We start from the raw sequence: 66,895 nt of genomic DNA, 5'->3' as shown, positions 1-66,895 counted from the left end.
GCAGACTGCTTCTACAAACATTGGTGAAATAATGGGTCGCTCTCAGGTGCTCAGTGACTCCAAGCGTGGTCCCGTGATAGGTGGCCATCTGTGCAATAAGTCCATCTGTGACATGTGGAAGCAACTTTGAACAACAGAAACTCAACAAGCCATGTAAAATGACAGAGCGGGGTCAGGAAATGCTGTAGCACAGAGTCTACAGAGTTAATAGCTAAAGACCTCCAAACTTGGTGTGGCCTTCAGATGAGCCCAACAACAGTGCGTAGAGAACTTCATGGAATGGGTTTCCATGGCCGAGCAGCTGCATCCAAGCCTTCCATCACCAAGTGCAATGCAAAGCGTCAGATGCCGTGGTGTAAAGCACGCCGCCACTGGAATCTAGAGAAGCGGAGACGTGTTCTCTGGAGTGACAAATCACGCTTCTCTGTCTGGCAATCTGATGGACGTATCTGGGTTTGGCGGTTGCCAGAATGGTACTTGCCTGATTGCATTGTGCCAAGTGCAAAGTTTGGTGGAGGGGAGATTATGGTGTGGGGTTGTTTTGCAGGGATTGGGCTTGGCCCCCTAGTTCCAGTGAAGGGAACTCTTAAGGTGTCAGCACACCAAGACATTTTGTTCACTTTCATGCTCCCAACTTTGTGGGAAGAGTTTGGGGATGGCCCCTTCCTGTTCCAACAGGACTGCGCACCAGTGCACAAAGCAAGATCTATAAAGACATGGAGGAGCCAGTTTGGGGTGGAGGAACTTGACTGTCCTGCACAGAATCCTGACCTTAACCCCAAAGAACACCTTTGGGATGAATTACAGCGGAGACTGTGAGCCAGGCCTCCTCCCCCGACAGCAGTGCCTGACCTGACAAATGTGCTTCTGGAAGAATGGTCCAACCTTCCCATAGACACCCTCCTAAACCTTGTGGATGGCCTTCCCAGAAGAGGTGAAGCTGTTATAGCTGCAAAGGGCGGGGCCAACTCAATATTGAACCCTACGGACTAAGACTGGGAGGCCATTAAAGTTAATGTGCGTTTAAAGGCCGGCATCCCAATACTTTTGGCAATATAGTGTAGCTGTCTATGAGGCTCCGAGTTCTTCCAGGTGATATAGTTTCCATTCGTCTTGGCAAAATGCCTCCAGGTCATGCCAGGTCAAGTCATTGGTCGTCTTGCAATGGACCGCATGTTTGAGATCTCCCCAGAGTGGCTCGGTGATATTAAAGTCAAGAGACTGTGATGACCACTCCACAACCTTCACCTTTTTCTGCTGTAACCACTGGAGAGTCAACTTGGTCTTGTGCTTAGGGACATTTGTTTGTTTTTTGTTTTTTTCTTGTTTTGTTTCATAGATCTTTGTTATAGGTTTTATGTATATAGATCCCTGCTTGCCCCAAGCATGTTTGCAGCAGTTTACTCACTACCTCTGCTGGAAGTTTATTCCTGGCCTCAACTACTCCTTCAGTAAAATAATACTTTCTGAGATTAGTTTTGAACTTTCCTCCAGTTAGTTTAAAGACTCGCCTGCTGCATAATTTTTTCACTTTGATTTTTGGGGTGTCTTTGAATTCCGTCCTCTGTAGGTCCTCTGTAGGTCCATCATTTTCATTACCATCAAACGATGGGGCATCCTTATGTTTTTATCATCACCCCGTCCATATCAGTATAGAGATCCAGCAGGAGATGTTTTCCCCATTGAGATCTGATGGGTTTTTAAAGTGGTACTTACATTTTTTTAAGCAGTGTATTATTATGTACTGTGGGGACAATACTGATTTGAACCCCTGCAGATTTTGGTCTATAATTTTTATCATATGTGTGTTTTAAATGGTAGAGACAGAATATCAACCAAAAATCCAGAAAAAAACACGATACAAATGTTATAAATGGAGTTGCAGTTCAGTGAGTAATATAATTATTGGATCCCCAAGCAAAACATGACTTAGTACTTGGTTTGGAAACCCTTGTTGTCAAGCACAGAGGTCAGACGTTCCTTGTAGTTGGTTCCCAGGCTTGCACACATCTCAGGAGGATTTTGGTCCACTCTTCTTTACAGATCTCCTCTAAATCCTTAAGGTTTCATGGCTGTTACTTGGCAATTCGATGTTTCAACTCCCTCCATAAATGTTCTATAGGATTAAGCTCTGGGGACCGGCTAGACTACTCCTTGACCTTCATGTGCTTCTTCTTGAGCCACTCCTTTGTTGCCTTGGTGGCATGTTTTGAGTCATTGTCATGCTGGAAGACCCATCTTTAGTGTTCTGGTTGAGGGAAGAAGGCGCTGATCCAAGATTTTACAATACATGGTCCCATCTATAGGCCCCTCAATGTGGCAAAGTCGGCCTGTACCTTTAGCAGAGAAACAGCCCCAAAGTATAATGTTTCCACTTCTGTGCTTGACTGTAGGGATGGTGTTCTTAGCGTCATAGTCAGCATTTTTCTTCCTCCAAACACGGCAAGTTGAGTTAAAGCGGAGCTCCACCCAAAAGGGGAAGTTCCACATTAAAGACTGGTCCCCCGCTCCCCATTAAGGATTGCCACCTTTGGGGAGCAGGTCCCTGAAACTGACAGGTACCCGCTCCCACTTCTGCTGCCATTGCCTAGGTGATCTGAAGCAGAAATTGTCCTCCCCCTCCCTCCCTGTAATTTTCTGGGACACGTGACAGGTCCCAGAAGACTACGGGACCATTCAGAACGCGCAGTGCTTATTACGCATGTGCAGTGGGCACCCAGCTGTGAAGGAGAAAGCTGTTACAGCTGGGTGCCGACCCTGAAGATGCCGGCATTGAGAACACTGGATGGCTGGTGAAATGGGCTGCGGAGAGGAGACAGTGGGATTGAGGAACAGGTAAGTGGATGTTTTCTAAAAGTCAGAAGCTACAGTTTTTTTTTACTGGAATTCTGCTTTAATGCCAAAGAGCTCAATTTTGATCTCACCTGACCACAGCACTTTCCCATAATCCTTCTCTGAATCATTTAGATGTTCACTGGCAAACTTCCTGGACATGTGCCTTGGTGACTGTGGTCCACACTGACTTCAGATCCTTCACAAGCTCCTCCTGTGTAGTTCTGAGCTGATCCCTCACTTTTCTCATGATCATCCTTACCCCATGAAGGGAAATCTTGCATGAAGCTCCAGACCGAGGGCGATTGATGGTTATTATGTATTTCTTCCATTTGTGAATAATCGCTCCAACAGTTGTCTCCTTCTCACCAAGCTTCTGCTGATGGTCTTGTAGCCCATTCCAGCCTTGTGCAGGTCTACAGTCTTGTCCCTGATGTCCTTTGACAGCTCTTTGCCCATGGTGGTGAGGTTTGAATGGAAGACAGAGATTCTGTGGACAGGGGTCTTTTATACACATGATGAGTTGTCGTGAGGAGAACCTTCTTACATTGACAGGACTGATCTGTGTACCACCTGAGCACATAGCCAGTCTGTGGGAGCCAGAATCATTGTTGGTTGGTAGGGGATCAAATACTTATTCTACTCACTGAACTGCAACTCCACTTATAACATTTGTATCATGTGTGTTTTCTGGATTTTTGGTTGATATTCTGTCTCTCTCATTTAAAATACACCTATGATCAAAATTATAGACCAAAATCTGCAGGGGTTCAAATCATTATTTTCCCCACAGTACATAATAATACACTACATAAAAATGATAGACCCTTCATTTCATTGTAAGTGGGCAAACATACAAAATCTGCAGGGCATCAAATAATTATTTTTCCTACTATATTTAATTACTTTAGACAGAATGGGGATGGGGAAACTTTTCACTGGAACAGGAAATGTGAGAAAATATAAATGGGGTCACAGATTTGATCGTTAAACTAAATGTAAAAAATGAAAACGTGCCATGTTGCAGGAAAACATTGCTTGTGCCTAAGCCGGATCCTGAAAGGTTTAACCTTTTTCTGGGATTCCTCTTGAAAAATAACCTTGTGTTTCTTGGTACTGGTGATGTGCCAAACACCCCCCTCTTTGGTTCGCGGTCGAACATTCAAACCTACAGAATATTCGGCTGCGAACTTCGAACACAAACCCAACAACTGGACGGTATCTTACTGCATCTGAGTATGGGGTGCGATCCCGCTCAGTTACTAAAATACCGCATGAGTTCTATTATGAAGTCACGCGGTATTTCAGTAGTGAGACATTCATTCATGTTCCAGCTGTCAATGGGGCTCCTTGCTGACAGCTGAATGTAAAAAGAATTGTCGGCATTGCCCGACAATTTAAGAATAAAAAAATTAAATTGCGTGGGGTACCCCTACCATCCATACCAAACCCTTCGGGTCTGTTATGGATTTTGAGGGGAATCCCCATGCCAAAATTTAAAAAAAAATCCATACCAGACCCTTATCTGAGCATGCAGCCTGGCAGGTCAGGAAAGAGGGGAAGCGAGCGAGAGCCCCCCCCCCCCCCGAACCATACCAGGCCACATGCCCTCAACATGGGAGAGTGCTTGGATGGGGACAAGGGCCTCTTTCCTACAACTGTGGCCTGTGACTGTCGGGGTATGTGTAAGATGGGAAACAGCTCTCATTGTTTGAATACTGTGTGAAGTAAATTAGAGAACGTCCTGACTGACGTTATGCAGTTTGGCCACAAGATGTCACTGTTTTCTAACACAGCCTGAGACTGCATAGCTATTTCTATATTCAATAAGGGGTGGGGTTTGCTCAAGGAGAGTGAACAGGAAGAGAAAAGAGAAGCCATACTGGAGAGAGAAGAAGGCTGAGTGATCGGAGAATCCATAGCCATCCAGCTGTGAAGACTGCCCTCCGTAATCAGAAATCCCATTGAGTGAAGCTGATGGTGTTCAAGACGCTAATCCTGTTCAAAGAGGGGAAGATTTGCTGCCAGGAAGCTGATGAGGACAGAGGAGCAAAGCAACATACATTGCTGATAATATCACATGCTTAGTGGAGAGACATTTGTTCTGTTCAGAGTCATCACCAGTTGCAAAGGAGACCCGGGTCGGTAAGATCGGGCACACACCTCATTTCAGTGTTGGCGCCCATAGGACTGAGTCCAGGCCTATAGTTAGTTAGGGTCTCTGTTTGTGTCAGGCCACAAGTGTTATTACTGATCATTGGAAGGACTCCACAACTTAAAGTGACATTTCACATTGGAGAGCTGATAAAATCCTACAAACTCAAGCCAGACCGGCGTTTTGCTCAGAAGGAATACTCAGGCACGTGCTACAGGACCAGTTATGGGGGGGGGATACTGTAGATTTGTGTAAGATTGTAAGCTGTTGTGCTGCACCGCAGGCTAGCCCATACCGTACACCCATACACTGATTCCTGCTCTGTAGGGTAATAACAGGTAAGGTGTGGCAGCTTAGTTGTGCCCCCCAGTAGGTACATTACTACACTTTCTACCTTCATCCATCAGGAGGCGCCGTGCTGTGCAGCACAAGGGTCTCAGCCTTTGGGCTGGGTGTATGTAAATATATTGTATGTTCCCAGCATTTGGGGTTGTGTTTATTTGCCACATCTAAGTAAAATTCTGTTGTGGCAAAAGCTGGTGTTGGGGTTGCTTTCCTCCTTCGTGACTTCACTGTATCCTGGGGAGCCCCCCCCCCACCCCGGTACACGGCTTACAACTGCGGGCGTGTTTTTTTTTTTTTTCTGCAAATAAATGATGCACAATGTATGTTGGCAGTCCTGTCCATATCGGGGTCTGTTGAACACAGCCCTGGTGCATATAATACTGCACACCTAGGCACTGCCATCCTTTTGGGCTATTTTTTGCAAGTAAAGGACTCTCTAATGTTGATTTATAGATTTAAAAATGGACGCTGGGGGTTCTGTGTACAATTGGGGCCAAGTGCAAATAACTGAATCTGTGCACATAGGCAGAAACATATATTGATTTGTTTTCTGTCAATAAATGACCTTCTTACGGTGATTTCAAGATCATATTTCTACATTTTATCATTTAATCCTGCCCATGCAGATGCTGCAATCTTTTACAGCATTTTTGTGAATGAATTACTGTGTTTTTCACTCCATAAGACGTACCTAGGTTTTAGAGGAGAAAAACAAGGAGAAAAAATTCTGAACCAATGGACTGCAGACACAGTACAGGAGATGACCAGAGACTGCGGACATAGTACAGGAGATGACCAGAGACTGCGGACACAGTACAGGAGATGACCAGAGACTGCGGACACAGTACAGGAGATGACCAGAGACTGCAGACACAGTACAGGAGATGACCAGAGACTGCAGACACAGTACAGGAGATGACCAGAGACTGCGGACACAGTACAGGAGATGACCAGAGACTGCGGACACGGTACAGGAGATGACCAGAGACTGCAGACACAGTACAGGAGATGACCAGAGACTGCAGGCACAGTACAGGAGATGACCAGAGACTGCAGGCACGGTACAGGAGATGACCAGAGACTGCGGACACGGTACAGGAGATGACCAGAGACTGCGGACACGGTACAGGAGATGACCAGAGACTGCGGACAGTACAGGGATGACCAGAGACTGCGGACAGTACAGGAGATGACCAGAGACCGCGGACATAGTACATGAGATGACCAGAGACTGCGGACACGGTACAGGAGATGACCAGAGACTGCGGACAGTACAGGAGATGACCAGAGACTGCGGACATAGTACAGGAGATGACCAGAGACTGCGGACAGTACAGGAGATGACCAGAGACTGCGGACACAGTACAGGAGATGACCAGAGACTGCGAACACAGTACAGGAGATGACCAGAGACTGCGGACACAGTACAGGGATGACCAGAGACTGCGGACGCGGTACAGGAGATGACCAGAGACTGCGGACATAGTACAGGAGATGACCAGAGACTGCAGACATAGTACAGGAGATGACCAGAGACTGTGGACATAGTACAGGAGATGACCAGAGACTGCGGACACAGTACAGGAGATGACCAGAGACTGCAGACACTACAGGGGATGAAAAGGAGACTGTGTACCTTTGGGGAGGGAGGGGGTACCTGAATTTGACAGGTACCTACTCCCACTTCCACGGAGGTGTCCTCCCTTTAGTGTGGGCTCTCGGCTGTGACAGCCGGGTGTCCACTGCGCATGCGCGAGAAGCGCTGCACTTTGTGAATGGCCCGGCATCTTCTGGAACACATGACAGGTCCCATTCACAAAGCGCAGAGCCGGGTTCCCGCACTAAAGATGGCGGCGCGGGAAGAATAAGGTAAGGTCCTGCTGCAGGGAAGAGCTGAGTGTCCAGCCCGTTATTCTGACACTGGTGTCGGCGGCGGAAATTCCGGTCCGACCTCTCTATATTCGCTCCATAAGACGCACTGACATTTTCCCCCCTTTTTTGGGGGGGAAAGTGAATCTTATGGAGCAAAAAATACGGTAAACTTTAATGTTGATTTGTAGATATTACAATGGCTGTTGTGGTCGTTTAGGATCTCCCGGAGCCATTATCTGAACTCTCTGCATTGAGGTTGTACAATCCGAATATAAAGGGGGTTCAGCGCTAAGATGATGAGAACATAATCTGCTGATACACTGCAAGGAAACCACATAACCTCCTGAATATATACAATATGAAAGAAATACTCGGCTAGACTGACAAAACGTCTCTCACATGTGGTACCCCCATACTCGGGAGAAGGAGCAGAATGTATTTTGGGGAGTAATTCCACATATACCCATGGCTTGTGTGAGCAGTAAATCATTTAAGTGACAATTTTGTGTAAAAAAAAAAATATATTTATTTTTGTCATTTTCCAAAAACTTGTGGTAAAAAAATTAATTCTTCTATTGATTCAACATTCTGACGTTCACGGCGATACCTCACATGCATGGTGCAACCGCTGTTTACATACCGGCACAGGGTCAAGGCTTGTGCACACAGGTGTGCGCGCATGGGAGGGGCAATTTTTTTTTTTTCCAGTTATTTTGATTTTTTTTTTAATTATTTTTACATTGTACCTTTCTTTTTTTTTTTTTAGCACTTTTAATGCTATCACAGGGAATGCAAACATCCCCTATAACTTCAATGGGCATTGTCATATATTCTTTTTTCAGAAATCTGGGGTCTATCAGACTCTGGATTTCTCCTCTGCCCTTACATTATCTCATGTCACCAAGATCGGTGATCAGATGCTTTCCCAATTTACAAATGGCGCTGTTTATATCCTGCGAAACTGAAGTGATGAAATGCTTGTAGCTTCCGAATTCTTAGACTATAGAGATGATTGGCACCATTCTGGTCTCCAATCAGCTCTATGGTCAGCTGGCAGAAACACCGGCTGCATTCTCAGGTTCTCCTGATGACACGGGACTGCCCGAGAAGGCTGTGGAAGGCAGCGGGGGAGGGGGGACATCATCTCCCACTGCTTGTAAAAGCAATCCTGCAGCTAATTAGCCACTAGGATTGATTTTACATGAAAGCCGATCGCCGGCTGAAAAAAACGACACCAGGATGATGCCTGCAGCTGTAGCATCATCCTGGTATAACCATTCAAATCCAGTAATGTACCAGTACGTCGCTGGTCCTTGTTGGGTATATATGCTATGTTCTTTTTTTTTTTTGTATGCAGCCTGTGGAATGAATGAAAAAATTAGAAGAAAACTGCCAGAAAAAGTGTGTGGTATGCCCACCATTAGAATATATCGCCCTGCATCCACCCACTTCCAATGGTGGGCACACATTAGGTCACACGGTGCCACATGCGCCAGTTCCAAGACTGAATAAATGTCTAAATAATGGCACGCTTGAATACCAATACAATACAGTGATCAGTGAAAACAAAACCCACTGACACTGTACTAATGGCACTGGGGAGGAAGGGGTTAACATTTTTTTTTCACTGAAAGGGTTAACTGTGTGAGGGGAGTGTTTTACTGGGGGGCGGGGTGTGTGCTGGACGGGGACAGGCTGATCCGGACAGATAAACTCTTGTCCCGATCAGCTTGTCAGGAGCTGTCAGGGAACTGACAGAGAGCAGGGCTGTGTGTAAACAATGCAGCCCTGCTCTCTGTCAGTGATTGCCGCTAATCACCGGGAAACTGCCGGTTATTCACCGGCCGTGACCCGGCGGCTGAGACCCGCTGCTGACACCCTCGAGACAGGTAGGGCGGGCGCTCGCCCCACGCGCACCCCCTACCTGTTTTGCAAAACTACATCTTAAAACGTGGTTTTGCACAGCTGTGCAGCCCTGCAAATGTTTTGATGCAGTGGCTGGGGCTCAAGTGGTTCATTACCCTCCTCCAGTATTTCTCCTCCTTCTACCCTGCCTTAACCGTAAAGCGGAGTTCCACATGGAAAAAAAATAAAAGTCAACAGCTACAAAAACTGTAGCTTCTGACTTTTAAAATACAGCCACTTACCTGTCCCTGGGTCCAGAGGTGTCCTCACCACCACTGCTGATTTCACCGGCCGTCTTCTCTCCCCGGCGCCGGCATCTTCAGTGTGGGCACCCAGCTGTGACAGCTTGCAGCTTCACAGCCGGGGTGCCCACTGCGCATGCGGGAGAAGCGTTGCACTTCCTGAATGGCCCCTTAGTCTTCTGGGACCTGTCATGTGACACAAAAGACTACGGGGAGGGAGGGGGGGAGGACAACTTCTGCTTTTGATTGCCCAGGCGATTGCAGGGGAAGTGAGAGCGGGTACCTGTCAAATTCGGGTATCCGCTCCCCAAAGGTGCCAATCCTTAATGGGGAGTGGGGGACAAAGGCTTCAAGTGGAACTTCCCCTTTTGGGTGGAGCTCCACTTTAAATTCCCTCTCTATACTCCCTTTTCCTTCCCTCTTACATCCCCAAGATGAAGACATTTGTTCTCCACCATTACTACTGGCTGTAAACTTCCATTCAGTCTACTAATTCTATGTGACCTGCTGTTTGCATTACTGTTTTTCTTCGTGTCATTTATGTTCCTGTAATTTGTATGACTTCATTCTTCTGTACACCTTTACTGCTTTATGAATTTATTGATATAGTCGGATACATCTACATACAATGATAAATATAATGAATGTGACACTGACAAATGACATCACAATCATCTTCTAAGAGAACGTGTTTAATATTTACCTTTATGGAAGGTGATGACAGAAATCTTCCCTCTCTTGAGTGATGGGTGGTTTTGGTATCTGACGCTTTAGGATGTTTTTGATACTTTGTCCCCCTCTGGTCACTGTGGTTCCTCATCAATAAGTGACTACATTGTTCTGTAGGGATGTAACGGCTGATGGGAGGAATCACTACACCCAGCAGGGGACAAGGTTTCCAACAAACTCAAAGTATCTGATACTAGTGGCATCCATAGCTCTTCAAGAGAGACTCAGTTAGACTCACCATCAACCGAAGAGGTAAGTATTAAATATTTAAATTCCCAAACACGAGTACAATGCTAAAATATATATATAATAATAGAGATAATGCCATAACTACAGGTAGCCCAGTGTTGCTCCATACATATCAGCGGATAACTGTCTTTGTATTCAGGTCAGGTCTGAACAGAATTATGTAACATTTTGGGAAGAATATACAGCCAAGAAGTCCAGAACTTGATGCCATTATAGCAAAGACCTCCACAGCCACCATGTATTTCCCTCTGGTGCTCAGATAGGCTGGGATCATGGCAATCCAGACACTGCAGAACACCAGCATGCTGAAGGTGATGTACTTGGCCTCATTAAAACTGTCCGGTAATGTCCTGGCCATAAAAGCGATAATGAAGCTCACAGCTGCCAGAAGCCCCATATATCCCAGGACAGAGTAGAAGCCGATAACTGAACCCTCATTACACTGAATGATGATCTTCCCCTGATAAGAGTGAATGTCTCGATCCTGGAAGGGGGGAGAAATAGACAACCAAGTGACACAGATTATGACTTGGACCAGTGAGAAGACACAAATGATACAATTGGGCAGTTTGGTTCCCATCCATTTCCTCCAGGGACTCCCAGGTTTGGTGGCCTTAAAGGCAATACACACCATGATACTTTTGGCAAGTAGAGAAGAGACGGCAACTGAGAAGATGACACCAAAAGAGGTGACACGCAGCATGCAGGTCACATCTACTGGATGGCCGAGGAACAAGAAGACACAGAGGAAGCTCAGCATGATGGAGACCAGGAGAAGATAGCTTAGGTTCCGGTTATTGGCTTTAACAATGGGGGTGTCCTGGTAATGTATAAATATCCCCAATATTAAACCAGTCAGAAGGCAACAGAGGATGGAGACGGCTGAAAATACTGCAACAATGGTGTCATCAGTGTAGGAGAGAAATTCCACCACTCTTGGAACACACCGATCCTTCTTCTCATTTGGCCATTCATCATCAGGACATTTCATGCAGTTTTCACTGTCTGCAGGAAGAACAATACAAACACAATGAGCATCGGGGTCAGAGCTTCTGAGGAAATGAACTGTCTTGTGTTGTCTCACAGCTAGCAATGGGATCTCCATCAGTTAAGTGTGGGAGATAGATATTATTATTATTATTATTACATCGAGTTTATATAGCACCAAAGGGTTTACTCAGCGCTGTACAATAGAGGAGGGGGGACAATACAAGAAACAGAACAGCAACAACAACAGTGAACAAGGGGTAAGAGGGCCCTACTCTTTCGAGCTTACAATCTAGGAGGGAGGGGGTAGTTGCACAGGAGGAAGTGGCTGCGGGGGATGGAGTGGTAGGAAGAATGAAGGAGAACGGCTGTTAGGTGAGGGAGGGGTAGGCTTCCCTGAAGAGGTGGGTTTTCAGGGAGCACCTGAAGGTGAGGAGGGAAGGTGACAGTCTGATGGACTGGGGCAGTGAGTTCCAGAGGATGGGGGAGGACCTGGAGAAGTCTTGCAATTGTGTGTGGGAGGAGGAGACCAGAAAGCAAGATAGAAGGAGGTCCTGTGAGGAGCAAAGGGTACGGGTAGGGTGGTACCTGGGAATCAGGTTGGTGAGGTAGTTAGGGGCAGTGTTGTGGATGGCTTTGTAGGTCAGAGTGAGTAGTTTGAATTTAATGCGTTGGGCAATCGGGAGCCAGTGGAGGGATAGGCAGAGGGGGGTGGCAGAGGTGGAGCGGTTGGTGAGGTGAATGAGTCTGGTCGCTGAGTTCAGGATGGTCAGGAGCGGGGAGAGCCTGCGCTGGGGTAGGCCGGTGAGAAGGGAGTTGCAGTAGTCAAGGCGTGAGATGATGAGGGAGTGTACTAGTAGTTTAGTAGTGTCTGGGGTGAGGAAGGAGCGTATCTTGGCGATGTTGCGGAGGTGGAGCCTGCATGTGTTTGTAAGTGATTTGACATGAGGTTGAAAGGAAAGGTTAGAGTCCAGAATGACGCCAAGGACTTTGGCTTGCAGGGCGGGATTGATGGTGGTGTTGTTGATAGTGATGGATAGGATGGGAGGGTGAGTGGGCAGGGGGAAAGATGAGGAGCTCGGTTTTGGAGAGGTTAAGCTTGAGGAAATGGAGCGACATCCAGTCAGAGATGTTGCTTAGGAGGTGAGTGATGCGGGCGGAGACTGTGGGGGTGAGGTGAGGGGTGGAGAGGTAAATTTGAGTGTCATCAGCGTAGAGGTGATAGTTGAAGTCGTGGGAGTGTATGAGTTTGCCAAGGGAGGAGGTGTAGATGGAGAAGAGAAGGGGTCCAAGGACAGAGCCTTGGGAGACCCCGACAGAGAGGGGGAGGGAAGGGAAGGTGGCACCGTTGTAGGAAATGCTGAAGGATCGTCAGGATAGGTAAGAGGAGAACCAGGAGAGAGCGGTGTCTCTGATGCCAAGGGAGAGAAGTTTATTAAGGAGGAGGGGGTGGTCAACTGTGTCAAAGGCCGCGGAGAGGTCCAGGAGAAGGAAGACAGAGTAGTCGCCTTTGGCTTTGGCGGTTAGCAGGTTGTTAGTGATTTTGAGGAGGGCGATTTTGGTGGAGTGTAGGGGACGTGTCAGGGATCGGTGTCCCTGCCGCGATACGCTAGGCGGCGCATGCACAGGACACCGAGGCATTCCAATCTGCAGGCAGCGGGACCCAGGCAATCGGGATGACCGCGCATGCGCACTCGCGATCACGAATGCTCGCCTGGCACCAATGGCAGCGCGGGGCGGGCTATTTAAACAAGGATAGAGGTATGTCAAATTGCCGTTTGGTCTTTGTGCCGTGTATCCTGTTCTGATCCTGTGTTGCTGTATACTCCATTGCCGACCTCTGCCTGTTCCTGATCCTGCTCTTCTCCTGCTTAACCCCTGGCTTGCCTGACTATTCTCTCGTCTGACCCCTGGTACTGTATTTGCTCGCACCCTCCTGAACCTGGCTTGTGACCTGACTATTCCTAGCTCGCTCCTTCTGTACCTCGCTGTGCCTTTGTGTTACAGTGGCAGGACACCACCAAGAGTTCCTTCAGTTGGATGCCATTGCATCCCCTTTGTTTCCGATTATTCTGGGGCTTCCTTGGCTACGGGCACACGATCCCCAGATTAGTTGGAGAACCGGAACACTCCAATTCAGCTCCCCATACTGCCAGGAGCATTGCACTCCCTCAGCATCTTTGACCCCACGCTCCCACCATCCCAAGACCATACCGCCATTTTTGTGGTGGTGGACCGCCTGTCTAAAATAGCCCATTTTCTGCCCCTGAAAGGTACACCGTCAGCCACCGAGACAGCACAAGTCTTCATAAAGGAAGTAGTAAGACTCCATGGGATCCCGAAGGACATCGTCTCAGACAGAGGAGTTCAGTTTACCTCTAAATTCTGGAGAGCTCTGTGCGAAACTCTGGGAATCAAACTGTCATTTTCATCAGCATACCACCCGCAGACCAACGGGCAGACGGAACATACCAACCAGACCCTGGAGCAGTATCTCCGATGCTACACTTCATTCCTCCAGGATGATTGGCTGACTCTCTTACCACAGGCCGAATTTGCGTATAACAATGCGAGTCACTCCGCTACTCAGCAGTCCCCGTTCTTCGCCAACTATGGATTCCACCCTACGTTTCTACCTGACACGATCCCTGAGAATCCAGTACCGGCTACTCAAGATCTGTTACAATTCTTTGCAACAAATAACAAGGTGCTTCAGGAGGCGATCACAAAGGCTCAGGAAGATAGTAAGAGGGCCTTCGATAAGAGAAGGAGGGGCGAACTTGTTCTGCACCCGGGGGACCAGGTCTGGCTGGCCACAACAAATTTAAAAATGTCTTGCCCATCAAGGAAATTAGGACCAAAATTCATGGGTCCATTTAAGGTGAGACGAAAAATCAACGAGGTGGCATATGAACTCATACTCCCCGAATCCTTCAGAATACACCCAGTGTTTCATGTGTCCTTGTTGAAGCCCGCGACACCGGATCCATTCCCGAATCGGAGATCTAGACCTCCGGAGGCCATAAACATTGATGGGGAGGAGGAATTTGAGGTGGAAACAGTTCTAGATTGCAGGAAAAGGAGAGTCCAAAACCAATTCCTTATTAAATGGAAAGGTTACGGCCCGGAGGAGAACTCGTGGGAACCTGCCCAAAACATTCATGCCCCTAGACTGATCCAGGAATTTTTTCGTAATCACCCACACAGGAGAAGACAGTTGGGCATCTGGCGGCTGCCCATAGGGGGGGGCAATGTCAGGGATCGGTGTCCCTGCCGCGATACGCCGGGCGGCGCATGCGCATGATACCGAGGCATTCCAATCTGCAGGCAGCGGGACCCGGGCGATCGCGATGACCGCGCATGCGCACTCGCGATCACGATGGCCACGCATGCGCGCTCGCGATCACGAACGCTCGCCTGGCACCAATGGCAGCGTGGGGCGGGCTATTTAAACGAGGATAGAGGTATGTCAAATTGCCGTTTGGTCTTTGTGCTGTGTATCCTGTTCTGATCCTGTGTTGCTGTATACTCCATTGCCGACCTCCACCTGTTCCTGATCCTGCTCTTCTCATGCTTAACCCCTGGCTTGCCTGACTATTCTCTCGTCTGACCCCTGGTACTGTATTTGCTCGCACCCTCCTGAACCTGGCTTGAGACCTGACTATTCCTAGCTCGCTCCTTCTGTACCTCGCTGCCCGCATAATACCGACCCGGCCTGTCTGACCACGCATACCGTACCCGAGCATCCATCCATCCGGCTCGGATCAGACCTGTGTACCGGTCTGCCTCTTCCAATCAGATTCCGTCCCTGCACTCCCCTGTCAGTACTCTCTACCACCGCAGGACACACTCGGGGGTCGTGACCTGGTTCCAGTCTGCATCAAGTCCATCCCCACCATCAGGGGCCCTGGTGAACAGAAGGCTGGGGCTTAGACCCCGCGCCCTGAGGACGTCCGTGTGGTGGGCTGCTAGAGTCTCTGCCAGGCGGGTTATAACAGGACGGAAGCCGGACTGTAGTGGATCAAGGAGGTTGTTGTTAGGCGATCGTAGACTAGGTGCTCAAGGAGCTTGGAAGTAAATGGCAGCAGGGAGATGGGTCTGAGGTTGTTTGGGTCAGTGGGGTCCAGGGAGGACTTTTTGGGTATGAGGGTGATGTGCGCATGCTTTAGGGGGGAGGGGAATGCGCCAGTAGAGAGGGAGAGATTGAAGATGTGGGTGAGGGAGTGGTTAAGGGAAGAGGGGGGTGACTGGAGGAGTTGAGAGGGGATAGGGTCCAGGGGGCAGGTGGTGAGGCGGGCTTCTGAGAAGACCCTGGTGACTTCCTCAGTGGTAGCAGGGCTGAAGGAGTACATTGTTAGGGGGGTTACGGTAAGCGGGGCCTTGGGTGTGGTGTGGGCAGTGTGGTTGCGAGGTCAGAGGAGGGGAGAGAGGGGGGGGGGTGATGGGGGGGAGGTAGATTGCGAGTTGACTATGTTCTTACGGATTGTGTCAATCTTGTTGTGGAAATGAGTGGCAATCTCGTTGGTGGTGAGTGAAATGAAGGTGGAGAAGAGTTGGCGAGGGCAGGAGGAGAGAGTGTTGATCAGGTTTACGAAGTAGGCCTGCTTAGCAGTGTGGAGGGAGGAGGTGTAGGTGAGGAAGGCAGATTTGTAGAGGGAGAATGCACAAGGGGACCTGGTTTTGCGCCATATTCACTCCAGTGCGCGACTGCGCCGTTTGAGGCATTTAGTATGGTCGTTCTGCCATGGTTGAAGTGGTCTAGGTTTGATGTTGCGTGTGGTTAGGAGTGCCAGAGAGTCTAGGGCAGCTGACAGTGAGTCGTTGTACGTGGAGGTGGCTAGGTCAGGACATGACAGTGGAAGGATGCTGTCGTGTAGGCGGTCGGCAGCCGAGTGGAGGGGGGCCGAGTGCAGGTTGCGGAGGTTGAGGCTGGTGATGGCTTGGCACTTTGGGGGGGTAGTTAGGGGAAGGGGAGACGGAGAATGTGAGGAGGTGGTGGTTGGAGAGAGGGAGGGGGGTGTTAGTGAACTGGTTGAGGGTACAGAGGTGGGAGAAGACAAGGTCCAGGGTGTTCCCATCAATGTGGGTGGAGGATTGCGTGTGCTGTGTGAGCGCAAAGGAGGAGGTTAGGTGGAGGAGATGGGAAGTAGCCGGGTTGTTGTCGTTGATGGAGATATTGAAGTCCCCGAGGATGATGGTCGGTAGCTCAGAGGAGAGGAAGAAGGGAAGCCAGGCGGCGAAGTCATCCAGGAAGCGGGTATGGATCCGGGAGGTCTGTAGATCACTGCGATCCTTAGGGGGGTGTGGGAGAAGAGTCGGATGCAGTGAGCCTCGAAGGAGGAGAATGATAGAGAGGGGGGGTTAGAGAGGACCTGGAAGGTGCTCAGCGGTGATAGGAGCAAGCCGACACCACCACCTCTGAGACCGCTCGGTCTGGGTGAATGGGATCAGACGAGACCTCCATAGGAGAGTGCCGCATGGGAGGTAGAATCAGTGGCCTGTACCCAGGTCTCGGTGACTACTATGAGGTTGAGGGAGCGGGAGATAAAGAGGTCATGGATGGCGGCAAGCTTGTTGCATACCGAGCGGGCGTTCAGGAGTGCAACCGAGAGAGGGGGGATGGATGCGGGGAGGAGGGGCACAGGTATGAGGTTGAGGGGGTTGCGGCGGCAGGCGGGAGCAGGGGGGTCCCTGGTGGGGGTGGGGTGGTGAGGGGCCAGGGTTTGGGGAGATGTCCCCAGTGGATAGGAGAAGGAGAAGGGTGAGGAAGGCGGCATGGGAATGGGAGGTGCAGGAGTGTGTGGGTCTGATAGTGGCACGTGGGTCGACGGGGGAGTGGAGTAGCAGGAGGAGGTGGCGAGTGCCATAGTGCGGAGAGGGGAAAAGTGAAGGGGCAATGTAGAGCTGTTTGGGGGGGTAGGTGGGTAGAGGGAGGCAAATTTTGGGATGGAGGAGAGGAATACGAGGAGGAGGAGTGCAGGTGGCATGTTGGGGTGAGCGGAGTGCTGGACAGGTCGGGGAGGTGGCGGGATACAGGTCAGGGCAAGATGATGTGGAGAGTCTGTATCGCCGTGGAGGAGTCCATTTGAGTCCTTCTGAAGGGGGAGAGTGAGAGTGGAGAGCAGCTGGCTCGTTGCAGTCTGTGGATGCAGTCTGCTGGCGTCCGTGGGTGCTGTGACGCGTCTTCAGTGGGTACGGTGGTTCGGCGAGCGGAGGGGTCATAGGACACGATGTCCGGGGGTGTTGGTAGGCACGGCGTCTGGTGATGCTGGCGGCTCGGTGACTGGAGATGTTGAGGCCAGGCGTCAGCAGCTGAGGGCTCGGCATCAGGAGGCGCTGAAGGTGCTGGAGGGCCTGGCGTCAGGAGGTGTTGAAGGGTCGTCATCAGTCGGTGGTGTGGACAGACGTCTGGAGGTGGAGTGGGCTAGGTGTAGCTAGGTGCAGTAGGACTCGGCATCCGTGGGCGAAGTGAGCCAGTGCATGCGGATGCTGCGGGCCAGCGACTGAGGGTGCTACGGGTCCGGTGTCTGTGGGAGCGGTAGGGCCTGGTAGATAGATAGATGATAGATAGATAGATAGATAGATAGATAATTACACAGTTGAACTCCTATGTGTAGAGACTGCACATTATGCACATTAGCATGTGGTGAAAAAAAAAGATATGCACAATAAATAGACAAAAAGTGACAATGGGGAGTTTCAATTTATAGTCTGAAAACCCTGAAAATGAACATCTCTTTTTTCCTACCGTTTGGCCTGTTAAATATACCATTGTAAACATTTGTTTCAATAATGAATGAAAATTAAAAAAATACCTGTTTATTATGTCAGAAATTCAGAGCTGTCCTGTTATTATTATACAGGATTTTTATAGCTCCCACAGTTTACACAGATCTTTAAGGGATATACAGGGAGACAATACAGTTACAATGCAATAAAAACTAGAGTATTAAGAGGGCCCGGCTCATAAGAGCTCACAATCTAATACGGTCAGGCAAGTGGTACAAAGGGTTATAACTGTGGGGGTAGAGCTGATGGAAGTGATAAATGTGTAATTAGAGCCCTATAATATGGCAGAAAAAAGACAAAAGTTCAACCAAAAAACAAATAGTTATAATCCTACACCCACAATAGATCCAGAGGAAGACAAAAACCCAGCAAAGTACGATCCAGTTTGCTCCTGCAGGGGAAAAAAATCCTTCCTGACCCCCCCCAGAGGCACCCAGATATTCCCTGGATCAACTTTCCCTATAAATGTTCTATCCAGTTATATTCTGTGTATCCAAGAAAGAATCCAGGACTTTCCTACAGCAATCCACTGAGCTGGCCACAACCAACTCTGGAGGGAGTCTATTCCACATTCTCACAGCTCTCACTGTGAAGAAACCTTTCCGTGTTTGGAGATTAAATCTCTTTTCCTCCAGAAGTAAAGAGTGCCCCCTTGTCCTCTGTGATGACCTCAGGGGGAATAACTACACCGAGTTCACTATATGTCGAAGATGGCGACCGGAGTAGTCCTGTAGTCAGGAGCTCCGTCGCCCATGTCCCCATCCGGATGGCAGCGGACTCCAATGGGGCCCCCACCACCCTGTGGCCCCCGATAAGCACCCAGGGAGGGGTGCTGGGCCAGTTTCAGCCCAGTCCCAGAGTTTCCGGGATTTGCGGCCTATGAAGCCACGGCCTCAATTTTTGCCACGGCTGATACCCAGAACGCCGATCGACGGCCAAGATCGCCGCCGCTCCGCCCCCTGCTGACTTGCCTGCTCCCGGGGACCCTCTCCATCAGCCCACAGCCCCCCCCCCCCAGTCCACCCAGCACCGTGCCACAGACAGCAACCTGCACCCAGCCTTGGCCCAGGGTCCATTTCAGCCACCAAGCAAATAGCACCCAGCCAGCACCCAGCACCCAGCCTCGGACCATTCCAGGTCACCCAGCACCCTGCACTGACAGAGCACATGGCTCACAGCACCAAAATCCAGCCACCAGCACACAGCCTACAGCACCCAATCTGGCTGCCCTCTGGTCTCCTGCTGCCCCAACAACCGAGGGACCAGAAACGAGCCTGCATCCATGCCGCCATACCCAGCAGATGACCACAGCCTGGTGAGGCCTACCATCGCCTTCCACGATGCAACCCTGACAGGACCTGCTAAGCCCAACGAACGACCTTGACCTGGTGAGGCCTACCTTTGCCTACCCTGGCACAACCCTGCCCTGACCCCAAGTCCATCCGATGAGCTCCACTGTGGACGTTCACCTCGCATCTCCTCAAGCCCGCAGTGAGCCTACTTCCACGCCACCAAACCCACCAGACGACCCCAGCCTGGAAAGGCCTAACATTACCCTCCAGGCCGCTACCCTGCCCGGACCTGCTGAGCCCAACAGATGATCTCGACCTGCCCAATAGACAACTTCAACCTGGTGAGGCCCACCATCGCCTACCCCGGCACAACCCAGCCCTGACCCGCAGCCCTCCCGGCATCTACCCATCCCGATCCCAAGCACGAGAACTCACGGAAAGATCCTAATCACTAGAATGCCTGCTACGAGAAGCTACTTCAACGTGATACGCCACTTCACAATGGACTATCCACAACAATGCGCCCTGAGAAACCTTTCATCTTCCTCAACTGTCCACCACTCTGCTTACCCTCCTAAAATGCTACCTGTACTCCTCCTCCTCATACTCCTCTCCTCCATGCCCAAAATCTCTTCTCTCTACCCCCCTACTGCTCCAAAACAACTACACATCGCACCCTCACTGCTTCCATCTCCCCACTAGGGCTCTTACCACCTTCTCCTAATACTCCACTCTTCCACCAACCCACACACCACCACTAGCAGACTCACACGCTCTTGCTCATCCCGCTCTCATGCCACCTTTCTCACCCTCCTTCTCCTAACCGCCGGGGACATCTCCCCAAACCCTGGTCCCTCACCACCTCACTCACCCACAGGGCACCCTCCTACTTCCACAAACTGCCGTAACCCCCTTAACCTAATACCTGTCCCCCTGCTCCCCACAACCGACCCTCCATTCTCGTGTGCACTCCTGAATGCCCGATCGGTTTGCAACAAGCTCACCGCCATCCATGACCTCTTTATCTCCCGCTCCCTCAACCTCCTAGCGGTCACCGAAACCTGGATCCAGGCCACCGACTCTACCTCCCCTGCGGCACTCTTCTATGGAGGTCTCGTCTGGACCCATTCACCCAGACCAAGCGGTCTCAGAGGTGGTGGGGTCGGCATGCTCTTGTCACCGCTGAGCAACTTCTAGGTCCTCCCAAACCCCCCCTCTATCATTCTCCTCCTTTGAGGCCCACTGTAACCGGCTATTCTCTCCCACCCCTCTGAGGATTGCAGTAATCTATCGGCCTCCTGGACCCGTATCCCGCTTCCTTGATGATAACTCCACCTAGCTACCCTTCTTCCTCTCCTCTGAGCTACCCACTATCATCCTTGGAGACTTCAATATCCCTATCAACGTCAATAACCTGGCTACATCCCAACTCCTCCACCTAACTTCTTCCTTTGCACTCACACAGTGTACACAGTCCTCCACCCACTCCAACAGGAACACCCTGGATCTTGTCTTCTCTCATCTCTGCACCCCCCACAACCTCACAAAAGCCCCTTTCCCTCTCTCTGACCACAACCTCGTTATGTTCTCCGTCTCCCTGTCCTCAAACTCCCCCCCCCCATTCCTCAAACCATCACCAGCCGTAACCTCCGCAACCTGAACCCTGCCCCCCTCCACTCTGCAGCTGACCGACTCTATGACAGTATCCTTCCACTGTCCTGCGCTGACCTGGCCACTACTGCTTATAACAATTCACTGTCAGCCGCCCTAGACTCCTTAGCACCCGTAACCACACGTAGCATCAGATCCCGACTGCTTCAACCCTGGCAGAACGACCACACCAAAAATCTTAAACAATGCTGTTGTGCGCTGGAGCGACTATGGTGCAAAACCAGATCCCAACAAGCGTACACCCTATACAAATCTGCTTTCCTCACCTACACCTCCTCCCTCTACGCTGCCAAACAAGCCTACTTCGTAACCCTCATCAATACCCTCTCCTCCAGTCCTCACCAGCTCTTCACATTTAACTCTCTACTCTCTCCCCCCCACCTCCACCCAGTATCTCACACACCGCCCACGAGATTGCTAACTACTTCCAAAACAAGATCGTCACAATTCGTAGGGACATCGCCAATGCTCAGTCCTCCACCCCACCTAGCCTACCTCCAATGATAACCCCTCAACACTCCCCTCCTCTGACCTCTCAACTGCCCAGACCCCAATCCATCAGACTGTCACCTACCCTCCTCACTTTTAGGCGCACCCTGAAAATCCATCTCTTCAGGGAAGCCTACCCCGCCCTCACCTAACAGCCGATCTCCTCCACTCCTCCCACCACTCCATCCCCCACAGCCTCTTCCTCTTGTACCACTATCCCCTCTCTCCTAGATTCTAAGCTTGAAGGAGCAGGGCCCTCAAACCCCTCGTGTATTGTATTGTTACTGTATTGTCTCATGTTCTGTCCCCCACTATAATGAACAGCGCTGAGCAAACTTTTTGGCGCTATATAAATACTGTATAATAATAATATATGAACCACTGATGTATTATACATGGAGATCATATCCCCCTTATGTATTATACATGGAGATCAAATCCCCCCTTATGTATTATACATGGAGATCTTATCCCCCCTTATGTATTATACATGGAGATCATACCCCCCCTTATGTATTATACATGGAGATCATATCCCCCTTATGTATTATACATGGAGATCATATCCCCCCTTATGTATTATACATGGAGATTATATCCCCCCTTATGTATTATACATGGAGATCATATCCCCCTTATGTATTATACATGGAGATCATATCCCCCCCATTATGTATTGTACATGGAGATCATATCCCCCTTATGTATTATACATGGAGATCATATCCCCCCTTATGTATTATACATGGAGATCATATCCCCCTTATGTATTATACATGGAGATCATATCCCCCCTTATGTATTATACATGGAGATCATATCCCCATTTATGTATTATACATGGTGATCATATCCCCCTTATGTATTATACATGGTGATCATATCCCCCTTATGTATTATACATGGAGATCATATCCCCCCTTATGTATTATACATGGAGATCATATCCCCCCTTATGTATTATACATGGAGATCATATCCCCCCTTATGTATTATACATGGTGATTATATCCCCCCTTATGTATTATACATGGTGATCATATCCCCCTTATGTATTATACATGGAGATCATATCCCCCCTTATGTATTATACATGGAGATCATATCCCCCCTTATGTATTATACATGGAGATCATATCCCCCCTTATGTATTATACATGGAGAGCATATCCCCCCTTATGTATTATACATGGAGATCATACCCCCCCCCCTTATGTATTTATACATTTATACATGAGTGTGGGAGGAGGTAACTGGAGAGCAGGAGGTCTTGGGAGGACAGAACAATATTTGCAGATGAGGTTGGTGATGTAGCTGGGGGCAATGTTGTGGATGGCCTTGCATGTTGTGGTTAGTATTTTGAAATTATATGTTGGGCTAGTTGAAGCCAGTGAAGAGATAGGCAGAGGGGCAGTAGTCATGGATTGGTTAGTAAGGTGCATTAGTCTGGCAGCAGCATTCATTACAGACTGAAGGGGGGATAGCTAGTGTAAGGGTAGGCCAGTGATAACGTGAGACACAAACGTGTGTGAAGGGACCATTGGTTGTGCTGTTGAACTCAATGGTAAAGTCATGGGGAGGGGATACAGAAGGAGGAACTAATACAAGCTCAGTTTTAGAAAGATTGAGTTTGAGGTAGTGGTGTGACATCCATACTGATATGTCACTTAGTAAATTTGTGATCTGTAAGGGGATTGAGGGGGTGAACTGAGAAGTTGAGAGATAGATATGGGTGTTATAAGAATAGAGGTGGGATTGGAAGCCAAGGGAGATTGTCAACTGGCCTATGGAAGAGATATAGAGAGAGAAGAGGAGGAGCCCAAGGATGGAGCCTTGGGGGAACCCAACAGAAAGAGGAGCAGAGTAGATGGTATTGTACGTGACACTAAAAGTGCACTGGTACAAGAATAACCAGGAAAGAGCAGAGTCATGGAGGCCAAGGGAGTGGAGTTTTTTGAGGATGAGTGGGTGGTCAACTGTGTCAAAGGCAGCAGAAAGGTCTAAGAGTATGAGTATGGAGTAATGGCCGTAGGTTTTAGCAGTTAGCAGATCATTGGTGAGTTTTAATAGAGCATTTTCAGTGGAAGGTTGGGGGAGGAAGCAGAACTGTAGGGGATTGAAAAAGTTGTTGTCAATGAGGTAGCAACTCATACCACTGTGGATAAGGCATTCAAGAAGCTTGGAGGCAAATGGGAGCAGGGAGATGGGTCTTAGGTTATTCAAATAGGTAGGGTCCAGTGAGGATTTTTTAAGTATGGGGGTGGCCAGTACATGTTTGAGCGTGGAAGGAGACGTGCTTGAAGAGAGGGAAAGGTTGAAGATTTGGGTTTAAGAGTTTAGGATGGAGCAGGAAGATGGTCATAGTAATTGAGAGGGGACAGATCCAGGGGAAAGGTGGTGAGGTGGACATAGGAAAGGAGTTTGGCAACTTCCTCAGTGGTAACAGGGTTGAAGGAGGAGTGTGGTGTTGGACTTGGTGTGTTGATTGGGAGAGAAAGCTGGATGCTGGCTATCTCATGACAAATTGTGTTGATTTTGTTATTGGAATGATTGGCAATATCCTGGGCAGTAAGCTAGTTGGTGTCTGGAGGCAGTGTGGGGTGAAGTAAGGAGTTAAAGGTAGAAAAGAGTTGACAGGATTTGGATGAGAGGGTTTTGGTGAGACTTGTGTAGTAGGTTTGATTAGCAGTATGGAGGCAGGAGCTGTATTTGAGAAGGAGGGATTTGTAGAGGGTGAAGTCTTTCAGGGATTTAGTTTTACTCCATACTCACTCAAGAGCACGGCTGTATCTCTTGAGACTTCTGGTGTCATCTGTTTGCCAGGGTTGTGACAGGTGAGGCCTGTAGTGAGAGAAGCATGGTGTCCAGGAAGGATGACAGAATGTTGTTGTAGTCAGAAGTGCCCAGGTCTGGGAGCAGGACAGGGGAGCCATTTTATCATAAAGGCAGTCAGTAGCAGGATGAAGAAGGGAAGGTTGAGGTGGCCAAGTTTCCCGCGGGTAACCATTTGCTGGTTGGAAGCATGGGAGGTAGGAGACAGGGAAAGTGTGAAACTGAGAAGGTTGTGGTCAGAGAGAGAGAAAGGGATGTTGAAGAGGTTGCTGGGAGTGCATAAGTGGGAGAATGCGAGGTTGAGGGTGTTGCCATTGGAGTAAGTGGTGGCTTGTGTCCATTGTATTCGGTTAAATGTAGAGGTTAAGTTGAGTAGTTGAGAAGTGGCTGAGGTAATAACATTGATTGGAAAGAGATGCCTGTAGCAAAAAGCAAGAAAAAGAAAATAGCGCAGGGTAGACATGACTTAAGAGGGGGGTAGGAAAGACAAGAAAGGGTTAAGAGAAAAGTAGGTGGGAGTTAGAAAATGGGCAGGTTATTTGATTGGTGACGGGAGTGCAGGGTGGGGTCTTCCGCAACTTTGGGTGTGGTTGTGGGGGGGTCATCCTATTCAATCCAGGATACAACATCATTGGAGCGAGCTTTCCTCCCACCCTCCCTGGGGGTGTGTGTGGGTGTTTTTTTTTTTATTCTCGGTATGTTCTGGCTCTGGAGGCGGTTGTTGGTCTTTGGAGGCGGCACATACTTTTAAGCTAAAGCGAATGGTTGGGACCCATCGGTGGGATGGTGTGTTGGGACCCATCGGTGAGATGGTGTGTTGGGACCCATCGGTGGGATGGTGTGTTGGGACCCATCGGTGGGATGGTGTGTTGGGACCCATCGGTGGGATGGTGTGTTGGGACCCATCGGTGAGATGGTGTGTTGGGACCCATCGGTGGGATGGTGTGTTGGGACCCATCGGTGGGATGGTGTGTTGGGACCCATCGGTGGGATGGTGTGCCCGGGTGTATTTCTAGTGTTAATATGTGGTTACACCCCTTTAGCACCTGATGGGTAAATGCATGTACTAGCTTTTGGGATTTGAGCACAGGTATATCTTGTTTGTTTCTTCTTTAATTTTTTGCTCTATAAACAAAAAATATATTTTCTTGAAAAAAACTTATATTTTGGACTTTTTGATATAAAACATGTCCAGTTAAAAAATTTAAATAATCTAATTTCCTCATAAATTTAGGCCAAAATGTATTCTGCTCCGTGTCTTTGCTAAAAAAAAATCCCAATGTGTGTAAATTAATTGGTTTAAAGTTATATATAGTGTTTACAAATGGCGGCATATTTACTGGAATTTTTTTTTTTTCTTCTAGTAATGGAGGCGATCAGCGAATTATAGTGTGACAGGCATTCTGACACTGGGGGGGGCTGACTTGGTGTTACTGAAATCCCCAGTGACACCAATACAGTGATCAAATGCACCAACACTGTACTAATGGCACTGGGCAGGAAGGGGTTAACATGTGGAGCGATCAAAGGGTTACTTATGTGCTGTGTTTGTGTTTCACTGTAAGCATTCTGCTATGCAGAGCCATACAAAGCAGTGTGCAGGAGCTGACAGAGGAGAGATCCGTGTTGTCTATACACAGGTCTCTCCCCTGTCGGAGATACTCGGCGATCACCGGGTGCCAGCTAGTAATCACTAGCCGGGACCCGGTGATTGACAGCCGAGGCTGCGAATGGCGGTGCTACCCGGAACTGCGAAATCACATATATATACGTGATTGTGCGCACCCGTTCCGAGCTGTAGCAGTATTTCTGCTATAGGGCGGCACGGAACCGGTTAACTACATTGGTAAAGTCTGCCGAGTCCAACAATCACTTACTAACAAATACAAACTGTACCGGAAATGTTGGATATCTCTCCTTCTGGACACGGGGAACACTCATAGCAGCATTTATACATGGAAGAGCCAAACTTTTTTCTGCTGCCGGGTAAACAGGGATCTGAGCATCGAGATATCAGAACCTGAAATCAGAAATTATTATTATTATCATTATTATTAACCCCTTCCATACCGGCACTGTCACCCCCTTCCTGCCCAGGCCAGTTTCCAGGTTTCAGCGCTCTCACACTTTGAATGACAATTGCGCGGTCATACAATATTGTACTCAAACTTAAATTTTATCATTTTCTTCACACAACTAGAGCTTTCTTTTGGTGGTATTTAATCACTGCCAGGGTTTTTATTTCTTGCTAAATTACCAATAAAATACTGAAATTTTGAAAAAAAGCTCAAGTTTTTCTTTGTTTCTGTTATAAAAGTTTGCAAATAAATAATTGTTCTTCATAAATTTAGGCCGAGATGTATTCTGCTCCATGTCTTTGGTGAAAATAACCCAAATTAGGAAGTATTATTTATCTGTAGGAAAGTTATAGAGTTCACAAACTATGGGATAGATCTGAAAACCGATCAGTCCTGAAGTACTGACAGCCAATCTAATTTCTTGAGGTCCAAGAATGTCAGGACAGGACAGATATCCCCCAAATGTCAGCACAGTACAGATATCCCCCAAATGTCAGGACAGTACAGATATCCCCCAAATGTCAGGACAGTACAGATATCCCCCAAATGTCAGGACAGTACAGATATCCCCCAAATGTCAGGACAGTACAGATATCCCCCAAATGTCAGGACAGTACAGATATCCCCCCAAATGTCAGGACGGTACAGATATCCCCCAAATGTCGGAACAATACAGATATTTCCCAAATGTCAGGACAGTACAGATATCCCCCAAATGTCAGAACGGTACAGATATTCCCCAAATGTCAGGACGGTACAGATATCCCCTAAATGTCAGGATGGGACAGATATCCCCCAAATGTCAGCACAGTACAGATATCCCCCAAATGTCAGGACAGTACAGATATCCCCCAAATGTCGGAACAATACAGATATTCCCCAAATGTCAGGACAGTACAGATATCCCCAAATGTCAGAACGGTACAGATATTCCCCAAATGTCAGGACGGTACAGATATCCCCTAAATGTCAGGACGGGACAGATATCCCCCAAATGTCAGGACGGTACAGATATCCCCCAAATGTCAGGACAGGACAGATATCCCCCAAATGTCAGGACGGTACAGATATCCCCCAAATGTCAGGACAGTACAGATATCCCCCAAATGTCAGGACAGTACAGATATCCCCCAAATGTCGGAACAATACAGATATTCCCCAAATGTCAGGACGGTACAGATATCCCCTAAATGTCAGGACGGGACAGATATCCCCCAAATGTCAGGACGGTACAGATATCCCCCAAATGTCAGGACAGTACAGATATCCCCCAAATGTCAGGACAGTACAGATATCCCCCAAATGTCAGCACAGGACAGATATCCCCCAAATGTCAGGACGGTACAGATATCCCCCAAATGTCAGGACAGTACAGATAATTAAAAAAATTAATGACTTGAGGTCTCCCCCAAATCCGTACCAGACCTTTATCTGAGCCTGCAGCCTGGCAGGTCAGGAAAGAGGGGGGAGATGATTGACACTCCCCCCCAAACCACACCAGGACACATGCCCTCAACATGGAGGGGTGCTTTGGTGCAGGGGGCTTCCCCCCACAAAGAAAACAATATGATCTGGTGCTTAACTAGGACCAATTGTAATGCAAACAATATGTAAGGGAGTCCTTATAAGTCCTAATTACTCTGACAAAGTCCTTTTAAGGCCCAGAATTCCACAATATACTAAAAATCTAAAGAGTCGCCGGCGGCAGCCATCCACGGGGAGTGACCAGCTATGTAGGGAAGGACAGGAGGTGCCAGCTAAGTGCAGTATGTGTATAAAGACGGTTTATTAAGGACCACCCTACAGCAGTCATACTGCTACAGGGCGGCATCTGTGCGCAGAATCATGTATATACTATATATATATATCTGCGTGGGTTTCCTCCAGGTAGTCCGATTTCCTCCCACACTCCAACGACATGCTGGTAGGTTAATTGGCTCCTGTCTAAATTGGCCCTTGTATATGAATGTGAGTTAGGGACCTTAGATTGTACGCCCCTTGAGGGTTAGGGACTGATGTGAATGTACAATATATATGTAAAGTGCTGAGTAAATGGATGGCATTCTATAAGTACCTGAAATAAATAAATAAATATATATACATACAGTGGGGCAAAAAAGTACTTAGTCAGCCACCAATTGTGCAAGTTCTCCCACTTACAAAGATGAGAGAGGCCTGTAATTGGCATCATAGGGAGACCTCAACTATGAGAGACAAAATGAGAAAACAAATCCAGACAATCTCATTGGCTGATCTGGAAAGAATTTATTTGCAAATTATGGTGGAAAATAAGTATTTGGTCTCCTACAAACAAGCAAGATTTCTGGCTCTCACAGACCTGCACCTTCTTCTTTAAGAGGCTCCTCTGTCCTGCACTCATTACCTGTATCAATGGCACCTGTTTGAACTTGTTATCAGTATAAAAGGCACCTGTCCACAACCTCAAACAGTCACACTCCAAACTCCACTATGGTGAAGACCAAAGAGCTGTCGAAGGACACCAGAAACAAAATTGTAGACCTGCACCAGGCTGGGAAGACTGAATCTGCAATAGGCAAGCAGCTTGGTGTGAACAAATCAACTCTGGGAGCAATAATTAGAAAATGGAAGACATACAAGACCACTGATAATCTCCCTCGATCTGGGGCTCCACGCAAGATCTCACCCCGTGGGGTCAAAATGATCACAAGAACGGTGAGCAAAAATCCCAGGACCACATGGGGGGACCTAGTGAATGACCAGCAGAGAGCTGGGACCAACGTAACAAAGGCTACCATCAGTAACACACTACGCCGCCAGGGACTCAGATCCTGCAGTGCCAGACGTGTCCCCCTGCTTAAGCCAGTACATGTCCGGGCCCGTCTGAAGTTTGCTAGAGAGCATTTGGATGATCCAGAAGAGGATTGGGAGAATGTCATATGGTCAGATGAAACCAAAATAGAACGGTTTGGTAGAAACACAACTCGTCGTGTTTGGAGGAGAGAGAATGCTGCGTTGCATCCAAAGAACACCATACCTACTGTGAAGCATGGGGGTGGCAACATCATGCTTTGGGGCTGTTTCTCCACAAAGGGACCAGGACGACTGATCCATGTACAGGACAGAATGAATGGGGCCATGTATCGTGAGATTTTGAGTGCAAACCTCCTTCCATCAGCAAGGGCATTGAAGATGAAACGTGGCTGGGTCTTCCAACATGACAATGATCCCAAACATACCGCCCGGGCAACGAAGGAGTGGCTTCGCAAGAAGCATTTCAAGGTCCTGGAGTGGCCTAGCCAGTCTCCAGATCTCAACCCCATAGAAAACCTTTGGAGGGAGTTGAAAGTCCGTGTTGCCCAGCGACAGCCCCAAAACATCACTGCTCTAGAGGAGATCTGCATGGAGGAGGAGATCTGCATGGAGGATGGGCCAACATACCAGCAACAGTGTGTGCCAACCTTGTGAGGACTTCCAGGAAACGTCTGACCTCTGTCATTGCCAACAAAGGATATATAACAAAGTATTGAGAGGAACTTTTCATATTCACCAAATACTTATTTTCCACCATAATTTGCAAATAAATTCTTTCCAGATCAGCCAATGAGATTGTCTGGATTTGTTTTCTCATTTTGTCTCTCATAGTTGAGGTCTCCCTATGATGCCAATTACAGGCCTCTCTCATCTTTGTAAGTGGGAGAACTTGCACAATTGGTGGCTGACTAAATATGTTTTTGCCCCACTGTACGTAATTTTGCATTTCCTGGTAGAGGGGCACACAGTTAACCCTTTGATCGCCCCTCATGTTAAATCCTTCCTGCCCAGTGCCATTCATACAGTGTCAGTGATTTTTATTAGCACTGATCACTGTATTGGTGTCACTGGGGATGTCAGTGACACCAAGTTGGTTCCCCCCCAGTGTCAGAATGTCCGCTGCATTCCCGCTAAAAGTTGCTGATTGTCGCCATTACTAGTAGAAAAAAAAATCTCATTATCTATACCGCCATTTGTGAACGCTATAACTTTCATGTAAACCAATTAATTTACATGTATTGGATTTTTTTTTAGCAAAGACACGGAGCGGGAGACATTTTGGCTGAAATGTATGACGAAATTTGATTTTTTAATTTTTTTTACTGGACATGTTTCATAGCAAAATGTCCAAAATCTTGTTTTTTCCTCAAAATTGTTGGTCACTTTTTTGCTTATAGCGCAAAAAATAAAAAACGTGCAGGCAATCAAATACCACCAAAAGAAAGCTCAATTCATGGGAATAAACTATGTAAATTTAATTTGTGTGCAGCGTTGCATGACCGCGCAATTGTCAGTTAAAGTAACGCAGCGCCGTAACGCAAAAAATGGCCTGGTCAGGAGGGGGGGGGAATCCTCTGGAGGGGGAGGGGTTAAAGAGGTTAAAACACTCACAAGATGACTACAAACTTCAGACGTATCAGATTAGTAAATCCTTAGCTCGCTGCTTTAGCAGGGTCTGCCGCTGTCATCTGGGCTGGAAGATGGGAGAACGGAGCCGGGATGCCCTGTGTATATGAGGAAGTGCACCGGAACCCGCGTGGAACGTACGGCGGAAGTGACATCACCGGAAGGAGGAGAGGATCGGGACCAGGAAGGAGGCGTGGATCGGGACCAGGAAGGAGGAGAGGATCAGAACCAGGAAAGAGGCGAGGATCGGGACCAGGAAGGAGGCAAGGATCGGGAACAGGAAGGAGGCGAAGATTGGGAACAGGAAGGAGGAGAGGATTGGGACCAGGAAGGAGGAGAGGATCGGGACCAGGAATGAGGCGAGGATCGGGACCAGGAAAGAGGCGAGGATCTTGAACAGGAAGGAGGAGAGGATCGGGACCAGGAAGGAGGCAAGGATCGGGACCAGGAAGGAGGAGAAGATCAGAACTAGGAAGGAGGCGAGGATCGGGACCAGGAAGGAGGTGAGGATCGGGACCAGGGAGGAGGTGAGGATCGGGACCAGGAAGGAGGCGAGGATCGGGACCAGGATGGAGGCGAAGATCGGGAACGGGAAGGAGGAGAGGATCGGGACCGGGAAGGAGGCGAGGATCGGGAACAGGAAGGAGGAGAGGATCGGGACCAGGAAGGAGGCAAGGATCGGGACCAGGAAGGAGGAGAGGATCGGGACCAGGAAGGAGGCGAGGATCGGGACCAGGATGGAGGCGAAGATCGGGAACGGGAAGGAGGAGAGGATCGGGACCGGGAAGGAGGCGAGGATCGGGAACAGGAAGGAGGAGAGGATCGGGACCAGGAAGGAGGTGAGGATCGGGACCAGGAAGGAGGCGAGGATCGGGACCGGGATGGAGGCAAAGATCAGGAACGGGAAGGAGGAGAGGATCGGGACCGGGAAGGAGGCGAGGATCGGGAACAGGAAGGAGGAGAGGATTGGGATAAGGAAGGAGGAGAGGATCGGGACCAGAAATGAGGCGAGGATCGGGACCAGGAAGGAGGAGAGGATCGGGACCAGGAAGGAGGCAAGGATCGGGACCAGGAACGAGGAGAGGATCGGGACCAGGAAGGAGGCGAAGATTGAGAACAGGAAGGAGGAAAGGATCGGGACCAGGAAGGAGGCGAGGATCGGGAACAGGAAGGAGGAGAGGATCGGGACCAGGAATGAGGCGAGGATCGGGACCAGGAAGGAGGCAAAGATCAGTGTCAGGGCAGGGCTGTGGAACGGACAGGTAGGCCTAGTGGCAGGGTAACGCACAGGCTGACGACAACCACCACCAACAGACTGAAGTCCCTCAGGGCGCGGAGTCTAAGTCCCAGGCTGCCCTTCACCAGGGCCCCTGATGGTGGGGATGGACTTGACGCAACCAGGGACCAGGTCACGGCCCCCGAGACACCCCAGCTGCGGTAATGGCCGCCGCCAATGGCGTGTAGCTGGTGAGAATGACAATAGCGTAGTCAGACAAGCCGGGTCAATAACAACAGGACAAAACAGTACAGAACAGTAGACAGAGAATCACAGGTCACGGGCCGGGTTCAGCAACGGAAGGTCAGATCAAAGGGAAACACAGAGAATAGTCATAGTCACAAACCGAGTCAGAATACCAGAAGAGTCACGAGCGTATACACAGAGCTGTAGCAAGACAAAGACACAAGACACAAGTGCAAAGAGCATGTGCAGATCCCAGGCTTATATGTACTCAGCCACACCCCTCTGGGGGATGGACCTCAGAGACCTGAAGGCATAAAAGATTCCCATCATGCTCAGCAGAAATCCAAGATGGATGCTAGCACATGGAGTAACATAACCTCTGGGAAAAGGTAGGACCTTGACAATCAGGAACAGGAAGGAGGAGAGGATTGGGACCAGGAAGGAGGAGGGGATCGGGACCAGGAATGAGGCGAGGATCGGGACCAGGAAGGAGGCGAGGATCGGGACCAGGAAGGAGGAGAGGATTGGGACCAGGAAAGAGGCGAGGATTGGGACCAGGAAGGAGGAGAGGATCGGGACCAGGAATGAGGCGAGGATCGGGACCAGGAATGAGGCGAGGATCGGGACCAGGAAGGAGGCGAGGATCGGGACCAGGAAGGAGGCGAGGATCGGGAACAGGAAGGAGGAGAGGATCGGGACCAGGAAGGAGGCGAGGATTGAGAACAGGAAGGAGGCGAGGATCGGGAACAGGAAGGAGGCGAGGATCGGGACCAGGAAGGAGGCGAGGATCGGGAACAGGAAGGAGGAGAGGATCGGAACCAGGAAGGAGGAGAGGATCGGGAACAGGAAGGAGGCGAGGATCGGGATCAGGAAGGAGGAGAGGAACTGGACCAGGAACGAGGAGAGGATCGGGACCAGGAAGAAGGAGAGAATCCAAAAATTGAATCTATTTTAAGGACCCCATTTTTCCCGGGACTGCGCTGAATCCCAGCAGCCTTCCCCTCAGATCTAAAAAAAGCACTGACAGTGTACTAATGGCATGGGGCAGGAAGGGGTTAATATTTGGGGAGATCAAAGGGTTAACTGTGTGCTGTGTTACTATAAGCTGTGTCCATGTGCTTCACTGTAATAACACTGCTTTGGATGGCTTTGCTATGTGTACAAGCTGACAGGGAGGAGAGCTGTCCTCCTCCTCGTCGGAGATGCTCAGCAGTCACCGGGCGAGTGATCACCGGCCCAGATCCGGTGATTTACAGCAACGTCCGTGAATGGTGGCGCTACCCTACCGTATATATATGTGATTTTTCTGTATTCAGTATTTCTGCTATATGGCGGACGGGAAACAGTTACTTACCAGCCTACTCAGCCACAGAACCTGTGTCATTAATATGTGTTCGAGTGTAAAGGGATGAGGCAGCCACCCTATTTGGGCACAGAATGTGGAGATGAGGCCACTGCCCCCTGAACGTGGGCACGGGGTGCCTTGCAAGGGGGAGGCGTATGGTACATTAAGGAAGAGGCTGCATCATCACTTCCCATTTCTCAGCCACTAGTGATGGTCTGCACACCCCCTGTGTTCGGTTCGCGGTAGAAAGTTATACTGCGAACATCGAACATAATGCAGGTCTATGGGACTTGAACTTGTAAATTACAAAAATGCCCATTTGGAAGGCTAATATGCAAGTTATTGTCCATAAACGTGGTATGGGGACCCGGGCACTGAATCACTGAAAGAAAACATTTCAAAAAGTACTGTTTTTAAAGGGGTAGTCATTACCATTGCTTAAAGTAAAAAAAAAAAAAAAAAAATCCTTTAAAAGTCATGCCTGGGGGAGGGGCTCCCTAAACAACCTGCAAAGTTGCACATCTGTGTATTAAACCTGCTGCAGCAAGACTGACATTAAAAAAATCTATACCAGACCCCTTAGGTCTGGTAGGAAGGTTAGGAGGGACCCCACAGTAAAAATGTATTTTAAAAATTGTGTGGGGTTCCCCCTAAAAGCCCTACCAGACCCTTTAGGCTTGGTAGGACTTTTATGGGAACCGCACCTCCCAAAAGTGGGGAGGGGAGCATGGGATCCCCCTAAATTCCTTTCAGACCCTTAATCTGAGCACAGGCCTGGTGAGCCAGGAGAGGGGGTGAGACAAATGACCCCCCCCCCCCTCTGGGTCTTACCAGGCCACATGCCCTCAGTGTCCCCATGCCAATGAGAACAAGGGCCTCTTCCCCACATCCCTGGTCCAGTGGTTGTGGGGGTCTGTGGGCAGGGGGGCTCATTAGTATCAGGGTACCCCTTAAATAAGGGGGCACCCTGCTGCTGCTCCCCTTGTGTATAAGTAAGGGGTACTTGTAAAAAATAAATAGACCAGACTTTTGAAAATATCCTTTATTGAACAAAAAACAAAAAATCTGTTATTGACAAGTCTTTTATTAAAAAAAAATGGTTTCAGTGTTGTAATCCATTATCAATCACAGCGTCCCGTGTTGTCCTGACGAAATAAAAAATCCTGACACCCGCCGACCCGTCTGCACCTGCGCAGTACTCGCCGATATCAACATTGCAAGTCAGGCGTAAACAAACGTCCCCTCTAGCTCCAGCCAATTATGTACGTCTGACCGGCACTTGTCAGTACTGTCATCCACAATTAGGCGGAGCTAGCGGTGACATCACCTCTAGCTCTTCTCAATTTCCGTGAGTCATGATTGGCCAAAGTCACTGAGACTTTGACCAATCATGGCTCTTACTGTGAACTTAGCTGTGATTGGCCAAAGCATTGCACCTGACCTACGGTCAGGTGCAATGCTTTGGCCAATCACAATGCGTCACCAGAGCACATTGCACCATGGGGCACGCAGGTGAATGGCCCGCTGAACACCCCAGATGTTCGTGTGTTCAGTGAACACTCGAACATATAGACCACCCCTTCAAGCCACCAAGGCTGTATGCCTGTAGGCAGGTGCAGTCTGCTTTCTTCACTGTAGGTGGCACCCAGCACATCCTGGAAAATAAGTCAAAGGAAAATCATTTTTTTCTATGGTTTCTTTGTTTCTGGAGGCAGCGTTCCGGTTCGCTACTATGTGTCCAGGTGACCTTTGGTGGCCATCTTTGGTGACCCCCATGTTTTGTCACATCCCGTCTATTAGGGAAAGTGATAGTGGAAGAGAAAGGTTCCTGATGAGTAGGAACAGCCTAGCCCCTTTCTAGATAGCTAGAGGGAGATGGAGTCAATTGATAGTTGGGAGGGCTGAGCAGCAGTCCAGGTGTAATAGGTAGCAGGGTGAAATTAAGTCAGGGCTGAGATGCTCTGTAGAGCAGTTCCCTGACACCTCTCCTGATCTAGAGACTTGGAGGAGTCTCTAGAACTCAGCTAGTGGTGGAGCTAGTCTGCACTCTTGAGGTATCCTGGCCAATCCTGAACAGAAGGCTTGGCATGGGGCCAGGACAGCCCTTAAGAGTGACTAATCCTGCTCAGCAGCAGGGAGAGTTTAGGTGGAAGATGTGTGAGAGGCTGAAGAGCAGGAGCCTTGGAGGGGGCCGGGTGGGAAGGGGCTTACCTATAGGCAGTAGACTTCACCAGCCCCCAGAGCAAGGATCACCTATGCAGTAGGGAAGGAACAGCCCAGCAGAAGGCCTGAGAGCATCAACCAAACCACCAGCTCATAGGAGGACTGAGTGAGTGGACATGCACCCCCTGGGCCAGAGAGGGGAAGGAGTGTTCTAGTGAGAAACTGTATTAGCTTTCTTCCCGGGACTGCCTTACATTTAAAGTGACAGGCACTGGATCCCCTGCTCAGGGATTCCTTCAGACAGCTGGATAAAGAAGTATCTAGGGTCTGGGGTGGTCCACCAGGAGAGGTTGGCTAGCTCTCCAATAAGATGATTCTTTGTTTTAAAGAGACTTGTACAAAGTTCCAGGAAGATTGTCCTCAATTACAGTTTCTTTGGGCATCCCATACACCCCTTACCCAATCCAAGTTCAAAATCCCCTAATAAAACAAAAAACCCAAGATCAAGGACTGGTTACTGTCTCTGGAGTGCACGTCTGGAAGGAAATGCATGTTGCCTGGGTGTGCAGGACTATAGGGGGACCCAAATCTCTAATGACTAGTGAAGGGGTTAATGCTACACTAGGGACTCGCAAACCTGATCTGCAGCTTCCTTTTGGGACCGGACTGCATTCTGCCTTCTAAAGACAGATACTGTTGGTGCATCTTTACACACCGCCCCTCTGCCAAGAACTGAACTCTGAGAGTTACCCTTAGCAGCACTCTCCCGCTGGGGTTGTTTGTAGTTTACATTTTTCTACAACACAAGTTCTAATTTATCTGCGACTGGACTCTGTGTTTTTACTGCTGCACCCACACACGTGCCAAGATAAGGGGGTGGTATAAGTGTTATGGGGGCCCATGCCATTTTTTCTTAAATGGGACAGTACACAGTTTTGTGTAAGCAAATGGCATGGGATCCCACCAAAAATCATAGTAAACCCTTATCCCTGCATTCAGCCTGGGTCACCAGGAAATGGGCAGTCCTCCTTTTCTGGCCTTGCCCAACCTGAGCTTCTATGACGCTGTCCTGTCACTGATCTTCCTATAGCTCCATATTCTGCACATGACTATATTGAGGTCCCCGACTGCTCGTAGCACTAGGGTCATGACAGGTTGGCTCTCACCATTTTACTGTATCTAAATCTATCTAATAAAAAATAAGTCATTGTTCAGAATCTCCCATCAACCATGATACTGACTGATGTCACTGCCCACCGAATAATATGCACTCCCCGGCCACTTTATTAAGTACACTGTACTAGTAGAGGGTTGGATCCCCTTTTGCCTTCAGAATGGCCTTCATTCTTCATGGCATAGATTCAACAAGGTGTTGGAAACATTCCTCAGAGATGTTGGTCCATATTGACATGATAGCATCACGCAGTTGCTGCAGATTTGTCGGCTGCACATCCATGATGCAAATCTCCCGTTCCACCACATCCCAAAGGTGCTCTATTGGATGGAGATATGGTGACTGTGGAGGCCATTGGAGTGCAGTGACCTCATTGTCATGGTCAAGGAAACAGTTGGAGATGGTTTGAGCTTTGTGACATAGTGCATTATCCTGCTGGAAGGAACCATCAGAAGATGGGGACACTGGAGTCATAAAGGAATGGATTTGGTCAGCAACAATACTCAGGTAGGCCATGCTCATTTGGTACTAAGTGGCCCAAAGTGTGCCAAGAAAATCTCCACCACACCATGACACCACCACCACCAGCCTGAACCATTGATACAAGGCAGGATGGATCCGCCACACCATGACACCACCACCACCAGCTTGAACCATTGATACAAGGCAGGATGGATCCCCCACACCATGACACCACCACCACCATCCTGAACCATTGATATAAGGCTGGATGGATCCATGTATTCATGTTGTTTACATCACATTCTGACCCTACCATCTGAATGTCGCAATTGAAATCCAGACTCATCAGACCCGGCAACGTTTTCCAATCTTCCTTTGTCCAATTTTGGTGGGCCTGTGTGAATTGTAGCCTCCATTTCCTGTTCTTGGGTGACAGGAGTGGCACCTGGTGTGGTCTTCTGCTGCTGTAGCCTATCTACTTCAAGGTTGGACATGTTGTGCATTCAGAGATGGTATTCTGCATTCCTTGGTTGTAACGAGGGGTTATTTGAGTTCCTGTTACTTTTCATCATCTTAAACCAGTCTGCCCGTTATCCTCTGATCTCTGACATCAACAAGGCATTTTCCTCCACACAACTGCCACTCACTGGATATTTTTTTTTGGACCATTCTCTGTAAACCCTAGAGATGGTTGTGCAGGAAAATCCCAATAGATCAGCAGTTTTTGAAATACTCAGACCAACCCGTCTGGCACCAACATGCATGCCACATTCAAAGTCACTTAAATACCCTTTCTTTCCCATTCTGATGCTCAGTTTGAACTTTAGCATGTCGTCTTCACCACGTCTAGATGCCTAAATGCATTGAGTTGCTTCCATGTGATTGGCTGATTAGCAATTTGTGTTACCAAGCAATTGAACAGGTGGACCTAATAAAGTGGCCGGTGAGTGTATATCACAACTGTTACACCCACTCATGTCACTGTATATAATCTGTCACCAACTTGAAGATACATTCTTGTTTGGTCACATTAGATCAGTCACCATTTATCCAGGAGACACCTCTAGGGGGTTCTAAATGTTCTTATGGAATTTATGTTCACCAGCAACATGGAAAACACAAAGAGCTGCCCAGTTGGATTTATTTTCTATCCATTTATATTTCTTTTATACATTTCATGGACATCCTGAACTGCTTTGAGGGCCCAATTGGATGTATTACTAATAATGTCCTGATTGTAATGCTGCTGTTTTCTGTAATAATTATATCCCATGTCATACTGTATGTCAGAGATTTACAGACCTCATTACCTTCTATGACAACTTTATTTCATAACACATACATACACAAAGTAGGAAATAGATCACTTATAGGAAACTTTGCACAAAATGATGACAGTTAACAACCTTCACCAACTCCAAGAATGACCCCTTTCATGAACAGACGTATTTGTTGGTATATCTTAAAACAAGGACACAAATTCCTAGAAATCCTAATTATGAACCTCCTCAGCAAATGATATGAACAGAAAACATTGAAGTCATTTCTTACGTTGCCATTTTTCCAGATGTTACTCATATCAAACGTTTTGGGTACAAAATCCGGGTCTTGAAAAACGGAAATTTTGCTTTGAGGAAAAGATATATTGTTTATATAAAGGCCGCTCTGTACAATAAGATCGGTTGGGATTTCTCTTCTCTCATTGAAGTAGATCTCGCCTCCGTCTGGGTCGGTGTAATGAACATTTCTCACATATTTGTGCAGCTTTTCATGGAAGACAGAAATACTCACATTACTATATACAGGTATAAAGGTTCTGAAATTAAAGTCTAATTACAAAATACAAAGTGGTTACATCCAAGTTATTATTATTATACAGGATTTATGGCTCCAACAGTGTGCTCAGCGCTTTACAATATAACGGGAGACAATACAGCAACAATACAGTTCAATACAAAAGGGAGGAGGGCCCTGATCCTGGGAGCTTACAATCTAAGAGGGAGGGGCTAGTGGTACAAAAGGTAATAACTGTGGGGGATGGACTGGTAGGAGGAATAGAAGATCCCATTATTAGCTGAGGGCAGGATAGGCTTCCCTGAAGAGATCGGTTTTCAGAGATCGCCTAAAAGTGAGCAGAGTAGGCGATAGTCTGATAGATTGGGGTAGAGAGTTCCAGAGGATGAGGGAGGCTCTGGAAAAGTCCTAGAGACAAGCATGGGAGGAGGAGACAAGTGAGCTAGAGAGCAGGAGGTCGTACGAGGAGCGGAGAGGATGGTTTGGGTGATATTTGGAGACAAGATTGGTGATGTAATTTGGGGTGGGGTTATAGATGGCTTTATATGTTATTGTTAATGTTTTGAATTTTATCCGTTGGGCAATGGGAAGCCAGTGGAGGGATTGGCAGAGAGGGGTGGAGGACACTGAGTGGAGGCCAGTGGAGGGATTGGCAGAGAGGGGTGGAGGACACTGAGTGGAAGCCAGTGGAGGGATTGGCAGAAAGGGGTGGAGGACACTGAGTGGAGACCAGTGGAGGGATCAGCAGAGAGGGGTGGAGGACACTGAATGGAGGTCAGTGGAGAGATTGGCAAGGAGGGATGGGGGACACTGAGTGGAGGCCAGTGGAGGGATTGGCAGAAAGGGGTGGAGGACACTGGATGGAGGCCAGTGGAGGGATTGGCAGAAAGGGGAGGAGGACACTGAATGGAGGTCAGTGGAGGGATTGGCAGAGAGGGTTGGAGGACACTGAATGGAAGCCAGTGGAGGGATTGGCAGATGGGGGTGGAGGACACTGAATGGAGGTCAAGGGAGGGATTGGCAGAGAGGGTTGGAGGACACTGAATGGAGGCCAGTGGAGGGATTGGCAGATGGGGGTGGAAGACACTGAATGGAAGCCAGTGGAGGGATTGGCAAAGAGGGGTGGAGGACACTGAGTGGAGACCAGTGGAGGGATCAGCAGAGAGGGGTGTAGGACACTGAGTGGAGACCAGTGGAGGGATCAGCAGAGAGGGGTGGAGGACACTGAATGGAGGTCAGTGGAGAGATTGGCAAGGAGGGATGGGGGACACTGAGTGGAGGCCAGTGGAGGGATTGGCAGAAAGTGGTGGAGGACACTGAATGGAGGCCAGTGGAGGGATTGGCAGAAAGGGGAGGAGGACACTGAATGGAGGTCAGTGGAGGGATTGGCAAGGAGGGATGGAGGACACTGAATGGAGGTCAGTGGAGGGATTGGCAAGGAGGGATGGAGGACACTGAATGGAGGTCAGTGGAGGGATTGGCAAGGAGGAATGGAGGACACTGAATGGAGGTCAGTGGAGGGATTGGCAAGGAGGGATGAAGGACACTGAATGGAGGCCACTGGAGGGATTGGCAGAGAGGGTTGGAGGACACTGAATGGAGGCCAGTGGAGGGATTGGCAGATGGGGGTGGAAGACACTGAATGGAAGCCAGTGGAGGGATTGGCAAGGAGGGATGGAGGACACTGAATGGAGGTCAGTGGAGGGATTGGCAAGGAGGGATGGAGGACACTGAATGGAGGTCAGTGGAGGGATTGGCAAGGAGGGATGGAGGACACTGAATGGAGGTCAGTGGAGGGATTGGCAAGGAGGAATGGAGGACACTGAATGGAGGTCAGTGGAGGGATTGGCAGAGAGGGTTGGAGGACACTGAATGGAGGCCAGTGGAGGGATTGGCAGATGGGGGTGGAAGACACTGAATGGAGGCCAGTGCAGGGATTGGAAGAGAGGGGTAGAGGACATTGAGGGGATGTCCAGAGCTGTGAATTTAAGTGTCTTTTTTCTGATGGGGGGTGTTAATAGAAGGCTCTCTCGGGTGGGGGTGGAGCAGGGGTGTTGTTGGTCACCCTCAGGCTCTCTCCATGGGGAGGGAGATGTCCAGAGCTGTGAAGGTGAGTGTCTCTTTCTGGGGATTCAGCAGGGGTGTTGTTAGTCACTGTCAGGCTCTCTTCATTGGGGGTGGGGGGGTGTCCAGAGCTGTGAAGGTGAGTATCTTTTTTTCTGTCGGGGGAGGGGTGGGGTGTTAGTGGAAGGCTCTCTTGGGTGAGGTTGGATCAGGGGTGTTGTTGGTCACCATCAGGCTCTCTCCATGGGGGGATGTCCAGAGCTGTGAAGGTGAGGACACAGCCTTCACTCACCTTCACAGGTCTGGCCATCCCCAGGAATGACAGTGGGACTCTGCATACACCATCAAGCAGCCCTCAGCCTCTCTCGGATCCCACCTGGTCCCCATGTCCCAGTGCGGCCCCCCTAAAAAAATGCCGCCCTAGGCAAATGCCTTGTTTACCTTGTGGTAAATACGCCCCCCAAGTAACATAAGCACTTATTATCCAACTCACTCTGTGCTGGAATCCAGTTTGTTCAGATTGTATTTTCTTGGTGTACATTCCGTGTAGAGCGTGGGCCAGAACATACACAGCCCTGTATGCATAGGACGGTATAGATGTATAATTAAAAAATACTTCAGAAATATTTCCATCTGTACAAGGTGTGAGAGGGAGAGGAGAATGTAATTGAAAAAGGTTATTTTTGTCCGGATTTGGGGAAAGGCACCGAAGCAAAGAAATCCCAATATCTTGCAGTATTGGGTCAGTTAAGCAGCTGGAGAAGTTGACACCGACACCACGATGATTGAAGTTCACGCTTTTCATTTGTGGCCACTGAAATATGAAGATGCAGCTGACTGGTGGGAAATCACCATAGTCGATATCTAAGCCTTTACTCCACGACGGCGGGAAAATAAATGTGATATTTACTATAGCAGACTTCATATGAGACTCTATACGAGAAGCAAGCTGAGAAAAGAACTCTGTGAAAGTTCCACACATTACCACGACTTTAGCTGATGATTTATACATCATCATTAATTTCCGATATTGATCTTCAGTACTTGAAGCGAAGTCATAGATATAATATGCGCAGATCCCGTGTTGGCTCATCATCCTGATCAGTTCTTGGGCCTCCTCATCACCTCTGCCTTCCAATGATGTTAGTATTCCAACCCAGTTCCACCCAAAATGCTTCAAGAAATGTACAACAGCCGTATAATAGGCCCGACTGTCCGGTGTCATACGGAATAAAGTTGGATACATTCTTCCATCACTCGGGTGAGGGTTAGAGACTCGATAACTAAGCTGGATGATACGTTGGGAGATATTTTCATGGGATGGTATTATTATTCAAAGAAAATATATAAATGACACACAAAGATCTCTATCATATTTTAATAGTTGAACTGGATGGACTTTTGTCTTTTTTCTGCCAGACTAACTATGTAACTATATTTATTTTCTCTGTTCTAATAAAAAGAAGTACTTGCCAGAATTGATATCCTAGAGATCTAAGTAGATGACGGCACACAATGCCTACTTACCTTCTACACCCTCACATTCAGCCCCTAATTCACCTACAACAACTCCTCATTCTAAGGATACATAGTTACATAGTTAGTCTGGCTGAAAAAAGACAAAAGTCCATCCAGTTCAACCGCAGAACAAAAAAAAAGTTATAATCCTACACCCACAGATGATCCAGAGGAAGGCAAAAAACCCAGCAAAGCACGATCCAATTTGCTCCTGCAGGGAAAACATTCCTTCCTGATCCCCCGAGAGGCAATCGGATATTCCCTGGATCAATATTCGGATATTCCCTGGATCAACTTTCCCTATAAATGTTCTATCCAGTTATATTCTGTGTATCCAAGAAAGAATCCAGGACTTTCCTACAGCAATCCACTGAGCTGGCCACAACCAACTCTGGAGGGAGTCTATTCCACATTCTCACAGCTCTTACTGTGAAGAAACCTTTCCGTGTTTGGAGATGACATTTCTTTTCCTCCAGATGTAAAGAGGGCCCCCTTGTCCTCTGTGATGACCTCAGGGGGAATAGGCTGCTGTAAAACAGTAAGTCCTCCCTGATATCTACTGTCCTTAACCCCCTTCCATACCGGGAACTTTTACCCCCTTCCTGCCCAGGCCAATTTTCAGCTTTCAGCGCTATCACACTTTCAATGACAATTGCGCGGTGATGCAACACTGCACCCAAAACTAAAATATTATAATTTTGTTCACACAACTAGAGCTTTCTTTTGGTGAGGATGATTAATGTGTTGGAAGTCATTGACTACTCTACTGAGTACGGTCTTGGGAGATGATTATTTCAGTAAAAGTAGTATTTTTTGTGCTAATCAAAATAATGTCATCAGATGTCCAGATACATTCAATTCTGATTGGTGTAAAAACAACTACATAAAGGAGACTTCCACAAATGGCACAGCTTATTTTCTTACATCTCCCTATTGCTGAGCTAATATTTTGGGAACTAGATCCAAAGGCAACTCTAAAAACCTACCTGTCATGGTGTGCCTGGCTAGGCGCTCTCCCCTGGATCACTAGAAATTCTGAGGACCCTGAATCACCTCCCCCCACACCCCTCTCATCCTGTCACAGCCCTTTGAAGCCAGGCTGTCCAGGATGTGACTCCTGTCACCTTTCCCTCACTATCTTTCCCCATCCAGAGCAGCTGGAGGGGGGAAGATAGTTCCCTGCAGTGAGGTTCACACCTCTCCAGCCATTCGGCCAGAGAGGGGTGGACCTCCCACAGAGATGTTCCGGGCCGCGGCAGTCAGCCTGATGCCGCACGGCCCCGGCGAGTGCAGCGCAGGCACGGGAGTTTCCCGCGCGTGCACTCGCCTACTGACAAAGGCCACGCTCTTGAGAGTGCAGCCTGTGTCAAGGGGGCGTGCCTCATTGCCGGGCGACAAGGTACGCTGCCCACGGTTACCAGGACAACTGGGAGCGTCCTACACCTGCCTTAAGAAGGCCGCTGGGGAGCGTCCCAGGTTGTTCTGTCTGCTGTGCAGCTGCTGGGAGGTCTATGCCGAGGCAAGACCCCCGCAGCCACTCTGCAAAGACTTAGGATCGGGAGGGGGAATTATTACCCGCTGGCACTCTGCATGAAACAGAGTAGAATCAGGAGGATTATTACCCGCTGGCACTCTGCATGAAACAGAGCAGGATCAGGAGGATTATTACCCGTTGGCACTCTGCATGAAACAGAGCAGGATCAGGAGGATTATTACCCTCTGGCACTCTGCATTAAACAGAGTAGGATTGGGGGGGATTGTTACCCGCTGGCACTCTGCATTAAACAGAGTAGGATTGGGGGGATTATTACCCGCTGGCACTGGGAGGATTATTACCCACCGAATACGCTGCTAATACCTGGGACTCAGGGAAAGCATCTGCTGCTATACTGTTCATACTGCGGGCCCAGGAGTGCTGTTGCTGGAGAATCAGGACTGGTACCTGCTGTTGGGACCCTCTGCTGTGTGCTGAGAAGGGTCGCCCCCCTGGCTGTTGCCTGCTATGAACCTGGGCATCCCTGTCCGAGTTGTGAGTGTCTGCACCCCTGTTTTATTCCCCCCTGGACTGTTCCTGAACTCTCTTCCCCTTCTTCTCCCTGCTTGGATTACAAACTGTTATAGAGACTCTAACTCTGCCCCCCTGGGGCCGGATTACAATTATTTGGGGCCCACTCCTTGCTATTCCCCTACACTGGGTACTGCCATGGTACCTGCAGACCCCAATTGAGTGACTGTCATTTTTTTAATAAAGCTTTGTGTGTTTATCATCTGCTCTGCGTGTTCTGTCCTGCCCTCCCCCCGTCACAATACCAAACGAACATGCAGAGTTCATGCCACCTGGAGTGTTCTCTCATTCAAGCAACTTAACCCTTTTATACAAAATGGTGGACCCAGAAGGATTTGTGGATAATAATCGCTGAATAATCCCCCCAAGTTGCAATGTTCTGTGTACACCAAATATTCAAATTTCTGGCATTCTGATCTGCACTCTGTCAGGGCCTGGACTTGAACCTGGGACTTCTACTGTGTCAGGCAGTAACTCTACTCACTGAGCTACCTAGGATGCTGGACAACACTTTGCCTCATCTATTGGATAATCCTGCCTTGTTTGCTCTTGAACCTTGAACTCCTTGCTCCTCCCATGAACTTCCTATATAATCCATGTCCTTGGACTTCCTCCTTGCCAGATTATTGTGCCTTTCCAGCCAATATCCCGCTACTGTTCCTGCTGCTGTCTACACCTCCGCTACTGATCTTTGGCTTGTTCCTGACCACGATTTCGTCTCATCCTAACGTACTACGATTGATCTGCTACCATTTGTGACCGACCCTTGGCTTGTGACCGACTCTGCTTTCGTCTGATCCCTAACCTGTTGATCCGCTATTGGTTCCCAGTCTGCTCATTCCCTGGTGGGGTGATCCTGAGATCTGCGACCTGGTATTAACACGCAGCCCAATCCATCTCCACCATTAGGAGCTCTGGTGAATACTGGTTAATACTTAGACCCCGCACCTCAGGTGAGCCTGCGTCATTCCCAGGGGGATCCGCTGGTGTACCTATCCTGCTGGTTCCAGGTAAGCCTTTTACTGCTATAGCAACTGGTCTCTGAACCTGACCTTACACCGTGACACACTCAGTCTGGAAAAGTAAATCTAAAATATTCCACCCAGACTGTACAGAGCCATCTATTGAACACGCCATAATACATATGTAGCCCCTTCTAGGCTAGCTAGATAGGATTTTTGTTACAGAAGAGGCCTGGGATGAGCCAGCCTGGGAATGAGGTAGTGAGTTCACCTCAGGACAAGCTGAGAGGCTCTACAGGTCAGGGCTTCTGGAGCCCTCCACCCTTCCAGAAATTTCTGGCACTTTCTGGAAGAGGGGCGGAGGGTAGTAGGCCCAGAGTTGCATATTTGAGGGGAACTTGGCCAATCCCTAGGCAAGAGGCCAGGTAGTGTGGTCAAGGACAGCCCTTAAATGTGGCAGAGCCTGAGCAGCAGGGTTTGTTGTTGGAGTCTGGTGGAAGATGGACTGAGAGAAGGTGCTGGAGTGTGGAGCCCGGGAGAAGGCCCCAGGGAGGGGAGCCTACCTACTGGCTGGATGCTGGACAGAAGGATCTCCACTGTGCCACAAGTCTCCTAGGGAGGACAACCTGTCAGCAGGGAAGGAGCTAGCCCAGCATAAGGTTTGAAAGCAGCTACCAACCCACCAAGCTACAGGACAGGACAGTATGAGAACTCCTACACCTCCTGGGCCACAAAAGGGAGAGGGCGGTCAGGTGCAACACCCAACTTCTCATCTGGGACTACTTAATTGCAGATATTAGAATGCCTTGCCAAGGGATAGCCTCAGGACAGCCGGGTTCATCTAGGGTCTGAGGAGGTATCTGGGGTCTGAGGAGGTACAACAAAGGGCTCCTTAAATTAGCTGTTGCTGATGTTTGTTCCACATTTTGTACAGTGTGTGCTAAGAAGTTGTCCTCAAGTTCTACAGTTCCTTGGGCATCCCACATACCCCTAGACCCCAACAAAGTTGTTGTAGTGCTACACATACATAATATATAGAAGTGATCACTTACCTGTGTATACCGATACACACTGAGCAATTGGGCCATCGCATTATTCGTAAAGAAAGTACTGTCACCAATAAAACCGGCCACTTCTCCATCTCTCTTACAGTTATAGTTGGGAGCTTCCTTCTCTCCAGACAATATCTTCATGGCATATTGCAAATATCTCACTGGATCATTACAAGTATTATATATATGATAGCCCAGGGTGACATTGGGCAGGAGATCGGGGTTCTGGTTTATCTCATCGACAGCAGTAATCATCGCCAAGATGCTTTTGTACTCTTCAATGTCAACACTGCCAGATAATGAGAGGTTTTAAAAATGAAAATGGTTACTTATGAGAGTACAGTTTGGCCACAGCCCACAAAACTAAAGCCCCGTATACACAATGAGAATATTGGATGAACGATCGTCTGGTTTTTGGGGGGGTTGCGTCCTAGTCTCATATCGAAAGTGAAGAGGCTGCCAACGTTACGAACATTCTTGTACAACAGAAAGAACATTCTGGAGTGATGTCATGTATTTGTATTGTATTTTCTGATGAAAACTGTACTGATTAAATCTTACAATCTGATATCATATGAGACACATTTCATCCCTTCATATAGCTGTGTACAGACGATCAGATTATTGTACGATCGCTTAAAAAGTGGGAATTTCCGTACGATTTTCTGATCATGTGTGCTAGGCTTAGCACTTCTTAGAAAACCATAAAAAAATGAATTTGATAGGCAACTGCAGATCGCATAAATGACACAGCAGACTGCTGAGGATATCCTGTAAACATGTTCTGGTTCCCTGGAGGTGCAGAGTTGAAAAGTGCTGGAAGAGGGGTGCAGAGGGGGGAAGGGGAGAGCAGGGTTGCAAAACGAGCAATTTTGGAAGAGATTGCATGATGAGCAGTGCTGGATCAGAAGTACTCAAAGAGGATTTTGGAGGGGGGGGGGGGTGAGGGGGTGGGATAGTATTGAAGGAGCATTGCAGCAGGTGCAGAGGTGAGAAGCGTTGGAAGAGGATTGCAGGGGGAGCAGTGTGGAATTAGGGTTCCAGGGAGTGCAGAGGTGAGAAGTGTTGGAGGAGGATTGCAGGGGGAGCAGTGTGGAATTAGGGTTCCAGGGAGCGCAGAGGTGAGAAGTGTTGGAAGAGGATTGCAGGGGGAGCAGTGTGGAATTAGGGTTCCAGGGAGTGCAGAGGTGAGAAGTGTTGGAGGAGGACTGCAGGGGGAGCAGTGTGGAATTAGGGTTCCAGGGAGTGCAGAGGTGAGAAGTGTTGGAAGAGGATTGCAGGGGGAGCAGTGTGGAATTAGGGTTCCAGGGAGCGCAGAGGTGAGAAGCGTTGGAAGAGGATTGCAGGGGGAGCAGTGTGGAATTAGGGTTCCAGGGAGTGCAGAGGAGAGAAGCGTTGGAAGAGGATTGCAGGGGGAGCAGTGTGGAATTAACTCTCACAAGAGAAATAAAATCAAATGCAAAGCATGTCGCAAAGAATGCAATATGGTCCAAAACCCCTGGAAGTGGTGTGGTGGAGGACTGTAGATCTCTAGATATCTGGTGGCTGACGCGTTTCGAGGTTGTACCTCTTCCTCAGAGCCAGTGGACACTAGGTAATGCACTAGGGCCGTGCGCCCTCTCTTTGTTTCTTCTATACAGTTCTCTTTGGATTCTCCTGGTCCATTGAGGGCAACAAGGCTTGTATTCCTTTCATACTCATGTGGGGATTTTGACATTGTGGAGTCCACTGTCCAGCGCAGGAGTACATGCATTCAGCTGCATTATTCTTCTTTACAGAATACAAGTGATACAAGGAAAACCAGAATCACAGAGAAACTAGGAAGTCGCTCAGGCAACGCCAGCTGCACTGAGCATGCCTATATACAGGGGGAAGCAGACTGTGGATCAGGACAGGAAGTGATAGAAGGGAAGGGGATATAAATCCACAGTAGAGCAGGCGATGCCCATAGGTGAACACAGAAGACAGCAGCGCATGTGAATGAAATCGCAGGTTTAACAGAACCACTGGAGCAAGGAGGTAAGAATTTCACGAACCGCAAACTACAGGCAAGACCGAGACAGCGACAGTGCTGTGAAAAAGTATTTGCTTCCTTCCTTTTTTTACATACAGTTGCAAGAAAAAGTATGTGAACCCCTGTGCTCTGAACGTCTTCTAAGTCACAACAATAGAAGAACACAGTCTGCTGAACATAATACTACACAAACATTAGATGTTGCCATGGTTTCATTGCACATAACATGTAAACATTCACAGTGCAGGGAGGAAAAAGTATGTGAGGCCCTAGCTTAATGACTTCTCCCAGAGCTAATTGGAGCCAGGAGTGAGCCAACCTTGACTCCAATCAGTGTGATGATATTGGATGTGTTGCTGACACCTGTTTTGGGTTTACTGGTTTCAAGAAGCACTGTCTGATGTGAACCATGCCTCGCAGAAAAGAGCTCTCAGAAGACCTACCATCAAGAATTGTTGACTTGCATGAAGCTGGAAAAGGTTACAAAAGTATCTCCTTGAGCCTTGATGTTCATGTGTCCACGGTAAGACAGACTGTCTACAAATGGAGAAAGTTTAGCACTGTTGCTACTCTCCCTAGGCGTGGTCGTCCTGTAAAAATGACTGCAAGAGCACAGCGCAGAATGCTGCATGAGGTAAAGCAGAATCCCAGAGTGTCAGCTAAAGACCTACAGAAATCTCTGGCACATGCTAACATTTTTGTTGACACATCTACAATAAGGAAAACATTAAACAAGAATGGAGTGCATGGGAGGACACCACGGAGGAAGCCATTGCTGTCCAAAAAGAAGATTGCAGCACGTCTGAAGTTTGCAAAAGAGCACCTGGATGTTCCACAGCACTACTGGCAGAATATACTGTGGACCGATGAAACCAAGATTGAGTTGTTTGGGAAGAACACACAACACTATGTGTGGAGAAAAAAAGGCCCAGCACACCAACATCAAAACCTCATCCCCACTGTGAAACATGGCGGAGGGAGCATCATGGTTTGGGGCTGCTTTGCTGCCTCAGGGCCTGGACGGATTGTTGTCATTGATGGGAAAATGAATTCCAGAGTTTATCAAGACATTTTGCAGGAAAACGTACGACCATCTGTCCGCCAACTGAAGCTCCGCAGAGGATGGGTGATGCAACAGGACAATGACCCAAAGCATACAAGTCATTCAACAAAACAATGGCTGCAACAGCACAGAATACGCCTTCTGGAGTGGCCCAGTCAGAGTCCTGACCTCAACCCCATTGAAATGCTGTGGCATGACCTTAAGAGAGCGATTCACACCAGACATCCCAAGAATATTGCTACACTGAAACAGTTTTGTGAAGAGGAGTGGTCCAAAATGACTCCAGATCGTTGTGCAGGTCTGATCTGCAACTACAGGAAACGTTTGGTTGAGGTTATTGCTGCCAAAGGAGGGTGAACCAGTTATTAAGTCCAAAGATTCACATACTTTTTCCTCCCTGCACTGTGAATGTTTGCATGTTATGTGCAATTAAACCATGGCAACGTCTAATGTTTGTGTAGTATTATGTTCAGCAGACTGTGTTCTTCTATTGTTGTGACTTAGATGACGTTCAGAGCACATTTTATGCCCAATTCATGCAAAACTCCACGGAATCCCAAGGGGTTCACATACTTTTTCTTGAATCAGGACTGGTACCTGCTGTTAGGACCCTCTGCTGTGTGCTGAGGAGGGTCACCCCCCCCCTGGGTGTCCTCTACTGTGAACCTGGGCATCCCTGCTGGAACCGTGAGTGTCTGCACCCATTTTATTTCCCCCTGGACTGTTCCTGAACTCTCTTTCCCTTCTTCTCCCTACTTGGATTACAAACTGTTATAGAGACTCTAGCTTTGCCCCCCTGGGGCCGGATTACAATTATTTGGGGCCTGCTCCTTGCTATTCCCCTACACTGGGTACTGCCATGGTACCTGCAGACCCCAATTGAGTGACTGTCATTGTTTAATAAAGCTTTGTGTGTTTATCATCTGCTCTGCGTGTTCTGTCCTGCCCTCCCCCCGTCACAGTGACGATTTTTAAATGCAATTGTGGCTTTTTTTTTGCACAATAGCTCACAGGATTAGCTGTCACTTTCCCCGGAGTTACAGGAAACTTTGTTTCTTTTAACTCGGAGAAATAAACTAAAAGGAAACATTCTTTTTTTTAGCTGGGGGGGAGGGGGGAAGTGACAGCTGATTATCTGAGCTATAGTGAAGGGGAAAAAAGCAGTAATTACATTGAAAAAACGGAACTGCCCTATAGTGACATCGACTTTTTTTTTCTACTTTTTTCTGACCTCCGGAATGGATTCATTGGTTTTCCCTGCATTCCTATGGGAAGCCGCGTTTCAGTTTAAAAATTGTTTGCTAAATGAAACGTCCCGGAGAACGCATTAAATTCATAAACCGAGGTACACCTGAATGTAACATACAATAGTAGCGGTGATGTACTGAGCAAAACTGCTCACCCTTGTACCTCCTGCCTCCAACACTTCTCACCTCTGCACCCCCTGGAACCCTAATTCCACACTGCTCCCCCTGCAATCCTCTTCCAACGCTTCTCACCTCTGCGCTCCCTGGAGCCCTAATTCCACACTGCTCCCCCTGCAATCCTCTTCCAACGCTTCTCACCTCTGCACCCCCTGGAACCCTAATTCCACACTGCTCCCCCTGCATTCCTCTTCCAACACTTCTCACCTCTGCACCCCATGGAACCCTAATTCCACACTGCTCCCCCTGCAATCCTCTTCCAACGCTTCTCACCTCTGCACCCCCTGGAGCCCTAATTCCACACTGCTCCCCCTGCAATCCTCTTCCAACGCTTCTCACCTCTGCACCCCCTGGAGCCCTAATTCCACACTGCTCCCCCTGCAATCCTCTTCCAACGCTTCTCACCTCTGCACTCCCTGGAACCCTAATTCCACACTGCTCCCCCTGCAATCCTCTTCCAACGGTTCTGTCGGGGATCGCCGCGCCGCTGGGCTCGGCGCAGGCGCAGTACGCCGCCCTGTGCAGGAACGCGGGCGCCGGGACCTGGCCGACCCCGGCAACCAAGTTCGCGCATGCGCAGTAGAGATCGCGGGCGCGCGCCTGGCACCAATGACAGCGCAGGGCGGGATATTTAAACGGCCCTGAGCTGTCATTCAGTGCCTTCTGGTCTCCTTGTATCCTGTGAACCTGTTGTAGTAAGTTATTGACCCGGATTGTGCCCTGACCTGCTGTTTTCTCCTGTTCTTGACCCTTGCTTGCCTGACCTCTCTCCTGAATGCCCCCTATTGGATCTGACCTGCTGTTGCTGACCTGGCGTGTGACCCGACTATTCTTTGCCCGCTGCTCTGTACCGCACCGTCCCCATAGTTACCGACCCGGCTTGTATGACCTTGCACTTGCTCAGCCAGCCATCCATCCATCCATCCATCCCTCTCAACGGGGTCTCCAGACCTCCTCATACCTGGCTCTCTCCCGTGGGAGCCCCTGGCGAATACCCCTACCACTGACGGGCGTCCTCAGTAGTCACGACCTGGTCCCAGGGTACTCCAAGTCCATCCCCACCATCAGGGGCTCTGGTGAACAAGTACTCTGGGGCTTAGACTCCGTACGCTGGGAACGGCTGATCAGTGGAGTGCTAGTGGTACCGTCGGGCGGTCCCTTACAGTACCAGAAGGTCATGACTGAGCCTAGAGGAGGGCCCTCCCCGCTAGAGGAAATTTGCAGGCACCTAGCTAATTTGACGCAGGCCGTAACGGCCCTGCAGGACAGATGTATGCAGCTGGAAAACCGCTTCCAGACTTGCTCTATCTCTGACCCGACTCCACAGGCCCCGGTTTCTGCACCCCCGGCCCTGGTCGCTCAGGAACCAGTCTCAGGGGCTTCTGCCCCGCTCCCTATGGCGGAACCCCGAGTACCCTTACCGGAGCGCTTTCACGGGGACCGCACACGCTTCCGGTCATTCCGTGATTCCTGTCTCTTGTTCTTTGAGCTACAACCCCGTACCTTCCTGACCGAAAATGTGAAAGTGGGATTCGTCATTTCACTATTGCAGGGTGAACCCCAGGATTGGGCCCACCGGTTAAGGGGAAACAATGATCCTCATCTGGGATCAGTCAATAGATTTTTTGAGGCGATGGCCATCTTATATGATGACCCACAGCGGGCAGCCTCTGCCGAAGCGACCTTGTATGCGCTCCGACAGGGCCGGCGGGCGGCAGAGGAATACGCCTCTGATTTCAGGCGGTGGATGGGTGACACACGCTGGAACAAGTTTGCTCTGCTGCACCAGTTCCGTATGGGGCTCTCCGATCCCTTGAAAGATGAGCTAGCCCGGGTGGAAGTTCCCGAGTCTCTAGAAGACCTTATTGCCCTGACAATTAAAATTGACCGAAGACTGCGGGAACGCAGGCTCGAGAGGTCCGGCCAGGGTCACGGAAATGCCTGGGGTCCATTCCTAGGCCCCAGCCAATCAACCCGACAAAGCATCCAGAATCCACCACCAGGAGATGTTCCAGAACCTATGCAGCTAGGCCTGGCACGGCCTAAATTACCACCGGAGGAACGCCAGCGCAGACGAGCCCAGAACCTCTGCCTCTACTGCGGTGAAGCTGGTCATATGGTGCGATCCTGCCCACAGAAAATGAGTAAGTGCACCCGTTCTTCTTCTTTATCTATTAGCAATACCTGTCCTTCGCAATACTTAGCAGTGCCCCTCTCCTTTCAGCTTCCAGAAAGGACCGTGGAGGTGACAGCCATAGTTGATTCGGGGGCTTGCAGCTGTTTCCTGGATTTAGATTTTGCTCACCAGCAGGGCATTCCCCTCCAACACAGACAGAAGGGCTTCAACATCTTTTTGGCCGATGGTTCCCAGATAAAATCGGGGGTAGTTAATCAGGAAACTCCCCCCATTGCCACTACCATTGCCAACCAGCACCAGGAATTCCTCCACCTGGATGCTATTGCGTCACCTCTTTTCCCAGTCATTCTGGGGCTCCCATGGCTACGGGCCCACAACCCCCAAATTGACTGGGAAACCGGGTCAATCTTGTTCCCTTCCCCATACTGTCGGGAACATTGTCGCACTTCGGGCCTTGCAGGGCCCCAAGTTCTCCTATGCTCTGAAGGAGACTGATTTGAGACAGGTTATTCCCGCAGCCTATCATGGGTTCCTGGATGTATTCAGTAAGCGGGGAGCCGATACTCTGCCCCCCCACCGCCCGTATGACTGTCCAATCGACCTATTACCAGGCTCTGAGATTCCTTTTCGGCAAATTTTTCCCCTATCTGAGCTTGAATTGGGGGCCCTAAAGGAATATATTGAGGACAGCCTCCAGAAGGGATTCATCCGCCCCTCCAGCAGGAGCGGGAATCTTCTTCGTGGAGAAAAAAGACAAAACCCTGAGACCCTGTATCGATTATCGGGAGCTGAACAGGGTCACGATCAAAAATCGTTACCCGTTGCCATTGGTACCAGAACTATTTAAGAGCCTGAAGGCTGCGGTCATATTCACAAAACTTGATTTAAGGGGAGCCTATAACCTGGTACGCATAAGGGAAGGGGACGAGTGGAAAACGGCCTTCCGTACCCGGTTTGGCCACTTTGAATACCTGGTCATGCCATTTGGGCTGTGCAATGCACCAGCCACCTTCCAACATATCGTGAACGACATCTTCAGGGATTTTTTGGATGTCTTCGTTATCGTCTACTTGGTAGACATACTAATTTTTTCACCCTCCCTGGAGGATCATAGGATGCATGTGGCAAAGGTATTGGGGCGGTTGCGGCAGCATGGGTTATATGCCAAGGCGGAGAAATGTTGCTTCGAGCAATCTAGCATCACGTTTCTAGGCCTGATTATCTCCACTGCAGGGGTCGCGATGGACCCCCAGAAGGTCTCTGCAATTTTAGATTGGCCTGAACCCACGGACAAAAAAGGCGTCCAACGGTTTATAGGGTTCGCAAACTTTTATCGGAAGTTCATCAAGAACTTCTCGGGTCTGGTCTCCCCCATTACTCAACTAACCAAACTTGGAACCCGGTTCAAATGGACACCAGAGGCTCAAGAAGCCTTCGAAGCCCTGAAAAAGCTTTTTACCTCGGCACCCATTCTGGGCCATCCGGACGCGGCCCTGCCCTACATCCTGGAGGTAGATGCATCGAAGAATGCGGTAGGGTCCATCCTGTCTCAGCGGAAAGGCACCAAAGAATTACTCCATCCCGTAGCATTCTTCTCGAGGAAACTCACCTCAGCGGAGAAAAATTACGATATCGGTGATCGAGAACTGTTGGCTATCAAAGCCGCATTAGAGGAATGGAGGTACCTGCTGGAAGGTGCCTCACACCCCATATTGATTTTCACAGACCACAAGAATCTGGAGTATCTGAGGACTGCCAAGCGTCTACACCCATGGCAGGCGAGATGGGCCTTGTTCTTTTCCAGGTTCAATTTTCATATTACCTACAGGCCCGGATCTAAGAATACGAAGCCCGACGCGCTATCCCGTATGTATGAGGACTCCGAAGAAGAACTGGTACCCGACACTATCCTGTCTTCAGGGAACTTCTTGGCGCTCCAGACGGACCTTCGCTCCAAGCTAATAGAAGCATCTACGGCCACATCAACCCCAGTTGGGGTATCCCTCCAGAACAACGGGGGACTCCTGTGGAAGGAAGATGCAATCCTAGTACCTGAGGAGGTCCGGACCCTGGTTTTAGGGCATTGCCACGATCACCCGCTGGCTGGACACTTTGGCCCAGTCAAAACTCTGGAGCTTCTCCGACGCTCTTTTTGGTGGCCAAACATAGCTAGGGATTGCAAGCGCTACGTGAGATCCTGTACCATCTGCCAGAAGAGCAAACCATCAAGGAGCAAAGCCTGGGGGCTGTTGCGACCTTTGCCGATTCCCGAACGGCCTTGGCAGAGGATCGCGATGGACTTCATAGTCGAGCTCCCACCGTCGCAAGATCACGCAGCCATTCTGGTGGTCATTGATCGCCTATCCAAAATGGCTCACTTCGTGCCACTAAGGAAGACTCCGTCAGCAGCCGAGACGGCGCGAATATTTATCCAGGAGATCGTTAGACTTCATGGAGTACCTGAGGACATTGTCTCTGATCGAGGGGTCCAATTTACATCTAAATTTTGGAGGGCTCTGTGCAAGGCCCTGAACATCAAGTTGTCTCTCTCCTCTGCGTTCCACCCTCAGACCAATGGTCAGACTGAGAGGACGAACCAGACCCTGGAGCAATACTTGCGTTGCTACACGTCTTTCCTGCAGGATGATTGGTTGTCACTCTTACCCCTGGCGGAGTTCGCTTATAACAATGCAAGCCATTCTGCAACGGGGCAGTCCCCGTTCTTTTCTAATTATGGGTTTCACCCTGTCTTTCTCCCTGATTTGGTCTCTGAATGCCCAGTTCCGGCAACGCAGGATGCATTGACCTTCTTCTCCGCCAACAACAAAATACTCCAGGAAGCCATCGCTCGGGCCCAAGAGGACAATAAGAAAGCATTTAACAAGAAACGAAGAGGAGATTTGGCGTTGCGGCCTGGGCAGAAGGTGTGGTTGGCCACAACCAATTTAAAGGTGCTCTGTCCCTCTAAAAAAAATTGGGACCTAAATTTGTGGGGCCTTTTCGGGTAAAGCGGATGGTCAACGAAGTAGCATATGAGCTTATCCTTCCTGACACGTTCAGAATTCACCCAGTTTTCCACGTATCCTTGCTGAAACCAGTGATCCCAGATGCCTTCCCAGAACGAGAATCCAGACCCCCGGAGGCCATAACTGTCGAAGGACAAGAGGAATTTGAGGTGGAAACGATCCTTAAGTGCCGAAGAAGGGGGGGGCCAGACCCAATTCCTAATCAAGTGGAAGGGCTATGGTCCAGAGGACAATTCCTGGGAACCGGCTCATAATGTCCACGCACCTAGACTAGTCCGGGAATTTCTTCGCGATCACCCGTGGTGGAGAGATCGGGTGGGCATCCGGAGGTTGCCCGTAGGGGGGGGGGGCAATGTCGGGGATCGCCGCGCCGCTGGGCTCGGCGCAGGCGCAGTACGCCGCCCTGTGCAGGAACGCAGGCGCCGGGACCTAGCCGACCCCGGCAACCAAGTTCGCGCATGCGCAGTAGAGATCGCGGGCGCGCGCCTGGCACCAATGACAGTGCAGGGCGGGATATTTAAACGGCCCTGAGCTGTCATTCAGTGCCTTCTGGTCTCCTTGTATCCTGTGAACCTGTTGTAGTAAGTTATTGACCCGGATTGTGCCCTGACCTGCTGTTTTCTCCTGTTCTTGACCCTTGCTTGCCTGACCTCTCTCCTGAATGCCCCCTATTGGATCTGACCTGCTGTTGCTGACCTGGCATGTGACCCAACTATTCTTTGCCCGCTGCTCTGTACCGCACCGTCCCCATAGTTACCGACCCGGCTTGTATGACCTTGCACTTGCTCAGCCATCCATCCATCCATCCATCCCTCTCAACGGGGTCTCCAGACCTCCTCATACCTGGCTCTCTCCCGTGGGAGCCCCTGGCGAATACCCCTACCACTGACGGGTGTCCTCAGTAGTCACGACCTGGTCCCAGGGTACTCCAAGTCCATCCCCACCATCAGGGGCTCTGGTGAACAAGTACTCTGGGGCTTAGACTCCGTACGCTGGGAACGGCCGATCAGTGGAGTGCTAGTGGTACCGTCGGGCGGTCCCTTACAGCTTCTCAGTTCTGCGCTCCCTGGAACCCTAATTCCACACTGCTCCCCCTGCAATCCTCTTCCAACGCTTCTCACCTCTGCGCTCCCTGGAACCCTAATTCCACACTGCTCCCCCTGCAATCCTCTTCCAACGCTTCTCACCTCTGCGCCCCCTGGAAACCCTAATTCCACACTGCTCCCCTGCAATCCTCTTCCAACGCTTCTCACCTCTGCGCCCCCTGGAAACCCTAATTCCACACTGCTCCCCCTGCAATCCTCTTCCAACGCTTCTCACCTCTGCGCCCCCTGGAAACCCTAATTCCACACTGCTCCCCCTGCAATCCTCTTCCAACGCTTCTCACCTCTGCGCCCCCTGGAAACCCTAATTCCACACTGCTCCCCTGCAATCCTCTTCCAACGCTTCTCACCTCTGCGCCCCCTGGAAACCCTAATTCCACACTGCTCCCCCTGCTATCCTCATCCAACACTTCTCTCCTCTGCACCCCCTGGAACCCTAATTCCACACTGCTCCCCCTGCAATCCTCTTCCAACCCTTCTCACCTCTGCGCCCCCTGGAACCCTAATTCCACACTGCTCCCCCTGCAATCCTCTTCCAACGCTTCTCACCTCTGCGCCCCCTGGAACCCTAATTCCACACTGCTCCCCCTGCAATCCTCCTCCAACGCTTCTCACCTCTGCACTCCCATGGAACCCTAATTCCACACTGCTCCCCCTGCAATCCTCTTCCAACGCTTCTCAGCTCTGCACTCCCTGGAACCCTAATTCCACACTGCTCCCCATGCAATCCTCTTCCAACGCTTCTCACCTCTGCACTCCCTGGAACCCTAATTCCACACTGCTCCCCCTGCAATCCTCCCCTGCTTCTCACCTCTGCACCCCCTGGAACCCTAATTCCACACTGCTCCCCTGCAATCCTCTTCCAACGCTTCTCACCTCTGCACCCCCTGGAACCCTAATTCCACACTGCTCCCCTGCAATCCTCTTCCAACGCTTCTCACCTCTGCGCTCCCTGGAACCCTAATTCCACACTGCTCCCCCTGCAATCCTCTTCCAACGCTTCTCACCTCTGCACCCCCTGGAACCCTAATTCCACACTGCTCCCCTGCAATCCTCTTCCAACGCTTCTCACCTCTGCGCTCCCTGGAACCCTAATTCCACACTGCTCCCCCTCCAATCCTCTTCCAACGCTTCTCACCTCTGCACCCCCTGGAAACCCTAATTCCACACTGCTCCCCCTGCAATCCTCTTCCAACGCTTCTCACCTCTGCGCTCCCTGGAACCCTAATTCCACACTGCTCCCCCTGCAATCCTCTTCCAACGCTTCTCACCTCTGCGCCCCCTGGAAACCCTAATTCCACACTGCTCCCCCTGCAATCCTCTTCCAACGCTTCTCACCTCTGCGCCCCCTGGAAACCCTAATTCCACACTGCTCCCCTGCAATCCTCTTCCAACGCTTCTCACCTCTGCGCCCCCTGGAAACCCTAATTCCACACTGCTCCCCCTGCAATCCTCTTCCAACGCTTCTCACCTCTGCGCCCCCTGGAAACCCTAATTCCACACTGCTCCCCCTGCAATCCTCTTCCAACGCTTCTCACCTCTGCGCCCCCTGGAAACCCTAATTCCACACTGCTCCCCTGCAATCCTCTTCCAACGCTTCTCACCTCTGCGCCCCCTGGAAACCCTAATTCCACACTGCTCCCCCTGCTATCCTCTTCCAACACTTCTCTCCTCTGCACCCCCTGGAACCCTAATTCCACACTGCTCCCCCTGCAATCCTCTTCCAACCCTTCTCACCTCTGCGCCCCCTGGAACCCTAATTCCACACTGCTCCCCCTGCAATCCTCTTCCAACCCTTCTCACCTCTGCGCCCCCTGGAACCCTAATTCCACACTGCTCCCCCTGCAATCCTCTTCCAACGCTTCTCACCTCTGCGCCCCCTGGAACCCTAATTCCACACTGCTCCCCCTGCAATCCTCCTCCAACGCTTCTCACCTCTGCACTCCCATGGAACCCTAATTCCACACTGCTCCCCCTGCAATCCTCTTCCAACGCTTCTCAGCTCTGCACTCCCTGGAACCCTAATTCCACACTGCTCCCCATGCAATCCTCTTCCAACGCTTCTCACCTCTGCACTCCCTGGAACCCTAATTCCACACTGCTCCCCCTGCAATCCTCCCCTGCTTCTCACCTCTGCACCCCCTGGAACCCTAATTCCACACTGCTCCCCTGCAATCCTCTTCCAACGCTTCTCACCTCTGCACCCCCTGGAACCCTAATTCCACACTGCTCCCCCTGCAATCCTCTTCCAACGCTTCTCACCTCTGCACTCCCTGGAACCCTAATTTAAGAATTGGAAGATGGGTTCAGTTTTTGTTGATGCTGAAGACTTTTAATAGACTAGTGTGGGGTTTTTTGCACTATTATTTACAATAGTATGTATTTTGTTGGCTCCGGCACTCCTGTGTAAGTTTGTTCTTTCAGACCGCACCTCATGTGTTTGTTCTACATAACCAGGTATTGTAGAGTAGTGCAGGTTTATGTTTCATACTGATGTACTTCTGCAGTGGACACTATGAGGACCAGTCAGTTAGTAAGAGGCTCACTACCTCATCGTCTGCTTACACAGCTTCCAAGATTCTTTCTCTCCTCTTGAAGCCAAGTCAAGGTCAGGCAGACCACGATTGCCGCCATAACTGCCAGAAGAATTGTTCAGGATAGAAAGACCCCCCCCTCCACAGGTGACCTCAGGAGAAGGCTGCTCGCGTCATATTCTTCTTGGAACAACTACGCTGTCTTTTTCAGGAGCAGCCTGTATTTCTCCTGAGACTGTAATTCTCACCCAGTGCTGCCCACCGCTAAGCCGCTGTGCTGCCCACCGCTAAGCCACTGTGCTGCCCACCACTAAGCCACTGTGCTGCCCACCGCTAAGCCACTGTGCTGCCCACCGCTAAGCCACTGTGCTGCCCACCGCTAAGCCACTGTGCTGCCCACCGCTAAGCCACTGTGCTGCCCACCGCTAAGCCACTGTGCTGCCCACCGCTAAGCCACTGTGCTGCCCACCGCTAAGCCACTGTGCTGCCCACCGCTAAGCCACTGTGCTGCCCATGTTTTATCAAAATATAAAAATGGTTAGATGGTTATTATAATATGTTTGCATACTTATAGACTTCCTCTGTGGCCTTTGGTTCATGAAACACATTGAGAATCCATCATTTATTATCATTTTGTCTACAGCATATTGTATATTATATTTGACATATTTGATTACTGTAGTCACATTGCTGGATTGATGCATTATATATATATATATGGTGGATAAATAGGTATACATATCATGAAGTACACAAGACGTTCCGTGAAAATGGAGGGCATAAAGAATAGTAAATCCCATCATCACCATGCACAGAATCCCACAAACCCAACTATGGACCCAAAACCAGACTGAAATCAATGGGAGCCAAATCTGTGAAATGTAAAGTGACAATGTTCTCCACTAATAGGCAAGGGGATATACAAATAGCATGGGGGAGGGGGACCAATTCCCCCCCAAAAAATTCCATTAGTGCAGCAGTAGTAATTTTTTAAATGCTGAACCTTTAAAAATGCCCAATTCCATAAGATACCATGCCGAGGATGGGGGGGGGGGGGGGGGTTATAATCCGTCCTGTGAAGTGACACATTTTAGTGATGGACAAAAACTGAGACAGCAGCACTGACATTTATTAAGGGAAGCAATGTTAAAGGATACGTTCACCTTTTGTAACATGTTACATACATATTCAGGGGGTAACATGTAATGATCAGACTGGCCCCCACACCCCCAGTCCCCGCTGTGACAGCCACCAGGGGATCCTCTCCCCCCTCCCTAGCTGTCAAATTTAAAAAAAAAACATGCCCATGCGGGGCCCTGCCCACCTGGTCGCATTACTCATTTACAGTCCTCTGTGAAGGAGAGACTACAAGTCCTAAAAGCCTTAGTGGCTGTCGGCTCGTAGTCCTCGATGAACTCGCAGCTCCATGGTAGTTCATTCATTCTTCCTGTCAGTATATCTGCTTGTATCTCGTACACCCTGTACACCCCGTACATTCCGTACACCCCGTACATCCCATACACCCCTGTAACGGAAGCGTAGGCAGGACAGAGCACACGGGGAAGATGGGGAACACACAAAACTTTATTGAAACAACAAATTGACAGACACTCAATAGGGAAATGGCAGGGATGGTGATGTGTGCGCAAACCAGGGACGATTCCAGGCACGGGGAGGGGGTCTTCAGCGACAGGCAGGCAATCTCCCCCCTAGACTTGGGGCCTCAGCCAAGCTCCCTCCATGACTGGACAGTGGATTGGAGACTCGGGCAACAGGTGGCAACCTACCACTGGGCAGGGGCCTCAGGCAACATGCGGCAACCTACCACTGGGCAGGGGCTTCGGGCAACAGGCGGCAACCTACCACTGGGCAGGGGCCTTGGGCAACAGGCGGCAACCTACCACTGGGCAGGGGCCTTGGGCAACAGGCGGCAACCTACCACTGGGCAGGGGCCTTGGGCAACAGGCGGCAACCTACCACTGGGCAGGGGCTTCGGGCAACAGGCGGCAACCTACCACTGGGCAGGGGCTTCGGGCAACAGGTGGCAACCTACCACTGGGCAGGGGCTTCGGGCAACAGGCAGCAACCTACCACTGGGCAGGGACCTCGGGGACTCAACGGGACTCTAGCTGTGGAGGCTGGCCACAGCACAGCTCCCACCCAGCTCTCCAGGGTCACTGGGCTTACAGGGACTCAACGGGCAGCGATGGCTCAAGCACTCAGGGGCACCACAGGCAGCTAAACTCCGGGTATGCCATCAGGACACGGGTGGTCAGTGCACACACAGCGGGGCGGTTCGGAACACGGGTTGTCGGTGCACACACCGGGGACAGTTCAGAACATGGGTGGTCGGTGCACACAACAGGAACATTTTCAGGACACGGATGGCCAGTGCACACAGCGGGGACAGTTCAGGACACGGGTGGTCAGTGCGCACAACAGGAACAGTTCAGGACACGGGTGGTCAGTGCACACAACCGGGACAGTTCAGGACACGAGTGGTCGTGCACACAGCGAGGACAGTTCAGGACACTCACAGTAAGCAGCTTGCAGACCCTCAGCGGCAGGCGGCTCCAGACAGGGACGACCAGCGGTCAGCGTTCCAGGGACAACCAGCGATTAGCAGACAGCAGCAGCTCCCAGGGCACTCAGCAGCAGACAGCCTCCAGGGACACGCAGCCATGGATAGTGTGCAGGGTCCCTCAGCAGCAGCTCCCAGGGCACTCAGCAGCAGACAGGGTGCCCAGTAGACAGACTTACAGACTGGCAGGGTCTCAGCTGTGGGGTCTGACCTTTGAAGAGACTCCCAACCCTGGGGTATTGTAGAGGGCTACAGTCCTGACCTTTTGGGGGTCTGCAGAGTGCGCAGGGGGGATGGCTGGGGAGGCTCGGTCCCCCTCACCCGAGCCTCCCAACATCTTTCTGGGAGCAAGATGATTCCAGCAGCATGGACAGGAACAAAAGGGAAGGGCTGCTTCCTGTGTGGGTCTCTTGAAGTTCATGTGGGACGCGGCTAGGTTGCCTCGGCAATGGCTGGCCCAGCCCTGTCCATGGAAGCCCCACAGACCTTCTAATGTACAAGGAGGAAGGTAGGGGTGGAGGGATATGGCGGGGGATGAGAGAGGCACTGGCAGTCTGTGACAACACCGTACATCCCATACATCGTGTACACCCCATACACCGTGTACATCCCGTACACCCCGTACACCCCATACACCCCATGCATCCCATACACCCCATGCATCCCATACACCCCATGCATCCAGTACACCTTGTACATCCCATACACCCCCTTTATACCCCGTACATCCTGTACACCTCATACATCCCATACATCCCATACATCCCCGTACACCCCGTACATCCCATACATCTCCATACACCCTGTACATCCCCGTACATCCATATACGCCGTACATCCCATACACCCCATACATCCCATATACCCCGTACATCTCCATACATCCCATACACCCCGTACATCCCATACACCCCGTACATCCCATATACCCCGTACATCCCATATACCCCGTACATCCCATATACCCCGTACATCCCGTACATCGTGTACACCCCATACATCCTGTACATCACATACACCTCATATAGCCCATACACCTCGTACATCCCTGTACATCCCTGTACACCCCGTACATCTCACACACCCCCATACCCCCTATATATCCTGTACACCCCATACAGCCCAAACATCCCATACACCATTTACTTCCCCATACACCTTGTACATCCCCGTACATCCCCATACATCTCTGTACATCCCCATACACCCCGTACATCCCCTTACATCCCATACACCCCGTACATCCCATACATTCCGTATACCTCGTACATCTCTGTACATCCCATACACCCCGTACATTCCATACATCTCGTACATCCCCGTACATCCCATGCACCTTGTATATCCCCATACACCCGTACATCCCCTTACATCCCATACACCCCGTACATCCCATACACCCCCATACAGCTTGTACATCCCCGTACATCCCATACATCCCATACACCCCGTACATCCCATACACCTCCATACACCTTGTACATCCCCGTACATCCCATACAACCCATACATCTCTGTACATCCCATACACCCCATACATCCCCTTACATCCCATACATTCCGTATACCTCGTACATCTCTGTACATCCCATACACCCCATACATCCCATACATCTTGTACACCTCATACATCCCCGTACATCCCCATACACCCCATACATCTTGTACATGCCATACATCCCCGTACATCCTATACATCCCCGTACATCTTATACACCTCGTACATACCTGTAAATCCCATACATCCCCTACATCCAATACAACCCTGTACATCCCTGTATACCTCATACATCCAATACATCTCATACAGCCCGTACACCTTATACATCCCCGTACATCCTATACATTCCATACATCTCGTACATCCCATACACCTCGTACATACCTGAACACCCCGTACATTCCATACACCCTATACATCTCCGTACACCCCCATACATCCCATACATCTTGTATACCTCGTACATCCATGTACATCCCATACACCTCGTACATCCCCATACACCCCATACATCTTGTACATCCCATACATCCCCGTACATCCTATACATCCCATACATCCTCGTACATCTTGTACATCCCATACATCTTGTACATCCCATACATCCCCGTACATCTTATACATCCCATACACCTCGTACATACCTGTACACCCCATACATTCCATACACCCTATACATCCTGTACACCTTGTACATCCCCGTACACCCCATACATTCCCATACATCCCATACATCTCATACACCTCGTACATCCCCGTACATCCCATGCATCTCATACAGCCCGTAAACCTTATACATCCCCGTACATCTTGTACATCCCATACACCTCGTACAGCCTATACATCCTGTACACCTTGTACATCCCCGGACACCTCATACACCCCATACATTCCCATACATCCCCGTACATCCCATACATCCCATACATCCCCGTGCATCCCATACATCCCGTACACCTTGTACATCCCATACATCCCTGTACACCCTCATACACCCTGTACACCTTGTACATCCCCGTATACCTCGTACATCCAATACATCTCATACAGCCCGTACACCTTATACATCCTATACATCCATACATCCCCATACACCTCGTACATACCTGTACACCCCGTACATTCCATACACCCCATACATCCTGTACACCCCGTAAAGCCTATACACCCCGTACACCTTGTACATCCCCGTATACCTCGTACATCCAATACATCTCATACAGCCAGTACACCTTATCAGGGGCGGACTGACAACTCATGGGGCCCCTGGGCAATAGAGGATCATGGGGCCCCTGTGTCCTTGCCCAAACTCAAAAAAGCCTATGAAAAAGGTACCAGGGGCATCTCATGGGGCCCCCTACTGACCCCGGGGCCCTCGGGCAGTGCCCGAGTTTCCAAATGGTCAGTCCGCCCCTGCGATAGACTCATTCCATGCAAAGCAAGATAGTTCCAGCCGTGATTTGTTATCATTGTGATGATTATGGCTTACAGCTCATGAAAACCCCAAATCCACAATCTCAGAAAATGAGAATATTCCATGCAATCAATAAAACACGGATTGTACATAGAACAATATCGCACCTCTGAAAAGTAGAAGCTGCCTATGTACTCAGTACTTGGTTGGGGCCCCTTTGCAGCAATTACTGCCTCAATGCGGCGTGGCATGGAAGCTATCAGCCTGTGGCACTGCTGAGGTGTTATGGAAGACCAGGATGCTTCAATAGCGTGTAGTGAGTCTATCTCATATATTACTTTCACCTTTTAAGTTGCTGCACTGAACTGACTTACTGCTGTGTTGTGAATAGGCTTGACTGTGACCATGTCAGACAACAAAAAGGACAAATTCCCGGCTCTAACTTGCCAGCCAGCCTGCAAACAAACCAAATTAACCTGTCTAGCAGTATGCGGTAAAAACAGGGATTGTTAGCACACATTTGCAAACACATGCAGAAGCTGCAGAGCTTCGTCACGGCACCCCAGTATTCTGTAGTTCCTAACTCTCCATTTTTATGACCAGGGGTGGACTGACAACTCATGGGACCCCCAGGCAATAGGGGATCATGGGGCCCATGTGTCAAAGCACACCCTAAAAAGTCTATAAAAAAGGTAACAGGGGCATTTCATGGGGCCCTCTACTGACCCCGGGCCCGCAGGCAGTGCCTGAGTGCTGGAATGGTCAGTCCGCCCCTGGACATGACTATCTATCAGAAATCCCAGCACGGCCTGAAGACAAAGTATTATGCAAGCCATATTTATTAAATGTATTTTTGGTGAAACACAGACTGGAATCAAGTAATGAGAAAATGTATAAAACATCATTAGAAACATTTGTACATTTCAATAAAATATTACAGTGAAAATGAAGACAAAGCATTATTTTTTCTCTTTGTTGAGTCATACAGACAGAGCAAAGATGATGAAAAGAGACTTACAGGTTACAAAAAGTCCAGCATAAAAATGAATTCGGCATATTGTCTAATTCTAATGGAAAGTGACCAGTAAAGTGAGCAGAAATCAGTCCTCCGATAATCACGTCTCCCTTCTGGTAATATTCATACTCCAAGA

General features: G+C 49.6%; 1 protein-coding gene across 1 annotated transcript; it reads right to left on the bottom strand.

Moving 5' to 3' along the window:
* Nucleotides 1-9,931: 9,931 nt before the first annotated feature.
* LOC149440548 (vomeronasal type-2 receptor 26-like) lies at nucleotides 9,932-47,230 on the bottom strand. Its single transcript, XM_089658500.1, has 3 exons — nucleotides 46,948-47,230; nucleotides 26,286-26,409; nucleotides 9,932-11,334 (listed from the first exon to the last, which is right to left on the bottom strand). Exons 1-3 carry the CDS (start codon nucleotides 47,200-47,202, stop codon nucleotides 10,442-10,444), a joined length of 1,272 nt encoding a protein of 423 aa, XP_089514626.1. The 5' UTR covers nucleotides 47,203-47,230; the 3' UTR covers nucleotides 9,932-10,441.
* Nucleotides 47,231-66,895: the final 19,665 nt, after the last annotated feature.

The sequence above is a fragment of the Staurois parvus genome, unplaced genomic scaffold, assembly GCF_062004578.1.
Source record: "Staurois parvus isolate SC_StPar_1 unplaced genomic scaffold, SC_StPar_1.0 ptg001076l, whole genome shotgun sequence".
Taxonomy (NCBI): Eukaryota; Metazoa; Chordata; class Amphibia; order Anura; family Ranidae; genus Staurois; species Staurois parvus.
This window is presented reverse-complemented; position numbering and strand designations above follow the sequence as displayed.

Coding starts and splice junctions, on each gene's coding strand:
- LOC149440548 (XM_089658500.1), bottom strand. CDS start 47,202: ATGATTACTGCTGTCGATGAGATAAACCAGAACCCCGATCTCCTGCCC. Junction 26,410..46,947: donor GTGTGTATCGGTATACACAG/GTAAGTGATCAC, acceptor TTCTGATTTCAG/GTTCTGATATCTCGATGCTC. Junction 11,335..26,285: donor AGAGATATCCAACATTTCCG/GTACAGTTTGTA, acceptor TTCTTCCTGCAG/ACAGTGAAAACTGCATGAAA.